Source organism: Cetorhinus maximus, unplaced genomic scaffold (assembly GCF_964194155.1).
Source record: "Cetorhinus maximus unplaced genomic scaffold, sCetMax3.hap1.1 HAP1_SCAFFOLD_2084, whole genome shotgun sequence".
NCBI lineage: Eukaryota > Metazoa > Chordata > Chondrichthyes > Lamniformes > Cetorhinidae > Cetorhinus > Cetorhinus maximus.
The window spans coordinates 1-56,844 of NW_027598024.1; the positions used below are offsets into that span (position 1 = coordinate 1).

General features: G+C 56.5%; 1 protein-coding gene across 1 annotated transcript; it reads left to right on the top strand.

Annotated features, from left to right (window-relative positions):
- Positions 1-1,387: 1,387 nt before the first annotated feature.
- Positions 1,388-41,866, top strand: LOC144676970 (rap guanine nucleotide exchange factor 3-like; the record flags this gene model as incomplete). Its single annotated transcript, XM_078537235.1, is given in 18 exon segments — positions 1,388-1,464; positions 2,345-2,491; positions 6,217-6,326; positions 9,339-9,427; positions 10,316-10,394; positions 10,838-10,988; positions 13,868-13,950; positions 18,565-18,629; positions 20,987-21,133; positions 23,130-23,227; positions 24,892-25,017; positions 26,566-26,747; positions 28,936-29,026; positions 30,487-30,537; positions 31,949-32,036; positions 32,798-32,862; positions 34,577-34,631; positions 41,678-41,866. Coding segments are annotated over 18 exon segments (1,893 nt in total), but the record flags the coding sequence as incomplete, so codon positions are not given.
- Positions 41,867-56,844: the final 14,978 nt, after the last annotated feature.

Here is a 56,844-nt window from a genome sequence, read left to right on the forward strand (position 1 = left end):
AGAGACTGTGCGTGTGAGTAGAGACTGTGCGTGTGAGTAGAGACTGTGTGTGCGTGTGAGCAGAGACTGTGTGTGCGTGTGAGTAGAGACTGTGTGTGCGTGTGAGTAGAGACTGTGTGTGCGTGTGAGTAGAGACTGTGTGTGTGTGTGTGTGTGTGTGTGTGTGTGTGTGTGTACAGACTGTGTGTGAGTAGAGGCTGTGTGACTGTATGTGTGAGTACAGACTGTGTGTGTCTGAGTGTGTGTTTGCATCTGAGTGTGAGTAGAGGCTGTGTGACTGTATGTGTGAGTACAGACTGTGTGTGTCTGAGTGTGTGTTTGCGTCTGAGTGTGAGTAGAGGCTGTGTGACTGTATGTGTGAGTACAGACTGTGTGTGTCTGAGTGTGTGTTTGCGTCTGAGTGTGAGTAGAGGCTGTGAGACTGTATGTGTGAGTACAGACTGTTTGTGTGTGGGTGTCAGTGTGTGTGTGTGTGTGTGTGTGTTTCTACACCAACCCTCCCCCCACACTCTACCTCTCTCTTTCTCAAATATCTTCCCTCTCCCTCCCTCTCCCTCTCTTCCTTCCGCCCCCTCCACCTTCCTCTGCCTCTCCTCCTCACCTTCCTTCCCTCACCTGACCTTCCTGTCCCTCCCTCTCTCTCCCTCCCCCTCCCTTTCTCTCCTTCCCTCTCACTATCTCTCCGACTGACTCTCTCTCTCGCTCTCTCTCCTTCCCTCTCTCTCTTCCTCCCTCCCTCTCAGTCTCCCTCCCTCTCCCTCCACCCCTCGCTCTCTCCCTCCCTTTCACTATCTCTCCGACTTCCTCTCTCTCTCTCTCTCCCTCCTCCCCTCTCCCTTCTTCGCTCTCTCTCTTCCTCCCTTTCCTTCCCTCCCCCTCTCCCTCTCACTCCCTCCCTCTCTCTCTCTCATTATCTCACCCCTTTCTCTCTCCCTCTCTATCTCTCTCCCTTTCACTATCTCTCTCCCTCTCTCTCTCTCTCCCTCTCTCTCTCTCTCCCTTTCTTTCTCTCTCTCCCTCTCACTATCGCACCCCCTCCGTCTCTCTCTCCCCCCTGCCTCTCTCTGTCCCTCTCTCTCTCTCTCTCTCTGCTCCCGCTCTCTCTCTCTCTGCTCCCGCTCTCTCTCGCTCTCTCTCCCTCTTGCTATCTCTCTCTCCCTCTCGCTATCTTTCTCTCCCTCTCGCTATCTCACCCCCTCCGTCTCTCTCTCCCCCCTGCCTCTCTCTGTCCCCCTCTCTCTCTCTCTTCTCCCGCTCTCTCTCTCTCTCTGCTCCCGCTCTCTCTCTCGCTCTCTCTCCCTCTGCTTCACGCGCTCTCGCCCTCCCTCGCTCTTCCTTCCATTAGAGAGACCTGCCGTTTGACAGCTGCCGTCTGCTCTGCCCACAGTGTTCAACCAGGGAGACATCGGCACGTCCTGGTACATCATCTGGAGGGGGTCAGTCAACGTTGTGACCCACAGGAAGGTACCAACTCTCCAGCTCTTCACCCGCTTCCCCCCCTCCACCCCGCCAACCCACCTTTCCCAGCCGGTTCGGAGTTCATCGAAACGCTCTTCCTCTTCCCGTGTCCCCCCCCCTTGGCACCCGTCTCCTGGGTCTCCCCGCCTCACCCCACCTCGGCCGGGATAGCACAGCGATACCGCGTGGGTCCCTCAAGGCCTCACCGACTCTGCCACCATCCCAAGCGGGCTCCTCGTTCCCACGCGACCCCCCAACCCCGGGCGAGGCCAACGCCTTTGAACCCCTCCAGCACGCTAACCCACCCCCCCTCTCCTTCCCCACATCCCGCGGCTTGAGGAGGGGGACAGGGGGCTGAATGGCCTCCTCCTGTTCCTGTGTAACGGACTCGAGGAGAAGGAGGGGCTGAATGGCCTCCTCCTGTTCCTGTGTAACAGGCTCGAGAAGGAGGGGCTGAATGGCCTCCTCCTGTTCCTGGGCGACAGTCTCGAGATATCCAACTCCCAGGGGCAATCGAGAGCCAATGGCATTGGGGCACGGGATCGTGCTGTGCCCCTGTTGCCCTGAAACCAACCCCCACCCACCACCTCGGCCTCCGAACGCAAGCCCTCCGGCCGCGAAAGGCGGAGGCCAACGCGGGAGCGAGTGTCCCTCGGAGGGGGAGCGAGTGTCCCTCGGAGGGGGAGCGAGTGTCCCTCGGAGGGGGAGCGAGTGTCCCTCGGAGGGGGAGCGAGTGTCCCTCGGAGGGGGAGCGAGTGTCCCTCGGAGGGGGAGCGACTGTCCCTCGGAGGGGGAGAGAGTGACCCTCGGAGGGGGAGGCATTGGCGGAGGGGAGGCGTTGGTGGAGGGTCCAGCCATTAACGATGAAGGTTTGGGCCTGTTGTAGGGGCTGGTGACCACCTTGCACGAGGGTGAGGATTTCGGGGAGCTGGCGGTAGTGAACGGGTCCCCTCGATCGGCCACCATCATCCTCCGGGAGGACAACTGCCTCTTCCTCCGCGTGGACGAGCAAGACTTCAACCGCATCCTGAGGGTAAGGACCACCGTCCCTCACTCGGCCCAACCTTCACTCCATTCAGTGTCCCTCACTCGGCCCAACCCTCACTACCCCTCAGTGTCCTCACTCCCCTTCACCATCCCTCACTCGCCTCAACCCTCACTCCACTCAATGTCCCTCAGTCGCCCCAACCCTCACTCCACTCAGTGTCCTCACTTCCCTTCACCATCCCTCACTCACCCCAGCCCTCACTACCCCTCAGTGTCCACACTCCCCTTCACCGTCCCTCACTCAGCGCAGCCCTCACTCCACTGAGTGTCACTCACTCCCTCTCACCATCCCTCACTCGGCCCAACCCTCACTCCTTCTCACCATCCCTCACTCACCTCAACCCTCACTCCACTCAGTGTCCACACTCCCCTTCACCATCCCTCACTCACCCCAACCCTCACTCCACTCAATGTCCCTCACTCCCCCTCACCGTCCCTCACTCGGCCCAACCCTCACTCCTTCTCACCGTCCCTCACTCGCCTCAACCCTCACTCCACTCAATGTCCACACTCCCCTTCACCATCCCTCACTCACCCCAACCCTCACTCCACTCAATGTCCCTCACTCCCCCTCACCGTCCCTCACTCGGCCCAACCCTCACTCCACTCAGTGTCCCTCACTCCCCCTCACCATCCCTCACTCACCCCAACCCTCACTCCCCCTCTGTCCCTCACTCATCCTCACTCACCCAAACCTCACTCCACTCAGTGTCCCTCACTCGCCCCAACCCTCACTCCACTCAGTGTCCCTCATTCCCCTGTGTCCCTCACTCGCCCCAACCCTCACTCCACTCAGTGTCCCTCACTCCCCCTCACTCGCCCAATCCCTGACTCCCCCTCAGTGTCCCTCACTCCCCCTCACTCGCCCCAACCCTCACTCCCCCTCCCTGTCCCTCACTCCCCCTTACTCGGCCCAAACCTCACTCCACTCAGTGTCCCTCACTCGCCCCAACCCTCACTCCCCTCAGTGTCCCTCACTCCCCCTCACTTGCCCCAACCCTCACTTCCCCTCAGTGTCCCTCACTCCCCCTCACTCACCGCAACCCTCACTCCCTTCAGTGTCCCTCACTCCCCCTCACTCGCCCAATCCCTCACTCCCCCTCACTGTCCCTCACTCACCCCAACCCACACTCCCTTCAGTGTCTCTCACTCCCCCTCACTCGCCCAATCGCTCGCTCCCCCTCACCGTCCCTCACTCGCCCCAACCCTCACTCATGTCCCTCACTCCCCTTCACTCGCCCAATCCTTCACTCCCCCTCACTGTCCCTCACTCACCCCAACCCTCATCCCCTCAGTGTCCCTCACTCCTCCTCACTCTCCCCAACCCTCACTCCCCTCAGTGTCCCTCACTCCCCTCAGTGTCCCTCACTCCCCCTCACTCGCCCCAACCCTCACTCCCCCTCCATGTCCCTCACTCCCCCTCACTGGCCCCAACCCTCACTCCCCTCAGTGTCACTCACTCCCCCTCACTCGCCCCAACCCTCACTCCCCTCACTGTCCCTCACTCCCCCTCACTCGCCCCAACCCTCACTCCCCCTCAGTGTCCCTCACTCGCCCCAACCCTTACTCCCCCTCCATGTCCCTCACTCCCCCTCACTCGCCCCAACACTCACTCCCCTCCGTGTCCCTCACTCCCCCTCATTCGCCCAATCCCTGACTCCCTCTCAGTGTCCCTCACTCCCCCTCACTCGCCCCAATCCTCACTCCACCGAGTGTCCCTCACTCCCCCCCACTCGCCCAATCTCTCACACCCCCTCACCGTCCCTCACTACCCTCGCCGTCCCTCATTACCCTCGCCGTCCCTCGCTACCCTCGCCGTCCCTCACTCTCTCCAAACCCTGACTCCCCCTCACCGTTCCTCACTTGCTCTCACCATTCCTCACTCCCTCCCTCTCTCCCTCACTCCCCCCAAATCCTCGATCCCCTCACCGTCCCTCACTCCCTCTCTCCCTCAGTCTCCCCAAACCCTCGATCCCCCTCACCATCCCTCACGCCCTCTCTCCCTCATTCTCCCCAAACCCTCGATCCCCCTCACCATCCCTCACGCCCTCTCTCCCTCATTCTCCCCAAACCCTCGATCCCCCTCACCATCCGTCACTCCCTCTCTCCCTCATCCTCCCCAAACCCTCACTCCCTCTCACCATCCCTCACTCCCTCTCTCCCTCATCCAACCCAAACCCTCACGCCCCCTCACCATCCCTCACTCTCTCTCTCCCTCATTCTCCCCAAACCCTCACTCCCCCTCACCGTCCCTCACTCCCTCTCTCCCTCTCTCCTTCACTCCCCCTCACCGTCCCTCACTCTTACCAAACCCTCACTCCCTCTCACCATCTCTCACTCCCTCTCTCCCTCATCCTCCCCAAACCCTCACTCCCTCTCACCATCCCTCACTCCCCTTCTCCCTCATTCTCCCCAAACTCTCACTCCCCCTCACTGTCCCTCACTCTCCCCAAACCCTCACTCTCCCCAAACCCTCACTCTCCCCAAACCCTCACTCTCCCCAAACTCTCACTCTCCCTCACCGTCCCTCACTCTCCCCAAGCCCTCACTCCCTCTCCCCAAGCCCTCACTCCCTCTCCCCAAGTCCTCACTCCCTCTCCCCAAACCCTCACTCCCTCTCCCCAAACCCTCACTCCCTCTCCCCAAACCCTCACTCCCTCTCCCCAAGCCCTCACTCCCTCTCCCCAAGCCCTCACTCCCTCTCCCCAAGCCCTCACTCCCGCTCCCCAAGCCCTCACTCCCTCTCCACAAACCCTCACTCCCTCTCCCCAAAACCCTCACTCCCTCTCCCCAAGCCCTCACTCCCTCTCCCCAAAACCCTCACTCCCTCACACCATCCCTCACTTTCCCCAAACTCTCATTTCCTCTCACTGTCCCTCACTCAACCAAAACCCTCACTCCCTCTCACCGTCCCTCACTCGCCCAAACCCTCACTCCCCCTAACCGTCCCTCACTCTCCCTAACGCCTCGATTGATCCTGTCTCCCCCACACTCTCAGGAAGCGCATTCCAGATCCTAACGCCTCGATTGAACCTGTCACCCCCACACTCTCAGGCAGCACATTCCAGATCCTAACGCCTCGATTGACCCTGTCTCCCCCACACTCTCAGGCAGCGCATTCCAGACCCTAACGCCTCGATTGAACCTGTCTCCACCACACTCTCAGGCAGCACATTCCAGATCCTAACGCCTCGATTGAACCTGTCTCCACCACATTCTCAGGCAGCGCATTCCACACCCTAACGCCTCGATTGAACCTGTCTCCACCACACTCTCAGGCAGCACATTCCAGATCCTAACCACTCGCCGTGTGAGAAAGTTTCTCCTCGAGTCTCCATTGCTTCTTTTTCCAATTGCCTTAAATCTGTCTCCCTCTGGTTCTCGATCCTTCCACCCCAATGGGAACAGTCTCTCCCTGTCCACTCTGTCCCAGACCCCTCCTGATTTTGAACACCTCGATCAAATCCCCTCTCGACCGTCTCTTCTCCAAGGAGAACAGTCCCAGCGTCTCCAATCTGTCCACGTCACTGAAGTTCCTCATCCCTGGGACCAACCTCGTCCACCTTTCCCACACTCTCTCTCTCTCTCTCTCTCTCTTTCTCTCTCCAACGCCTTCAGGTCCATCCTGAGGCCCTGTGCCCAGAGCTGGGCCGGGTGCAGATAACCTCCTGGCTCTCATACTCCAACGCCCCTCTTGGTCTTCCCTAACAGGATGTAGAGGCCAACACTGTTCACCTGAAGGAGCTCGGCAAAGATGTCCTCGTGCTGGAGAAGTCATCTCAAGTGGGTCTCACTCCCGGTCAAGGGGTCTCACCCGGCAAGTAAGCAGCTGGACTTTCACGTTTATCTGTCCCGAGGCCAGTCAGGACCAGAAGACACAGGAGCAGAAATTAGGCCATTCGGCCCATCGAGTCTGCTCCGCCATTCGATCATGGCTGATACGTTTCTCAACCCCATTCTCCCGCCTTCTCCCCGTAACCTTTGATCCCCTTACCAATCAAGAACCTATCTATCTCGGTCTTAAATACACTCAATGACCTGGCCTCCACAGCCTTCTGTGGCAATGAATTCCATAGATTCACCCACTCTCTGGCTAAAGAAGTTTCTCCTCATCTCTGTTCTCAAAGGTCTTCCCTTTACTCTGAGGCTGTGCCCCTCGGGTCCTAGTCTCTCCTACTCATGGAAACATCTTCCCCACGTCCCACTCTATCCAGGCCTTTCAGTATTCTGTAAATTTCAATCAGATCCCCCCCCTCATCCTTCTAAACTCCATCGAGTTGTCGAGCAGGTTGGGGCCCTGTCCCCCGTTGGGAGTTTAGAAGAACGAGAGGTGATCTTATTGAAACAGATCAGATTCTGAGAGGAGGAGGAGGGGGTTTGACAGGGTGGATGCTGAGAGGATGTTTCCCTCCCCCTCCCCTCGTGGGGGAATCTAGAACGAGGGTGGGAGTGGGGCACAGTTTCTAGAATAAGGGGTCTCCCATTGAAGACGGAGACGAGGAGGAATTTCTTCTCTCAGACGGTGGTCAGTCTGTGGAATTCTCTCCCCCCCACCCCCAAGAGAGCAGCGGAGGCCAGGTCAGTGAATATATTCGAGGCCGAGTTGGAGATTTTTGATTGATGAGGGAGTTGAGGGTTTTGAGGGAGGGGAACAGGCAGGGAAAGTGGAGTTGAGGCCACAATCAGATCAGCGGTCAAGTTATAGAATGGAGCTCGAGGGCTGAATGGCCTCCTCCTACTCCGAAGTCACCGCGTCCTGAACACGTTATATTTACGTAGCTCCTTCCACATCCCCTGACACTCCCAAGGTGCTTTCCAGGAACGTTATCGGACCAGGTCGGACACCAAGACACAGGGGGAGATATGGGGGGACATGCAACAGGGAGTTTGGGCAGAGAGGTCAGTTTTAAGGAGCGTCTTAAAGGAGAGAGACAGAGACGGAGGTGGAGAGGTTGAGGGAGGGGATTCCAGAGCTCGGGGCCCCCCCAGGCAGCTGAAGGCACGGACGCCGATGGTGGAGCGATGGGAATTGGGGAGGGGGAGATGTGAGAGAGGCCGGAATTGGAGGAGCGCAGAGATCTCGGAGGGTCGTAGGGGCTGGAGGAGGTTACAGAGATAGGGAGGGTTGTAGGGGCTGGAGGAGGTTACAGAGATAGGGAGGGGTTGTAGGGGCTGGAGGAGTTACAGAGATAAGGGAGGGTTGTAGGGGGCTGGAGGAGGTTACAGAGATAGGGAGGGGTGTAGGGGGCTGGAGGAGGTTACAGAGATAGGGAGGGTTGTAGGGGCTGGAGGAGGTTACAGAGATAGGGAGGGGTTGTAGGGGCTGGAGGAGTTACAGAGATAAGGGAGGGTTGTAGGGGGCTGGAGGAGGTTACAGAGATAGGGAGGGTTGTAGGGGCTGGAGGAGGTTACAGAGATAGGGAGGGTTGTAGGGACTGGAGAAGGTTACAGAGATAGGGAGGGGTGTAGGGGCTGGAGGAGGTTACAGAGATAAGGAGGGTTGTAGGGGCTGGAATGTCCTGTAAGACCAGATGTGAAGTACTGTGTCCAGTATTGGTCTCCTTATTTAAGGAAGGATGTAAATGCGTTGGAAGCAGTTCAGACGCTCAGGGTTAAGTTACCAGGAGAGATTAAACACAAACGTTTTAAACATTAATTCATGGGTGTCTCTGGGCTGGGTCCAGCATTTATTGCCCATCCCTAATTGCCCCCTTGAGAAGGTGGGGGGTGAGCCGCCTTCTTGAGCCGCTGCAGTCCCCGTGTGGTGTAGGTACACCCACAGCGCTGTTAGGGAGGGAGTTCCAGGATTTTGTCCGTGTGGTGTAGGTACACCCACAGCGCTGTTAGGGAGGGAGTTCCAGGATTTTGTCCGTGTGGTGTAGGTACACCCACGGCGCTGTTAGGGAGGGAGTTCCAGGATTTTGTCCCCATGTGGTGTAGGTACACCCACGGCGCTGTTAGGGAGGGAGTTCCAGGATTGTGTCCGTGTGGTGTAGGTACACCCACAGCGCTGTTAGGGAGGGAGTTCCAGGATTGTGACCCGGCGACAGTGAAGGAACGGCCGATATATTCCCAAGTCGGGATGGTGAGTGGCTCGGGAGGGGGAACTTGCAGGTGGTGGTGTTCCCCATGTGTCTGCTGCCCTCGTCCTTCTAGACGGTAGAGGTGGTGGGTTTGGGCGGCGCTGTCGAAGGAGCCCTTGGCGAGTTGCTGCAGTGCATCTTGTAGATGGTACACACACTGCTGCCCCTGTGCGTCGGTGGTGGTGGTGGAGGGAGTGAATGTTGGTGGATGGGGTGCCCCATCGAGCGGGGGCTGCTTTGTCCCGGACGGTGTCGAGCTTCTCGAGTGTTGTGGGAGCCGCACTCATCCAGGCAAGTGGGGAGTGTTCCATCACACTCCTGACTTGTGCCTTGTAGATGGTGGACAGGCTCTGGGTTGAGTAGGGGGGTCTGAACTGGGGCGGGTGGGTGTATCCTCTGGGATTTGGAAGGTTCGGAGGGGGTGGTTCGATCGGAGTTTACAAGATATTAAGGGGAACAGAAAGGGGTCGATGGAGAGGAACTATTCCCCTCCCTGGTTGGGGAGAGTCTGGTACTTGGGGAGTGACAATGTAAAAATTCGAACCTGGTCTTCCCGGAGTGAAACTAGGAAACGCTTTGATGCACCAAAGAGGTGGGAGAAGTTTGGAAACCTCTCCCTCTAACCCCTTCCTTTGCCACCGGTCTCGGCGGACAGTATGATCCCACGGATGGCGAGCGGAGCCCGGGGAGGTGGGGGGAGGAAACGAGAGCTGGCGAGAGTGTTCATTTGCCTCTTCCCCATCGCAACAGGTACTCGGTGATGTACGGGACACCGGAGAAGATTCTGGAATACCTACTGGAGACCATCAGCCTAGACATGGTCTACAGCGACCTGGCAGGTACCAGCCGGGTCGGAGAGGAAGGCTCTCTGGGGCGGGAGCGTGTGGCCTGGGGTGGTGGGAGAAGGTGCGGGAGTGAGATCAGAGGAACTCACGGCACTCGAGGAGGCCACTCGGCCCATCTAGCTGGTGCTGGCCCTTTGGAGGATCTATCCCCAACCAACCCTACTCTCCCCCACGACCTCCCCCCCACCACCACATCCACCCCACCATATCTCCTCATATCACCGGTGGGTAGATGGGGTTGAGGGATACGGGGAGAGGGCGGGAGTGAGGGATACGGGGGGGAGAGGGCGGGAGTGAGGGATACGGGGGAGAGGGCGGGAGTGAGGGATACGGGGGGAGAGGGTGGGAGTGAGGGATACGGGGAGAGGGGGCGGGAGTGAGGGATACGGGGAGAGGGCGGGAGTGAGGGATACAGGGAGAGGGCGGGAGTGAGGGATACGGGGAGAGGGTGGAAGTGAGGGATACGGGGAGAGGGCGGGAGTGAGGGATACAGGGAGAGGGCGGGAGTGAGGGACACGGGGAGAGGGTGGAAGTGAGGGATACGGGGAGAGGGCGGGAGTGAGGGATACAGGGAGAGGGCGGGAGTGAGGGATACCGGGAGAGGGCGGGAGTGAGGGATACGGGGAGTGAGGGATACAGGGGGAGAGGGCGGGAGTGAGGGATACGGGGGAGAGGGCGGGAGTGAGGGATACGGGGAGAGGGCGGGAGTGAGGGATACGGGGAGAGGGCGGGAGTGAGGGATACGGGGAGAAGGCGGGATTGAGGAGGATGGAGAGAGGCTGGGATCCAGCGATACAGGGATAAAGTAGGATTGCGCAGGATGAGGAGAAGATGGGGATATTGTGCCCCGAATGTTCAAAGCCCCTGTTATTCCTTCTACAGAAACCTTCCTGGGTGATTTCCTGTTGTTGTCCAGTATCTTCATGCCGATTCCCCAACTACACAACTCTCTCTTCAACCAATATCCTTTACATTTCAAAATGAGGAATAGAAACTTCAAATGATGGAGGGTCAGTGCTGAGGGAGCGCTGCACTGTCGGAGGGTCAGCGCTGAGGGAGCGCCACACTGCCGGAGGGTCAGCGCTGAGGGAGCGCCGCACTGTCGGAGTGTCAGCGCTGAGGGAGCGCCACACTGTCGGAGGGTCAGCGCTGAGGGAGGGTCAGTGCTGAGGGAGCACCGCGCTGCCGGAGGTGCTGTCTTTCTGATGAGACGTCTAGCCATCGACCTGCTCGGGCGTCTGGCAAAGATCCCAGGGCCGCTCTTCGGAAGAGGAGCAGTGAGTCGGGAAAGATCCTTCGGCCATTATGGCTGCTGCTGGGATCTTGCTGTGCGCCTCGGCCAGCGGCTCGGGGCAGGGAGGCGCACTGCTCCGGCCGGTCAGTCTTCCTTGACCGGCTCCTCAGGTACCGGGCCGAGGCCGCTGAGGGGACGGAGGCGGAGAGGGCAGCCTACACCCTGGTCAAGAAGCAGAAGATCGTCCACCTCGTCGCCCAGTGGGCGGCCATGCTCGGGCCGCAGCTGCAGGGTGACCCAGCCGCTCGGAGACTCCTGGAGGTGAGACCACCGCACACCCCACCCCACAACCCCCAATCCCCTCCCCCACACCCCCACCCGCCCCCCCACCACCATCGCCACCAATGACCAGTCAGGGAAAGCCCTGCTTGACCGGTCACCGTCCATCCCCTCCAGCCAAGGAGACATTGGACCCGAATCTCGCTGCCTACATACAGGCCATTCGGCCCCTCTACTCCGTGCTGGTGTTTCTGCTCCACACCAGCCTCCTCCCCCTCCACCCCCACTTCATCTCCCCCCCATCACCCTATCCTCCTACCCCTCTCCCCGTCGTGTGTTTATCCAGCTTCCCCCCGCCTTCAACACATCGACGCTATTCACCTCGACCACTCCCCATGGGAGCGAGTCCCACATTCTCCCCCGCTCCCCGTGGGAGCGAGTCCCACATTCTCCCCCACTCCCCGTGGGAGCGAGTCCCACATTCTCCCCCACTCCCCGTGGGAGCGAGTCCCACATTCTCCCCCACTCCCCGTGGGAGCGAGTCCCACATTCTCCCCGTGGGAGCGAGTCCCACCTTCTCCCCCACTCCCCGTGGGAGCGAGTCCCACATTCTCCCCACTCCCCGTGGGAGCGAGTCCCACATTCTCCCCACTCCCCGTGGGAGCGAGTCCCACATTCTCCCCAACTCCCCGTGGGAGCGAGTCCCACATTCTCCCCCACTCCCCGTGGGAGCGAGTCCCACATTCTCCCCCACTCCCCGTGGGAGCGAGTCCCACATTCTCCCCCGCTCCCCGTGGGAGCGAGTCCCACATTCTCCCCACTCCCCGTGGGAGCGAGTCCCACATTCTCCCCCACTCCCCGTGGGAGCGAGTCTCACATTCTCCCCCACTCCCCGTGGGAGCGAGTCCCACATTCTCCCCACTCCCCGTGGGAGCGAGTCCCACATTCTCCCCCACTCCCCGTGGGAGCGAGTCCCACATTCTCCCCCACTCCCCGTGGGAGCGAGTCCCACATTCTCCCCACTCCCCGCGGGAGCGAGTCCCACATTCTCCCCACTCCCTGTGGGAGCGAGACCCACATTCTCCCCGCGGGAGCGAGTCCCACATTCTCCCCGTGGGAGCAAGTCCCACATTCTCCCCGCGGGAGCGAGTCCCACATTCTCCCCCACTCCCCGTGGGAGCGAGTCCCACATTCTCCCCGCTCTCTGGGTAAAGAAGTTTCTCCTGAATTGCCCCGATCGGATTTATTAGTGACCATCTTACATCGATGGCCCCCGAGGTCTCGTCTCTCTCCCCCCACAAGTGGAAACTTGTCACTATAAAGACCTCGATCAGGTCACCCCCTCAGCCCTTCTCTTTTCTAGAGCAATGAGCCCCAACCTGAACATGGGATCGGAGGGAATGGGAACAGGAGGAGGCAATTCAGCCCCTCGAGCCTGTTCCACCACTCAACGAGATCATGGCTGATCCTCTCCCTCAACCCCGCCATATCCCCGCCCTATCCCCGTATCCCTCGATGCCATCAGTCTTGGACATACTCAATGACTGAGATCTTCCACACTCCCCTGGGGTAGAGAATTCCAAAGATTCACCACCCTCCTGAGTGAAGAAATTCCTCTTCATCTCAGTCCGAAATGAGTGAGCCCTTATCCCGAGACTGTGTCCCCTGGTTCCAGACCACCCCCCCACACCCACCTCGGCCATGGGGAACACCCTATCCACAACCACCCTGTCGCCCCCTGTGTGAATTCTGTAAGTTTCAATGAGACCTCCCTCTCTCATTCTTTGAAACGCTAGCCAATAACAGACCCAGTCTCCCCCACCTCTCCTCAGGACAGTCCCACCATCCCAGGGATCAGTCCGGTAAACCTCCGTTGCACTCCCTCTGTGGCCAGTACAGCATCGAATAATGGGAAATAGGAGCAGGAGTAGACCATTCGGCCCTTCGAGCTCTGCTCCGCCAGTCATCGTGATCATGGCTGACCCTCTCTCTCAACACCGTCCTCCCGCTCTCTCCCCCTGACCCCTTCACACCTTTCGAGTCCAGAAATCAATCTATTTCCTTCTTAAATATATTGAGTGACTGGGGCCTCCACAGCCTCCTGAGGTAGAGAATTCCACAGGTTCACCACCCTCTGAGTGAAGACGTTTCTCCTCATCTCAGCCCCAAATGGTCTACCCCGTATCCTGAGACTGTGAGCCCCTTGTTCTAGATTCCCCTGCCCCCAGCCAGAGGAGACATCATCCCTGCATCCGGTCCGTCCATCCCTGTCCTAAATGACCCACCCCGTATCCTGAGACTGTGACCCCCTTGTTCTAGATTCCCCCACCCCCAGCCAGAGGAGACATCATCCCTGCATCCAGTCTGTCCATCCCTGTCAGAATTTTATACGTTGCAATGAGATCCCCTCTCATTCCCCTAAACTCCAGTGAATACAGGGCCCAGTCGGCCCAATCTCTCCTCATACGACAATCCCGCCATCCCAGGAATCGGTCTGGTGAACCTTCACTGCTCTCCCTCTAGGGCAAGTATCTCCTTCCTTAGGTCAGGAGACCAAAACTGCCCACACAGTACTCCAGGTGTGGCCTCACCAAGGCTCCTGTACAGCTGCAGTGAGACATCCTCGCTCCTGTACTCAAGTCCTCTCGCCATGAAGGCCAGTGCACCATTGGCCTCCCTGACTGCTTGCTGCACCTTCCTGCTTGCTTTCAGTGACCGGTGTCCAAGGACACCCAGGTCCCTTTGTACACCAACGGGTCCCAACCTTCTCCCCGCCCGTTCACTCTGTCCCGATAGACGTGGCCTCCTGGTTCCGAGCGCCGCCCCTTGCGAATCGATCTCGCGGCCGCTCGTCTGGCCGCTTCCCAACCCAGGCCAGTCTCGCTGACCTCTCCACGTTTTATTCTGCCCCGGACTATAAGGAGCTGGAGGCTACGGCGTCGAAGGACATTCAGCTGAGCGACACCATGAGTGAAGACGTTGGGGACAGAAAGAAACACAGACAGTAAGTGAAGGCGCTGGTCACACTGGTCTGAAGGACCTGGGAGATTTTCTCTTACGTTCATTCAGGGGGTGTGGGCGTCGCTGGGCTGGGCCCAGCATTTATTGCCCATCCCTAATTGCCTCTTGAGAAGGTGGGGGTGGTGAGCCGCCTTCTTGAGCTGCTGCAGTCCCCATGTGGTGTAGGTACACCCACAGCGCTGTTAGGGAGGGAGTTCCAGGACTTTGTCCCGTGTGGTGTAGGTACACCCACAGTGCTGTTAGGGAGGGAGTTCCAGGATTTTGTCCGTGTGGTGTAGGTACACCCACGGCGCTGTTAGGGAGGGAGTTCCAGGATTTTGTCCGTGTGGTGTAGGTACACCCACGGCGCTGTTAGGGAGGGAGTTCCAGGATTTTGTCCGTGTGGTGTAGGTACACCCACGGCGCTGTTAGGGAGGGAGTTCCAGGATTTTGTCCCGTGTGGTGTAGGTACACCCACGGCGCTGTTAGGGAGGGAGTTCCAGGATTTTGACCCGGCGACAGTGAAGGAACGGCCGATATATTCCCAAGTCGGGATGGTGAGTGGCTCGGGAGGGGGAACTTCCAGGCGGTGGTGTTCCCCATGTGTCTGCTGCCCTCGTCCCTCTAGATGGTAGAGGTCGTGGGTTTGGGCGGCGCTGTCAAAGGAGCCCTTGGTGAGTTGCTGCAGTGCATCTTGTAGCTGGTACACACACTGCTGCCCCTGTGCGTCGGTGGTGGTGGTGGAGGGAGTGAATGTTGGTGGATGGGGTGCCCATCGAGCGGGGCTGCTTTGTCCTGGACGGTGTCGAGCTTCTCGAGTGTTGTGGGAGCCGAACTCATCCAGGCAAGTGGGGAGTGTCCCATCACACTCCTGACTTGTGCCTTGTAGATGGTGGACAGGCTTTGGGAGGGGGGGAGTCAGGAGGTGAGTGACTCTCCGCAGGATTCCCAGCCTCTGACCTGCCCTTGTAGCCACAGTATTTATATGGCTGGTCCAGTTCAGTTTCTGGTCAATGGGTAACCCCCAGGATGTTGAAAGTGGGGGATTCAGTGATGGGTAATGCCATTGAATGAGTAGAGAGAGAGAGAGAGAGGGAGATGGAGAGAGAGAGAGAGGGAGGTGGAGAGAGAGAGAGAGAGGGAGAGGGAGTGGGTGAGAGAGAGAGAGAGGGAGAGGGAGTGGGGGAGAGAGAGAGAGAGGGAGGGAGATAGAGAGAAGGAGTGGGGGAGAGAGAGAGAGAGGGAGGGAGATGGAGAGAAGGAGTGGGGGAGAGAGAGGGAGAGGGAGGGAGATGGAGAGAGGGAGAGGGAGTGGGGGAGAGAGAGAGGGAGAGGGAGTGGGGGAGAGAGAGAGGGTGAGTGAGTGGGGGAGAGAGAGGGAGAGGGAGTGGGGGAGAGAGAGGGAGAGGGAGTGGGGGAGAGAGAGGGAGAGGGAGTGGGGGAGAGAGAGAGGGAGAGGGAGTGGGAAAGAGTGGGAGGGAGAGGGAGTGGGGAAGAGAGAGGGGGAGAGGGAGTGGGGGAGAGAGAGAGGGAGAGGGAGTGGGGGGGAGAGAGGGAGAGGGAGTGGGGGAGAGAGAGAGGGGGAGAGAGAGAGGGGGAGAGAGAGAGGGGGAGAGGGAGTGGGGGAGAGGGGGTGGGGGAGAGAGAGGGAAAGGGAGTGGGGGAGAGAGAGAGGGAGAGGGAGTGGGGGAGAGAGGGAGAGGGAGTGGGGGAGAGAGAGGGAAAGGGAATGGGGGAGAGAGAGAGGGAGAGAGAGAGGGAGATGGAGAGAGGGAGAGGGAGTGGGGGAGAGAGAGAGGGAGAGGGAGTGGGGGAGAGAGGGAGAGGGAGTGGGGGAGAGAGAGGGAAAGGGAATGGGGGAGAGAGAGAGGGAGAGAGAGAGGGGGAGGGAGAGAGGGAGAGGGAGTGGGGGTGAGTGACTCTCCGCAGGATTCCCAGCCTCTGACCTGCTCTTGTAGCCACAGTATTTCCAGGGCTGGTCTGGCTCAGTTTCTGGTCAATGGTCACCCCCAGGATGTTGATAGTGGGGGGACGGGGGGTGGATTCAGCGATGGTGATGCCACCGATATATCCCCTGGACCAGATGAGCTGCATCCCAGGGTGTTGGAGGAGGGGGCTGGAGAGACAGTGGGCATATTGGTGATCGTCTTTCAGGATCCTCCAGGATCTGGTAAGGCTCCCAGAAAGTGAGAACGGTAACTCCCGCTATTTGAGAAGGGAGGAAGAGGGAGAATGGAGAGCTATGGACCTGCTCGGTGACATCAGCAGCGAGGGGAAATGTCAGAATCTATCCTAAAGGACAGGATAGCCGGACATTGAGGAAGGATTGGTTAAACAGGACAGAGTCAACGTGGATTTATGAGGGGGAAATCGTTTGAGACCAACTTGTTGGGAGTTTTTCCTGAGGAGGTTACTTGTGGCTTAGATCAAGGAGAACCAGTAGATGTGGTGGCATTTGGATTTTCAGGAGGCTTTTGAGGTCAGTAAATAGAAACTAGGAGCAGGATTAGGCCATTCGGCCCTTCGAGTCTGCTCCCCCATTCATCATGATCATGGCTGATCATCCAGCTCAATAGCCTGCTCCCCGCTTTCTCCCCATACCCTTTGATCCCTCTCGCCCCCTCCAAGAGCTATATCTAACTCCTTCTTGAAAACATACAATGTTTTGGCCTCAACTATTTTCTGTGGTAGCGAATTCCACAGGTTCACCGCTCTCTGGGTGAAGAAATTTCTCCTCATCTCAGTCCTAAATGGTCTACCCTGTATCCTCAGACTGTGACCCCTGGTTCTGGACTCCCCCACCATCGGGAACATCCTTCCTGCATCTACCCTGTCTAGTCCTGTTAGAATTTTATAGGTTTCTATGAGATCCCCCCTCATTCTTCTGAACTCCAGCGAATTATAATCCTCAATCTCTCCTCACGTGTCAGTCCCGCCATCCCAGGAATCAGTCGCTGAGCTCCCTCTATAGCAAGAACATCCTTCCTCAGATAAGGAGACCAAAACTGCACACGATATTCCAGGTGTGGTCTCACCAAGGCCCCTGTACAATTGCAGCAAGACATCTCTGCTCCTGTACTCGAATCCTCTGGCTATGAAGGCCAACATACCATTTGCCTTCTTTACCGCCTGCTGCACCTGCAATGCTTACCTTCAGCGACTGGTGTACAAGGACACCCAGGTCTCGTTGCACATTCCCCCCTCTCAATTTATAGCCACTCAGATAATAATCTGCCTTCCTGTTTTTGCTACCAAAGTGGATACCCTCACATTTATCCACATTATACTGCATCTGCCACGCATTTGCCCACTCGCTCAGCTTGTCCAAGTCACATCAAAAATAAAACTGGAGCGCGTGGGATTGGGGGGGTGGTGACAGACTGGTCTGGGCTGAGAATTGGGGTGACCAGACTGAAGCCAGAGAGTAGGAATGAACAGGTCATTCTCAAGGCTGTTGCTGGTGGGCTACTGCAAGGGTCAGCGCTGTTCCCAATCTATAATCAATGATTTGAGATGTGGGGACCCAAGTGTAATATCTCCCGGTTTGGCTGATGAGACAAAACGAGGTGGGAAGGGGAGTTGTGGAGGAGGATGCAAAGGAGGCTTTTCAAGGGGGTTTGGACTGGCGAAGCGAATGGGCAAGAACGTGGAAGACAGAAGAAAATGTGCCTGAGGGTGATCGACTTGGGTAGGAAAATGCAGAGCGTTTCTTCAATGGCGAGAGGGTGGGGAGTGTTGATGTCCAAAGGGACCTGGGTGTCCTTGTTCACCAGTCACTGGAAGGCAGCATTCGGGTGCAGCAAGCGGTTAGGGAGACCAATGGTACGTTGGCCTTCATGGCGAGAGGACTTGAGTACAGGAGCGAGGATGTCTCACTGCAGCTGTACAGGAGCCTTGGTGAGACCACACTTGGAGGATTGTGCACAGTTTTGGTCTCCTTACCTAAGGAAGGAGATACTTGTCATCGAGGGAGAGCAGCGAAGGTTCACCAGACCGATTCCTGGGATGGCGGGACCCTCCTGAGGAGAGATTGGGCCAACGAGGCCCGTGTTCACTGGAGTTTAGAAGGATGAGAGGGGATCGCATCGAAACTTACAGAATTCTTACAGGGGGTGACAGGGTAGATGCAGGGAGGATGTTTCCCTGGGTTGGGGTTGGAGGGGTGGGTGGGTTTTAGACCCAAGGTGGGGACTGAGTCTCAGGAGTAAGGGGCGGACCATTTAAGGACTTGAGATGAGGAGGAATTTGTTCACTGGGAGGAGCGGTGAATCTCTGGAATTCTCTACCCCAGGGAGGCTCAGTCACTGAGCATGTCCAAGACTGAGGAGTTCTGGAGATTAACGGCACCGAGGGACACGGGGATAGGGTGGGGGAAAAGTGGCGTTGAGGTGGACAATCAGCCACGATCGAGTTGAATGGCGGAGCAGGCTCGAGGGGCCGAAAGTAGGGACGGGAAATCCCACAGTGGATGAGCTGAGGGCAGGGGCGGAGTTGGGGACTCTGAGGGAGGTGGAAATGGGTGGTCTTCACAACGGAGGGGATAGGTGGATGGAAGCCTCACGCAGAGGAATCGCTACACGTGTTCGGAGATTAAACCAGCTTCTCTCTCTCCTCACAGAGCAATGGAAACCGTGACAAACACAACCCCACTAATGAAAGTGAGTACCACCTTTCGACAGGAGCGTGAGATACCCTCAACGGTCCATGTGTGACGGGGACGGTGTAGAGGGAGCTTTACTCTGTATCTAACCCCCGTGCTGTACCTGTCCTGGGAGTGTTTGATGGGGACGGTGCAGAGGGAGCTTTACTCTGTATCTAACCCCCGTGCTGTACCTGTCCTGGGAGTGTTTGATGGGGACGGTGTAGAGGGAGCTTTACTCTGTATCTAACCCCGTGCTATACCTGTCCTGGGAGTGTTTGATGGGGACAGTGTAGAGGGAGCTTTACTCTGTATCTAACCCCGTGCTGTACCTGTCCTGGGAGTGTTTGATGGGGACAGTGTAGAGGGAGCTTTACTCTGTATCTAACTCCGTGCTGTTCCTGTCCTGGGAATGTTTGATGGGGACGGTGTAGAGGGAGCTTTACTCTGTATCTAACCCCGTGCTGTACCTGTCCTGGGAGTGTTTGATGGGGGACGGTGTAGAGGGAGCTTTACTCTGTATCTAACCCCGTGCTGTACCTGTCCTGGGAGTGTTTGATGTGGACAATGTAGAGGGAGCTTTACTCTGTATCTAACCCCGAGCTGTACCTGTCCTGGGAGTGTTTGATGGGGATGGTGTAGAGGGAGCTTTACTCAGTATCTAACCCCGTGCTGTACCTGTCCTGGGAGTGTTTGATGGGGACGGTGTAGAGGGAGCTTTACTCTGTATCGAACCCCGTGCTGTACCTGTCCTGGGAGTGTTTGATGGGGGACGGTGTAGAGGGAGCTTTACTCTGTATCTAACCCCGTGCTGTACCTGTCCTGGGAGTGTTTGATGTGGACAATGTAGAGGGAGCTTTACTCTGTATCTAACTCCGTGCTGTACCTGTCCTGGGAGTGTTTGATGGGGACAGTGTAGAGGGAGCTTTACTCTGTATCTAACTCCGTGCTGTTCCTGTCCTGGGAATGTTTGATGGGGACGGTGTAGAGGGAGCTTTACTCTGTATCTAACCCCGTGCTGTACCTGTCCTGGGAGTGTTTGATGGCGATAGTGTAGAGGGAGCTTTACTCTGTATCTAACCCCGTGCTGTACCTGCCCTGGGAGTGTTTGATGGGGACGGTGTAGAGGGAGCTTTACTCTGTATCTAACCCCGTGCTGTACCTGTCCTGGGAGTGTTTGATGGGGGACGGTGTAGAGGGAGCTTTACTCTGTATCTAACCCCGTGCTGTACCTGTCCTGGGAGTGTTTGATGTGGACAATGTAGAGGGAGCTTTACTCTGTATCTAACTCCGTGCTGTACCTGTCCTGGGAGTGTTTGATGGGGACGGTGTAGAGGGAGCTTTACTCTGTATCTAACCCCGTGCTGTACCTGTCCTGGGAGTGTTTGATGGGGACGGTGTAGAGGGAGCTTTACTCTGTATCTAACCCCGTGCTGTACCTGTCCTGGGAGTGTTTGATGGGGACGGTGTAGAGGGAGCTTTACTCTGTATCTAACCCCGTGCTGTACCTGTCCTGGGAGTGTTTGATGGGGACGGTGTAGAGGGAGCTTTACTCTGTATCTAACCCCGTGCTGTACCTGTCCTGGGAGTGTTTGATGGGGACGGTGTAGAGGGAGCTTTACTCTGTATCTAACCCCGTGCTGTACCTGTCCTGGGAGTGTTTGATGGGGACGGTGTAGAGGGAGCTTTACTCTGTATCTAACCCCGTGCTGTACCTGTCCTGGGAGTGTTTGATGGGGACGGTGTAGAGGGAGCTTTACTCTGTATCTAACCCCGTGCTGTACCTGTCCTGGGTGTGTTTGATGGGGACGGTGTAGAGGGAGCTTTACTCTGTATCTAACCCCGTGCTGTACCTGTCCTGGGAGTGTTTATATTTTGGGCTTTGCACTGTAGGATGGATAATATTCCTGTCGGAAGCATTACCGATCTCAATCTTTCCACAGCTCAGGAACAGTTTGAACAGGTTTACAAGTCTGGAAGATGATGCTGTGAACACCCAGCAGTTAAGGGCAAGCAGTGAAAGTAGGTTAAATACCTCCTCCCACCACCACATAAAAAAACTGGTCAAACAACATTGACCCTCCGACAGTGCGGCGCTCCCTCAGCGCTGACCCTCCGACAGCGCGGCGCTCCCTCAGCGCTGACCCTCCGACAGTGCAGCGCTCCCTCAGCACTGACCCTCCGACAGCGCGGCGCTCCCTCAGCGCTGACCCCCCGACAGCGCGGTGCTCCCTCAGCGCTGACCCTCCGACAGTGCGGCGCTCCCTCAGCACTGACCCTCCGACAGTGTGGGACTATTTATTACGGGAAACGCACTCTTGTCTGATGCGTCGGGCCTGATACGCCTCGTTCCCCTGTCGTACTGACCCTTCCCTCGTCTCTCTCTCTCTCTCTCTCCCAGTTGTTTACCAGATACACCGCGCGGACCATTCCCAGGTTCGGCTGCTGATGCCGGTAAACGCGTCTGTGCAGGACCTGATCTCTGTCCTGGAGGACGACTGCGGGGACCAAGGGGAACACGTTATGGTTCAGCTGAGCTCAGCTGGGGGTAAGTCCGGACCCAGCACTCGAGGAGCCCGACACCATCCAGCGGACAAACCATCATCTGCTCCATCAATGACCCTCCCTCCATCGAATGGTCGGAACTGGGGTGATGTTCGCTGACGATTGTACAATGTTCAGCGCCCCGAGCAAAACTGGGGTCAATGGGAATCGGGGGGAAAACTCTCCGCTGGTTGGAGTCATACCGAGCACAAAGGAAGATGGTTGTGGTTGTTGGAGGTCAATCATCTCAGCTCCAGGACATCACTGCAGGAGTTCCTCAGGGTTAGTGTCCTCGGCCCAACCATCTTCAGCTGCTTCATCAGTGACCTTCCTTCCATCAGGGTCAGAAGTGGGGATGTTCGCTGATGATTGCACAATGTTCAGCACCATTCGCAACTCCTCAGATACTGAAGCAGCCCCGTGTCCAAATGCAGCAAGACCTGGACAATATCCAGGCTTGGGGCTGACCAGTGGCAAGTAACATTCGCGCCACACAAGTGCCAGGCAATGACCATCTCCAACAAGAGAGAATCCAACCATCTCCCCCTTGACGTTCAATGGCATCACCAGCACTGAATCCCCCGCTATCAACATCCTGGGGGTTACCATTGACCAGAAACTGAACTGGGACCAGCCATATAAATACTGTGGCTACAAGAGCAGGTCAGAGGCTGGGAATCCTGCAGAGAGTCACTCACCTCCTGACTCCCCCCCAAAGCCTGTCCACCATCTACAAGGCACAAGTCAGGAGTGTGATGGAACATTCCCCACTTGCCTGGATGAGTGCGGCTCCCACAACACTCGAGAAGCTCGACACCGTCCAGGACAAAGCAGCCCCGCTCGATGGGGCACCCCATCCACCAACATTCACTCCCTCCACCACCACCGACGCACATGGGCAGCAGTGTGTGTACCATCTACAAGATGCACTGCAGCAACTCACCAAGGGCTCCTTCGACAGCGCCGCCCAAACCCATGACCTCTACCGTCTAGAAGGACGAGGGCAGCAGACACACGGGGAACACCACCACCTGCAAGTTCCCCCTCCCGAGCCACTCGCCATCCCGACTTGGGAATATATCGGCCGTTCCTTCACTGTCGCCGGGTAAAAATCCTGGAACTCCCACCCTAACAGCGCCATGGGTGTACCTACACCACACGGACAAAATCCTGGAGCTCCCTCCCTAACAGCGCCATGGGTGTACCTACACCACACAGACAAAATCCTGGAACTCCCTCGCTAACAGCGATGTGGGTATGATGTTGGTTAACAAACATTGGCCCAGCCAGAGATGCCTGTGAAAGATTAATCAATCTTCACATTCTGGGGGTGGGGAAGAGGCAGACAATTACTCCTCACTCAATGAGTTGGGCTTCAAGTAAGCAACTCACGGGGAACTTTACAAAAGACCGCTTCGGCCACCACTGGAGGATTGCAGCCAGTCTACAACTGTGGGAGAAGGTGAGGGCCTTGGAGAGGGATTGGGAGAGATTCACGAGAACGGTGCCCAGGATGAGGGACTTGGTTCCCTTGGGATAGATTGGAAGAGCTGGGATTGTAGGGTGGATGCTGAGAGGATGTTTCCAACCTCCCCCCACAATTCATGGGGGAATCTAGAATGAGGGGGGGAGGGGGGCACAGTTTCTAGAATAAGGGGTCTCCCATTGAAGACGGAGATGAGGAGGAATTTCTTCTCTCAGAGGGTGGTCAGTCTGTGGAATTCTCTCCCCCCAGAGAGCAGCGGAGGCCGGGTCAGTGAATATATTCGAGGCTGAGTTAGACGGGTTTCTGATCGATGAGGGAGTCAAGGGTTATCGGGGGGGTGGGGGTGAAGGACAGGCGGGAAAGTGGAGTTGAGGCCACAATCAGATCAGCTGTGACCTTGTTGAATGGGGTGGGGCAGCAGGACCGAGGGGCAGAATGGCCTCCTCTTGCTCTTTCTCAATGTTCTTCCGATCACCTCGATGTGAAGGAATGACCCTGAATGTTTCTCTCCCAGACATAGTGGAACTGAGGCCAAATGATCGATGTGTCTATACGTCAATGGGGCTGAATGATCGTCTCTATTTCTGTACCAGGGAACAGAGAGAAACACTGGTAAATGTCTCAATTATCTGGAGTTCACCCAGCTCAGTGTCTAACCCGCCCAGCTCCATGTCTAACCCGCCCAGTTCCATGTCTAACACCCCCAGCTCAGTGTCTAACCCCCCCCCACCAGCTCAGTGTCTAACCCGCCCCCAGCTCAGTGTCTAACCCGCCCCCAGCTCAGTGTCTAACCCGCCCCCAGCTCAGTGTCTAACCCGCCCCCAGCTCAGTGTCTAACCCGCCCCCAGCTCAGTGTCTAACCCGCCCCCAGCTCAGTGTCTAACCCGCCCCCAGCTCAGTGTCTAACCCGCCCAGTTCCACGCCTAACCTGCCGAGTTCAACGTCTAACCCGCCCAGCTCAATGTCAAACTCTCCCCAACTCCACATCGCACTCTCCCCAACTCCACATCGAACTCTCCCCAACCCAACATCGAACTCTCCCCAACTCAACATCGAACTCTCCCCAACCCAACATCGCACTCTCCCCAACCCAACATCGAACTCTCCCCAGCCCAACATCGAACTCTCCCCAACTCCACATCGAACTCTCCCCAGCCCAACATCGAACTCTCCCCAACCCAACATCGAACTCTCCCCAACCCAACATCGAACTCTCCCCAGCCCAACATCGAACTCTCCCCAACCCAACATCGAACTCTCCCCAGCCCAACATCGAACTCTCCCCAACCCAACATCGAACTCTCCCCAACCCAACATCGAACTCTCCCCAACTCAACATCGAACTGTCCCCAACCCAACATCGAACTCTCCCCAACCCAACATCGAACTCTCCCCAACCCAACATCGAACTCTCCCCAACCCAACATCGAACTCTCCCCAACCCAACATCGAACTCTCCCCAACTCAACATCGAACTCTCCCCAACCCAACATCGAACTCTCCCCAACCCAACATCGAACTCTCCCCAACCCAACATCGAACTGTCCCCAACTCAACATCGAACTGTCCCCAACTCAACATCGACCTCTCCCCAACTCCACATCGACCTCTCCCCAACCCAACATCGAACTCTCCCCAACCCAACATCGAACTCTCCCCAACTCAACATCGAACTGTCCCCAACTCAACATCGAACTCTCCCCAACCCAACATCGAACTCTCCCCAACTCAACATCGAACTCTCCCCAACCCAACATCGAACTCTCCCCAACTCAACATCGAACTGTCCCCAACTCAACATCGACCTCTCCCCAACTCCACATCGACCTCTCCCCAACTCCACATCGAACTCTCCCCAACCCAACATCGAACTCTCCCCAACCCAACATCGAACTCTCCCCAACCCAACATCGAACTCTCCCCAACTCCACATCGAACTCTCCCCAACCCAACATTGAACTCTCCCCAACTCAACATCGAACTCTCCCCAACCCAACATCGAACTTTCCCACTCATCGCACTCATTGACCTCAACATGATCTACCAACCCCCACCATCATCCATCTCCCAACATCTCATTCACCCAACCCAATATCCCCCTCACCTTGTCTGATCTAAGGTTGTCCCTTCTCCAGTCCTTGCTGTACTACCTCTTCCACATTCCCATAGCGACCCATGGCTGCACTCTCCCTTTGTCTGCTGTCAATGTTAGAACTCGATCTGTTGATTCCAGCCTCGTTGGGTTACCGATGTAATGGGCAGTCAATGTTCCTCAGGCACCACACCCAGAGCAGCAGCAGCCAACCTCAGGCACCCAGACAACCCTAGAGGGCTTCAGCTCCAAGGAACTGGCCAATCACCTGACCGAATATGACTGGGAGCTCTTCAACTGTGTCCACGAGGTAAATATCAGGTCTTTAAAGGAATAACAGGGCTGCCCCTGTCCCTCGATGGTGCGCTCTTGATCTCTGAGACCCAACGGAGCCCCTGCTGACTGAGTGCCGCGCTGTCGGAGGGTCAGTGCTGAGGGAGCGCCGCGCTGTCGGAGGGTCAGCGCTGAGGGAGCGCCGCTCTGTCGGATGGTCAGCGCTGAGGGAGCGCCGCTCTGTTGGAGGGTCAGTGCTGAGGGAGCGCCGCACTGTCGGGAGGGTCAGTGCTGAGGGAGCACCGCACTGTCGGAGGGTTCCGCGTTTCCTAAGTAACAACAGTGACCACACAATAAAAAGGAAGGTCCCTCATTGGTTGTGAAGCGATTTGGGATGTTCATGGGTGGTAACTACCTCTGGAGAAATCGGAGAGCTCTTCTCTGTCTCTCTCTCTGTACCCCACTCCCTCTCTCCGTCTCCCTCTCTCTCTCTCCCCCACTCCCTCTCCCTCCCTCTCCCTCTCCCTCTCCCTCTCCCTCTCCCTCTCTCTCTCCCTCTCCCTCTCCGTCTCCCTCTCCCTCTCTCTCTCTCTCTCTCTCTCCCACACTCCCTCTCCCTCTCTTTCCATCTCCCTCTCTCTCTTGTTCTCTCCCTCTCTCTCTCTACTCATTCAATGGCATTACCATCGCTGAATCCCAAATTATCAACATCCTGGGGGTTACCATTGACCAGAAACTGAGCTGGACCAGCCATATAAATACTGTGGCTACAAGAGCAGGACAGAGGCTGGGAATCCTGCCGAGAGTCACTCACCTCCTGACTCCCCCAAAGCCTGTCAACCATCTACAAGGCACAAGTCAGGAGTGTGATGGGACACTCCCCACTTGCCTGGATGAGTGCTGCTCCCACAACACTCGAGAAGCTCAACACCGTCCAGGACAAAGCAGCCCCTGCTCGATGGGGCTCCCCATCCACCAACATTCACTCCCTCCACCACCACCACCGACGCACAGGGGCAGCAGTGTGTGTACCATCTACAAGATGCACTGCAGCAACTCGCCAAGGCTCCTTCGACAGCGCCGCCCAAACCCACCACCTCTACCGTCTAGAAGGACGAGGGCAGCAGACACATGGGGAACACCACCACCTGCAAGTTCCCCCTCCCGAGCCACTCACCGTCCCGACTTGGGAATATAATCGGCTGTTCCTTCACTGTCGCCGGGTCAAAATCCTGGAACTCCCTCCCTAACAGCGCTGTGGGCGTACCTACACCACACGGGACAAAATCCTGGAACTCCCTCCCTAACAGCGCCGTGGGTGTACCTACACCACACACGGGGACTGCAGCGGCTCAAGAAGAGGGCTCACCACCACCCCTACCTTCTCAAGGGGTCAATTAGGGATGGGTGACAAAGGCTGGGCCCAGCCCAGCGACGCCCACGTCCTACGAACAGAGGGAGAAGAAAAGCAGCCCTCATTGCTGACCAAAGGGATTGTGGTGGAATTGGGGTGGGGGGGAGAGGAACGCAGTAAGCGTGGAGGCCGCCATTGATTGTGATCCCCCCACCCACCCCACGCCTGCAGGTGGAGCTGATCCGCTACGTCATTGGGGAGCGAGCGCCTGTCAGTGGAACCACGGCCAACCTGGAGAGATACCTGCAAAGGTTCAACACCATCCAGTACTGGACGGCCACCGAGATCTGCCTGTGCGGCAACCTGGGCAAGCGTGCCCTGCTACTCAAGAAGTTCATCAAAATTGCAGCCTGGTGGGTACGCGGGAGGGTATGGGGGAGCGGGGAGTGGGGTGAGAGAGTGAGAGAGAGAGAGAGAGACCAGAACTCGGGCACCATCGATATAAGACGGTCACTAATTGATCCAATCGGGAGGGGCGGAATTCAGGACGAACTTCTTTACCCAGAGAGCGGGGAGAATGTGGGACTGGGAGTGTTTGATGGGGACAGTGTAGAGGGAGCTTTACTCTGTATCTAACCCCGTGCTGTACCTGTCCTGGGAGTGTTTGATGGGGACGGTGTAGAGGGAGCTTTACTCTGTATCTAACCCCGTGCTGTACCTGTCCTGGGAGTGTTTGATGGGGGACAGTGTAGAGGGAACTTTACTCTGTATCTAACCCCGTGCTGTACCTGTCCTGGGAGTGTTTGATGGGGGACGGTGGAGAGGGAGCTTTACTCTGTATCTAACCCCGTGCTGTCCCTGTCCTGGGAGTGTTTGATGGGGTTGGTGTAGAGGGAGCTTTACTCTGTATCTAACCCCGTGCTGTACCTGTCCTGGGAGTGTTTGATGGGGACGGTGTAGAGGGACCTTTACTCTGTATCTAACCCCGTGCTGTACCTGTCCTGGGAGTGTTTGATGGGGACGGTGTAGAGGGAGCTTTACTCTGTATCTAACCCCGTGCTGTACCTGTCCTGGGAGTGTTTGATGGGGACAGTGTAGAGGGAGCTTTACTCTGTATCTAACCCCGTGCTGTACCTGTCCTGGGAGTGTTTGATGGGGACGGTGTCGAAGGAGCTTTACTCTGTATCTAACCCCGTGCTGTACCTGTCCTGGGAGTGTTTGATGGGGACGGTGTAGAGGGAGCTTTACTCTGTATCTAACCCCGTGCTGTACCTGTCCTGGGAGTGTTTGATGGGGACGGTGTAGAGGGAGCTTTACTCTGTATCTAACCCCGTGCTGTACCTGTCCTGGGAGTGTTTGATGGGGACGGTGTCGAAGGAGCTTTACTCTGTATCTAACCCCGTGCTGTACCTGTCCTGGGAGTGTTTGATGGGGACGGTGTAGAGGGAGCTTTACTCTGTATCTAACCCCGTGCTGTACCTGTCCTGGGAGTGTTTGATGGGGGACGGTGTAGAGGGAGCTTTACTCTGTATCTAACCCCGTGCTGTACCTGTCCTGGGAGTGTTTAATGGGGACAGTGTAGAGGGAGCTTTACTCTGTATCTAACCCCGTGCTGTACCTGTCCTGGGAGTGTTTGATGGGGACGGTGTAGAGGGAGCTTTACTCTGTATCTAACCCCGTGCTGTACCTGTCCTGGGAGTGTTTGATGGGGACGGTGTAGAGGGAGCTTTACTCTGTATCTAACCCCGTGCTGTACCTGTCCTGGGAGTGTTTGATGGGGACGGTGTAGAGGGAGCTTTACTCTGTATCTAACCCCGTGCTGTACCTGTCCTGGGAGTGTTTGATGGGGACGGTGTAGAGGGAGCTTTACTCTGTATCTAACCCCGTGCTGTACCTGTCCTGGGAGTGTTTGATGGGGACGGTGTAGAGGGAGCTTTACTCTGTATCTAACCCCGTGCTGTACCTGTCCTGGGAGTGTTTGATGGGGACGGTGTAGAGGGAGCTTTACTCTGTATCTAACCCCGCGCCGTACCTGTCCTGGGAGTGTTTGATGGGGACGGTGTAGAAGGAGCTTTACTCTGTATCTAACCCCGTGCTGTACCTGTCCTGGGAGTGTTTGATGGGGACGGTGTAGAGGGAGCTTTACTCTGTATCTAACCCCGTGCTGTACCTGTCCTGGGAGTGTTTGATGGGGACGGTGTCGAAGGAGCTTTACTCTGTATCTAACCCCGTGCTGTCCCTGTCCTGGAAGTGTTTGATGGGGACGGTGTAGAGGGAGCTTTACTCTGTATCTAACCCCGTGCTGTACCTGTCCTGGGAGTGTTTGATGGGGGACGGTGGAGAGGGAGCTTTACTCTGTATCTAACCCCGTGCTGTCCCTGTCCTGGGAGTGTTTGATGGGGTTGGTGTAGAGGGACCTTTACTCTGTATCTAACCCCGTGCTGTACCTGTCCTGGGAGTGTTTGATGGGGACGGTGTCGAGGGAGCTTTACTCTGTATCTAACCCCGTGCTGTACCTGTCCTGGGAGTGTTTGATGGGGACGGTGTAGAGGGAGCTTTACTCTGTATCTAACCCCGTCTCCTTGTTCCGATGTGTTGCAGTTGTAAGGAGCAGAGGAATATGAACACGTTTTTTGCCATCATGTTCGGGCTCAGTAACAGTTCAGTAACTCGCCTGGCCGAGACCTGGGAGGTAAGAAATTTCAATGTCTCTGTCCCTTTACAGAGATCAAACCGGTATCAGAATATCATTTATTCCCGAGGATTCAACAAACCAGGAGGGTCTGTGCGAAGGGTGAAGTGTGAAGATAATCGGAGTGCGTACAGTTTGTAGTTTCTGTGCAATGACGTTTCCTCATTGTGACTGGAACCTCGCTCACACTCACACGTTCACTCTCTCTCTCACACACACAGTCTCACACACTCTCGCACTCATTCATGCACACTCAACCCCATCATTCATACACACAGCCACAGTCATACATACGTGCACACACTCACGCACTCATTGAGACACATACACACACTCACACACACACTCTCACTGACACACACTCTCGCTGACACACACTCTCGCTGACACACACTCTCACTGACACACACACTCACGCACTCATTGAGAGACACACACACACACACACAAACATACACTCACACAGACACTCTCACTGACACACACACACACACTCATTCATACACACACAGACACACTTACTTGTACACACACAGTCATACACACACATACACACTCACTCATACACACACACACACGCAGACACACTCACAATCACTCACACACACACAGACACTCACACACATACACAGACACACACACATACCCCCACACACACAGACACTCACACATAAACAAACACACACACACACTCACACACACAGACACACAGACACACTCACACGCATACACAGACACTCACACACACATACACAGACACACTCACACACACTCACTCACGCACATACACAGACACACTAACACGCATACACAGATAACTCACACACACACGCAGACACACACTCATTCACACACACACAGACACACACACACACTCACTCACATACACAGACACACTCACTCACACACACATACACAGACACACACACACACTCAACTCACACATACACAGACACACTCACTCACACACACACATACACAGACACACTCATACACACTCAACACACACACACACATACACAGACATACACAGACACACTCATACACACAACACACACACACATACACAGACAAACATAGGCACACTGACTCACGCACACACACACACGCATACACAGACACACACACACACTCACTCACAGACACATACACAGACACACTCACTCACACACTCAACTCACACACACACACACAGACACACACATACACAGACACACTCACTCACGCACACATACACAGACACACTCACTCACGCACACACACACATACACTCACTCACGCACACACTCACTCACGCACACACTCGCTCACTCACACACTCACTCACGCACACACTCACTCACTCACACACTCACTCACGCACACAGTCACTCACTCACACACACACTCACAAGGGTTTCCGTGAAGAATTAAGCATCACGTCGTGAAGTTGACTAAACTTTTCCCCATTTTGTTTCTAGAGGATCCCCAACAAAACCAGACGGATGTACCACGGGTTCGAGAGGTTGATGGTGAGTCTGTCGAGGGTGTGTGTGTGGGGGCTCACTTAAATAGGGTCAGTACGAACCAGGAGCAGGAAGAGGCCACTCGGCCCCTCGATCCTGCTCCCACCCACTCAGTAAGATCGTGGCTGATCTGATCGTAAAATCAACCCCACATTCCCGCCTACCCCCTCCCCCCGATAACCCATCGCTCCCCCCCTTGTTAATCAGGAATCCATTTATTGCCCATCCCTAATTGCCCCTTGAGAAGGTGGGTGGTGAGCCGCCTTCTTGAGCCGCTGCATTCCCCGTGTGGTGTAGGTACACCCACGGCGCTGTTAGGGAGGGAGTTCCAGGATTTTGTCCGTGTGGTGTAGGTACACCCACAGCGCTGTTAGGGAGGGAGTTCCAGGATTTTGTCCGTGTGGTGTAGGTACACCCACAGCGCTGTTAGGGAGGGAGTTCCAGGATTTTGACCGTGTGGTGTAGGTACACCCACAGCGCTGTTAGGGAGGGAGTTCCAGGATTTTGTCCGTGTGGTGTAGGTACACCCACAGCGCTGTTAGGGAGGGAGTTCCAGGATTTTGTCCCCGTGTGTGGTGTAGGTACACCCACAGCGCTGTTAGGGAGGGAGTTCCAGGATTTTGTCCCATGTGTGGTGTAGGTACACCCACAGCGCTGTTAGGGAGGGAGTTCCAGGATTTTGTCCCCGTGTGTGGTGTAGGTACACCCACAGCGCTGTTAGGGAGGGAGTTCCAGGATTTTGTCCCGTGTGGTGTAGGTACACCCACAGCGCTGTTAGGGAGGGAGTGCCAGGATTTTGTCCGTGTGGTGTAGGTACACCCACAGCGCTGTTAGGGAGGGAGTTCCAGGATTGTGACCCGGCGACAGTGAAGGAACGGCCGATATATTCCCAAGTCGGGATGGTGAGTGGCTCGGGAGGGGGAACTTGCAGGTGGTGGTGTTCCCCGTGTGTCTGCTGCCCTCGTCCTTCTAGACGGTAGAGGTCGTGGGTTTGGGCGGCGCTGTCGAAGGAGCCCTTGGCGAGTTGCTGCAGTGCATCTTGTAGATGGTACACACACTGCTGCCCCTGTGCGTCGGTGGTGGTGGTGGAGGGAGTGAATGTTGGTGGATGGGGTGCCCCATCGAGCGGGGCTGCTTTGTCCTGGACGGTGTCGAGCTTCTCGAGTGTTGTGGGAGCCGCACTCATCCAGGCAAGTGGGGAGTGTCCCATCACACTCCTGACTTGTACCTTGTCGATGGTGGACAGGCTTTGGGGGGGGTCAGGAGGTGAGTGACTTGTCTCGTGCTGGCTCCTGTCCATGAGGAATGATACTGGCGCCAAAGTAATGCAGCGCTACTCAAGAGTAAAGTTCGGGTGCAGATTGAAGTCTGTGAGTAAACAAGGATTGATCCTGACATATCTTCCGATTCCGTGCAGGACCCAACAAGGAATCACAAGGTTTACCGACAGGCTATCAGCAAACTGAACGCCCCATTTCTAACATTCCTACCCCTTCTTCTGAAAGGTGAGTACAGCACAGGGTTAGATACAGAGTAAAGCTCCCTCTACAGCGTCCCCATCAAACACTCCCAGGACAGGTACAGCACGGGGTTAGATACAGAGTAAAGCTCCCTCTACACCGTCCCCATCAAACACTCCCAGGACAGGTACAGCACGGGGTTAGATACAGAGTAAAGCTCCCTCTACACCGTCCCCATCAAACACTCCCAGGACAGGTACAGCACGGGGTTAGATACAGAGTAAAGCTCCCTCTACACCGTCCCCATCAAACACTCCCAGGACAGGTACAGCACGGGGTTAGATACAGAGTAAAGCTCCCTCTGCACCATCCCCATCAAACACCCCCAGGACAGGTACAGCATGGGGTTAGATACAGAGTAAAGCTCCCTCTACACCGTCCCCATCAAACACTCCCAGGACAGGTACAGCACGGGGTTAGATACAGAGTAAAGCTCCCTCTGCACCATCCCCATCAAACACCCCCAGGACAGGTACAGCACGGGGTTAGATACAGAGTAAAGCTCCCTCTACGCCGTCCCCATCAAACACTCCCTGGACAGGGACAGCAGGGCGTTAGATACAGAGCAAAGCCTCCTATCGCTGGTTGGTGGGATCTTGCTGTGCGCACCTTGGCTGTCCCCGACCCCGGGGCTCACGCGGGGTGACCGCCCTTGGAGATGGAGAACGAGGCTGGGGAAGGGGCAGGTGTAGCTTCCAGGCGTCAGTTCGAGATCCATTATTATCCCATCTTATCTCCATTCACAGATCTGACCTTCATCCATGAAGGAAACAAAACATTCGTGAATAACCTAGTCAACTTCGAAAAGATGGTGAGCGATCTTACCGGGAGGGTGTCGAGGGTCTCGGAGAGGGTGCGGAGGGAGATTGACCAGAACGGGAGCCCTGCGGTGGGGGGGGAGGATGAGGGGACTTCAGTTCACGTGGAGGGACTGGAGAAGCTGGGATTGTTCTCCTTAGAGCAGAGAAGGTTAAGGGAGGGAGGGAGGGGGGGAGATTGAATCGAGGGGTTCAAAATCACGAAGGTGGGGGGTTTCGGGTAGAGTAGGAGAGGGAGAGACTGTTTCCAGTGGGCGGGAGGGTCGGTAACCAGAGGGGACACAGATTGAAGAGAATCGGGAACAGAACCAGAGGGTGGGGGTGGGTGGGGAGGGGGAGATGAGGAGAATTATTTTTTATAAACACAGCGAGTTGTTGTGATCTGGAAGGCGCTGCCTGAAAGGGCGGTGGAAGCAGATTCAATAGGAGGGGCGGGGAATCGGATAAATACTGGAAGGGGAAAAATGTGCAGGGATATGGGGGCGGGGGGAGAGTGGGAACTAATCAGCGCCGAGGGAGCGCCGCACTGTCGGAGGGTCAGTGATGAGGGAGAGCCGCACTGTCGGAGGGTCAGTGCTGAGGGAGCGCCGCACTGTGGGAGGGTCAGCGCTGAGGGAGCGCCGCACTGTCGGAGGGTCAGTGCTGAGGGAGTGCCACACTGTCGGAGGGTCAGCGCTGAGGGAGCGCCGCACTGTCGGAGGGTCAGTGCCAAGGGAGCAGGGCACTGTCGGAGGGTCAGTGATGAGGGAGAGCTACATTGTCGGAGGGTCAGCGCTGAGGGAGTGCCGCGCTGTCGGAGGGTCAGCGCTGAGGGAGTGCCGCGCTGTCGGAGGGTCAGCGCTGAGGGAGCGCCGCGCTGTCGGAGGGTCAGCGCTGAGGGAGCGCCGCACTGTGGGAGGGTCAGTGCTGAGGGAGCGCCGCACTGTCGGAGGGTCAGTGCTGAGGGAGTGCCGCACTGTCGGAGGGTCAGCGCCGCACTGTGGGATGGTCAGTGCTGAGGGTGTGCCGCACTGTCGGAGGGTCAGTGCTGAGGGAGTGCCGCACTGTCGGAGGGTCAGCGCTGAGGGAGCGCCGCACTGTCGGAGGGTCAGTGCTGAGGGAGCGCCGCGCTGTCGGAGGGTCAGTGCTGAGGGAGCGCCGCACTGTCGGAGGGTCAGTGCTGAGGGAGTGCCGCACTGTCGGAGGGTCAGCGCTGAGGGAGCGCCGCACTGTCGGAGGGTCAGCGCTGAAGGAGCGCCGCACTGTTGGAGGGTCAGCGCTGAGGGAGCGCCGCACTGTCGGAGGGTCAGCGCTGAGGGAGCGCCGCACTGTCGGAGGGTCAGCGCTGAGGGAGTGCCGCACTGTCGGAGGGTCAGCGCTGAGGGAGCGCCGCACTGTCGGAGGGTCAGCGCTGAGGGAGAGCCGCACTGTTGGAGGGTCAGCGCTGAGGGAGTGCCGCACTGTGGGAGGATCAGTGCTGAGGGTGCTCCGCACTGTCGGAGGGTCAGCGCTGAGGGAGAGCCGCACTGTCGGAGGGTCAGCGCTGAGGGAGAGCCGCACTGTCGGAGGGTCAGCGCTGAGGGAGCGCCGCGCTGTCGGAGGGTCAGTCGAGTTTCGGGGAGGCGCTGGGGGCGGTGAAATTCGAATGGGGGGGTGGGGAGGGGGGGATTGAGGACCTCGTCTGTGTTGGTGTTGAAATGTTCTCCCTTTTGTCCCCCCCCACCTCAGAGAATGGCAGCCAAGGCGCTGAGCGTTGTCCGACAGAGTCGCTCTTGTCCCCACAGTGAGTGCCTCTTGATCCATCTCATCTCGCATTACCTCTCGTCTGTTCCCATTCGACCCCGCGCCGATTCCCCAGAACCATCCCAGATCGGCGGGGTGGGGGCTGAAAGGGTTAAATCCCAAGGGAGGAGGTGGGGGAGGGGGTCTTACGGACTGGGCTGGTGTCCCCCTCTCGAGTGTCGGAGACTAAAGGGGGTGACCTGATCGGGGAGAGGGGTTGGGGGAAGGGTGTTGGATTTGAGATGATTCGGTGGGGTCGATCGGGGGGAAACTCTTCCCTCTGGTGTTGGGGGAGGGGGGTGGGTTTGGGGTGGGGGGTTGGGGAGTGGGCAGGGGGGTGGAGTAGGGCCCCTGGACGAGGGGGACAAGAACCTCCAAATCTGAGCTCGGCCAGTTCAGGGGTGACCTCGCGCAGGTTGGGCGGGGGGAGTGGGATTCCGGAACTTTCTCTCTCCCCCCTCCCCCCTCCAGCCTAAAGAAGCTGTCGAGTTCAGCGGTGGGTGGGGGTTGGGATTTTTGCTGGGTAAGGGAGGGTGCCATTATGGGTTAATGATCCAAGGGGAAGTCAATGGAGTTTAGGGCAAGATCAGCCAATGATCTGATTTAATTGGGGGGAGAGGGGGAACAGGCTAAATGGGCTGAATGGCCACCTCCTGTGTAACTGGCTCGAGGAGGAGAGGGGCTGAATGGCCTCCTCCTGTTCCTGTGTAACAGGCTCGAGGAGGAGGAGGGGCTGAATGGCCTCCTCCTGTTCCTGTGTAACAGGCTCGAGGAGGAGGAGGGGCTGAATGGCCTCCTCCTGTTCCTGTGTAACAGGCTGGAGAGGGGCTGAATGGCCTCCTCCTGTTCCTGTGTAACAGGCTGGAGAGGGGCTGAATGGCCTCCTCCTGTTCCTGTGTAACAGGCTCGAGTAGAGGGGCTGAATGGCCTCCTCCTGTTCCTAAACACCCGACTGATTTACACAGGGTTGATGTGGGTCATGTTTGGATGGATATAAACGTCTCTCTTCTCCTCCCAGCACCTGCGGTAGCTCAGAAATCCAGGTCAGAGCAGCTCCACACGGACTCCGTGTTAACACGTCAATCGAGTGGTGAGTATTAGGATCGCAGGGTGTGTGGGTCCTTTGTTACTATCACAGACACACAACACAACCACCCCGCTCACCCCCAGCGCCCCACATTCCTCTGCACAGCTGTCAGCTGGGGTTCAGGTGGCGTGGGTCTCTCTCTCTCTGCGTCTCTCTCTCTGTCTTTCACTGTCTCTCTCCCTCTCTGTCTCTCTCTCTCTCTCTCTGCGTCTCTCTCTCCCTCTCTCTCTCTGTCTCCGTCTTTCACTGTCTCTCTCTCTGTCTCTGCCTCTGTCTTTCACTCTCTCTCCCTCTCTCTCTGTCTGCCTCTGTCTTTCACTGTCTCTCTCTCTCTGCGTCTCTCTCCCTCTCTCTCTCTGTCTCCGTCTTTCACTGTCTCTCTCTCTGCCTCTGTCTTTCACTGTCTCTCTCTCTGTGTCTCTCTGTGTCTCTCTCTGTCTCTCTCTCCCTCTCTGTCTCTGTCTTTCACTGTTTTTCACTGTCTCTCTCTCTCTCTGCGTCTCTCTCTCTGTCTGTCTCTGTCTTTCACTGTCTCTCTCTCTCTGCGTCTCTCTCTCTCTCTGCCTCTGTCTTTCACTCTCTCTCTCCCTCTCTCTGTCTCCGTCTTTCACTGTCTCTCTCTCTCTCTGCGTCTCTCTCTCTGTCTGTCTCTGTCTTTCACTGTCTCTCTCTCTCTGCGTCTCTCTCTCTCTGCCTCTGTCTTTCACTCTCTCTGTCTCCATCTTTCACTGTCTCTCTCTCTGCGTCTCTCTCTCGCTCTCTCTCTGTCTCCGTCTTTCACTGGTCTCTCTCTCTGCGTCTCTCTCTCGCTCTCTCTTTCTGTCTCCGTCTTTCACTGTCTCTCTCTCTCTCTCTCTCTCTGCGTCTCTCTCTCGATCTCTCTCTGTCTCTCTCTCTCTCTCTCTCTGTTTCTCTGCGTCTCTCTCTCTGTCTCTCTCCCTCTCTCTCTGTCTCTCTCTGTCTCTCTCTCTCTGCGTCTCTCTCTCTCTCTCTGCGTCTCTGTCTTTCACTCTCTCTCTCCCTCTCTCTGTCTCCGTCTTTCACCGTCTCTCTCTCTCTGCGTCTCTCTCTGTCTCTCTCTTTCACTGTCTCTCTCTCTCTGCGTCTCTCTCTCTCTGCGTCTCTCTCTCTCTGCGTCTCTCTCTCTCTCTCTCTGCCTCTGTCTTTCACTCTCTCTCTCCCTCTCTCTGTCTCCGTCTTTCACTGTCTCTCTCTCTCTGCGTCTCTCTCTCTCTCTCTCTGCCTCTGTCTTTCACACGCTCTCTCCCTCTCTCTGTCTCCGTCTTTCACTGTCTCTCTCTCTCTGCGTCTCTCTCTCTCTCTCTGTCTCTCTCTCTCTCTCTGCCTCTGTCTTTCACTCTCTCTCTCTCTCTCTCTCTGCCTCCGTCTTTCACTCTCTCCCTCTCTCCCTCTCTCTCTCTCTCTCCGTCTTTCACTGTCTCTCTCTCTCTGTCTCTCCCGCTTTATCTCCGTCTTTCACTGTCTCTCTCTCTGCGAATCTCTCTCCCTCTCTCTCTGTCTCTGTCTTTCACTGTCTCTCTCTCTCTGCGTCTCTCTCCCTCTCTCTGTCTCCGTCTTTCACTGTCTCTCTCTCTCTGCGACTCTCTCTCCCTCTCTCTCTGTCTCCGTCTTTCACTGTCTCTCTCTCTCTGCGACTCTCTCTCCCTCTCTCTCTGTCTCCGTCTTTCACTGTCTCTCTCTCTCTGCATCTCTCTCTCCCTCTCTCTCTCTGCCTCTGTCTTTCACTGTCTCTCTGTCTCCCTGTCTCTCACCCTGTATCCCTCTCACTCTGTCTCACTCTCTGTCTCCCTCTTTGCCTCTCTCTAACCCTGTCGCTCTCTGTCCCTCTCTCTTTCTCTCAATGTCTCTGTGTCTCTCTCTCTCTCTCTATATATATATATCTCCCTCTATCTCTCTCTGTCCCTCTCTCTTTCTCTCAATGTCTGTCTCTCTCTGTCTCTTTCTCTATATATAATCTTCCTCTCTCTCTCTGTCCCCCTCTTTCTATCAATGTCTCTCTCTCTCTCTCTGTGTCTCCCTCTTCCTCTGTCTATATCTCACTGCTTCTCTGTGTCCCTCTTTCTGTCTCTCTCCCTCACTTTACCTGTCTTTCTCACTCTGTCTCTCTCTCCCACTCTGTGTGTGTGTGTCTCTCTGTCTCTCTCTCTCTCGGCCTGTCTCTATCTGTTTCTCTCTCTTTCTGCCTTCTCTCTGTGTCCCTCTTTCTGTCTCTCTCTCCCTCACTGTACCTGTCTTTCTCACTCTGTCTCTTTGTCTCTCCCCTCCGCCACTCTTTCTCTCTCCCTGTGTTTCTCTCTCTCTCTCTCTGTCTCCCTGTCTCTCTTTCTCTGCCTCTGTCTCTTCTCTCTCTCGCTGTGTGTCTCTCCCTCTGTCTCTCTGTCTGTCTGTCTGTCTGTCTCTTCCTCTGTCTCTCTCTCTCTCTCTCTCTCTGTCTCTTTCTCTCTCTCTGCCTCAGAAACACAAACCCCACAATCTAGGATTGTTCTCCTTAGAGCAGAGAAGGTTAAGGGAGGGAGGGAGGGGGGGACATTGAATCGAGGGGTTCAAAATCACGAATCGGGGGTTTGGGGTAGAGTAGGAGAGGGAGAGACTGTTTCCAGTGGGCGGGAGGGTCGGTAACCAGAGGGGACACAGATTTAAGTTTGACTTTAAAATTTTTCATCCTCATTTTCCCTATCCGGACTCCTTGCTCCCTCTCTATCTCTGTAACCTCCTCCAGTCCCCTACAACCCTCCCTATATCTGTAACGCCCTCCAGCCCCTACAACCCTCCCTATCTCTGTCACCTCCTCCAGCCCCTACAACCCTCCCTATCTCTGTAACCTCCTCCAGCCCCTACAACCCTCCCTATATCTGTAACGCCCTCCAGCCCCTACAACCCTCCCTATCTCTGTCACCTCCTCCAGCCCCTACAACCCTCCCTATCTCTGTAACCTCCTCCAGCCCCTACAACCCTCCCTATCTCTGTAACCTCCTCCAGCCCCTAAACCTCTCCCTATCTCTGTAACCCCCTCCAGCCCCTACAACCCTCCCTATCTCTGTAACCTCCTACAGCCCCTACAACCCTCCCTATCTCTGTAACCTCCTCCAGTCCCCTAAAACCCTCCCTATCTCTGTAACCTCCTCCAGCCCCTACAACCCTCCCTATATCTGTAACCTCCACAGGCCCTACAAACCTCCCTATCTCTGTAACCTCCTCCAGCTCCTACAACCCTCCCTATCTCTGTCACCTCCTCCAGCCCCAACAACCCTCCCTATCTCTGTCACCTCCTCCAGCCCCTACAACCCTCTCTACCTCTGTAACGTCCTCCAGCTCCTACGACCCTCCCTATCTCTGTAACCTCCTCCACTCCCCTACAACCCTCCCAATCTCTGTCACCTCCTCCAGCCCCTACACCCCTCCCTAGCTCTGTAACCTCCTCTAGCCCCTACAACCCTCCCTATCTCTGTAACCTCCTCCAGCCCCCTACAACCCTCCCTATCTCTGTAACCTCCTCCAGCCCCAACAACCCTCCCTATCTCTGTAACCTCCTCCAGCCCCTAAACCTCTCCCTATCTCTGTAAGCTCCTCCAGCCCCTACAACCCTCCGTATCTCTGTAACCTCCTCCAGTCCCTACAACCCTCCCTATCTCTGTAACCTCCTCCAGCCCCTACAACCCTCCCTATCTCTGTAACCTCCCCAGGCCCTACAAACCTCCCTATCTCTGTAACCTCCTCCAGCACCAACAACCCTCCGTATCTCCATCACCTCCTCCAGCCCCAACAACCCTCCCTATCTCTGTAACCTCCTCCAGCCCCTACAACCCTCTCTACCTCTGTAACCTCCTCCAGCTCCTACGACCCTCCCTATCTCTGTAACCTCCTCCAGGCCCTACAACCCTCCGTATCTCTGTCACCTCCTCCAGCCCCTACACCCCTCCCTAGCTCTGTAACCTCCTCCAGCCCCTACAACCCTCCCTATCTCTGTAACCTCCTCCAGCCCCCTACAACCCTCCCTATCTCTGTAACCTCCTCCAGCCCCTACAACCCTCCCTATCTCTGTAACCTCCTCCAGCCCCAACAACCCTCCCTATCTCTGTAACCTCCTCCAGCCCCTACACCCCTCCCTATCCCTGTAAGCTCCTCCAGCCCCTAGACCCCTCCCTATCTCTGTAACCTCCTCCAGCCCCTACAACCCTCCCTATCTCTGTAAGCTCATCCAGCCCCTAGACCCCTCCCTATCTCTGTAACCTCCTGCAGTCCATACAACCCTCCCTATCTCTGTAACCTCCTCCAGCCCCTGCAACCCTCCTACCTCTGTAACCTCCTCCAGCCCCAACAACCCTCCCTATCCCTTTAAACTCCTCCAGCCCCTACAACCCTCCCTATCACTGTAACCTCTTCCAGCCCCTACAACCCTCCCTATCTGTGTAACCTCCTCCAGTCCCTACAACCCTTCCTATCTCTGTAACCTCCTCCAGCCTCTACAACCCTCCCTATCTGTAACCTCCTCCAATCCCTACATCCCTCCCTATCTCTGTAACCTCCTCCAGCCCCTACAACCCTCCCTATCTCTGTAACCTCCTCCAGTCCCTACAACCCTCCCTATCTCTGTAACCTCCTCCAGCCCCTACACCCCTCCCAATCTCTGTAACCTCCTCCAGCCCCTACAACCCTCCCTATCTCTGTAACCTCCTCCAGCCCCTACAACCCTCCCTATCTCTCTAACCTCCTCCACTCCCCTACAACCCTCCCTATCTCTGTAACCTCCTCCAGCCCCTACAATCCTCCCTATCTCTGTAACCTCCTCCAGCCCCTGCACCCCTCCCTATCTCTGTAACCTCCTCCAATTCCGGCCTCCCTCACATCCCCCCCTCCCCGATACCCATCGCTCCACCATCGGCGGCCGTGCCTTCAGCTGCCTGGGGCCCCGAGCTCTGGAATTCCCTCCCTCAACCTCTCCACCTCTCCCTCTCTCTCTCTCTCTCTTTCCTCCTTTAAGACCCTCCTTAAAAACCCACCTCTTGGATTGAGACTAGGAGATGGGCTAGGCTAGGAGAAGGGGAGGGGGAAGAGGAGGGGAGGAGAAGGGAGAGGGGATGGTATAGAGGGGAGGGAGAGAGGGAATGGAGTGGGGGACTAGGGGAGGGGGAGGATGAGGGGGGTGGCGTGGTGGAGTGAGGGGAAGGGAGGGAGAGAGGAAGGTAAAGAGGGGAGGGAGGGAATGGAGAAGGGGAGGGGGAGGGCGAGGGGGAGAAGTGGAGGGGGGTAGACAAGGGAGGAGGTAATGGAGGAGGGTGGGGAAGGGAGGGGGAGGGGAAGGGAGAGAGGGAATGGAGGGGGGAGGGAGGGAGAGAGGGAATGGAGGGGGGAGGGAGGGAGAGAGGGAATGGAGGGGGGAGGGAGGGAGAGAGGGAATGGAGGGGGGAGGGAGGGAGAGAGGGAATGGAGGGGGGAGGGAGGGAGAGAGGGAATGGAGGGGGGAGGGAGGGAATGGTGGGGGGAGGGCAGCAGATGAGGGGAAGAGGGAGAGGGGAAGGTAAAGAGGGGAGGGAGGGGGGAAGACGAGGGGAGGAGGTGGGATGGGTGGGGGAGTGAGGGGAAGGGAGGGAGAGGGGAAGGTAAAGAGGGGAGGGAGAGAGGGAATGGAGAGGGAGAGGGAGAAAGGGAGGAGGGGTGAGGGAAGGTAAAGAGGGGAGGGAGAGAGGGAATGGAGAAGGGGAGGGGGGTGGGCGAGGGGGAGAAGGGGAGGGGGGGAAAGACGAGGGGGGGAGGAGGAAGAGGAGGAGGAGGGTGGGGAAGTGAGGGGGAAGGTAAAGAGGGGAGGGAGGGAGGGAGGGAGAGAGAGAGGAGGAAGGCTTCACCCGCACGTCGTTCGTTGTGGGACTGGGTGGGAGGGGGTGGTGGGGCGCGGGATCTTCCTGTGCCGCCAGTAAAAAGCTGCCATTTTGTCCTTCCAGCTCCGGATGCGCCCTACGCGGCGAAGGACTCCCCCCTGGCGGTGAGGCACCCCCTGGCGGCGACGCACCCCCTGGCGGTGAGGCACTACGTCCGACACCTCAAGGCCATCGACAACCAACGCGTCCTGTCCCAGCTCTCTCGGGAGTTGGAGCCCTAGAGAGAGGAGGGAACCCACCCCCCACCCCCACGTGGGGTGGGGTCCGCTCGCTGCCTCGTCTGCGGAGAGGGTGGGGACTGGCGGGGAGGACATCCAGGAGAAGCCAATCGCCACCTTCCCCCCACTCCCAACTTCTAGCGCCTTCCGCCATTGGATGGGACCCAACTCAACCCCCACGTCAACACCCAGGAGCCGCGCTGTCAAAGGCCGTCTCCGAAGCCTGGCCCAACGCGCTTCTGGAATGTTCCAGCCAGCCAAGGAGAGATGAACGAGGGCCTCCACTCCCCCCCTACTCCCACCCTCAACCGCACCCCCCTCTTCTACCTCCACCCATTTCCCTCCCCAACTCTCTCGCTCTCTCTCTCTCTCTCCCCAGCCAGACTTCCACACTCTGCACCATCATCCTGAGCTGGCCTCCATTTTGAGGGGGTTTTTGGTGTCCGGAGTTTGGGGGGGGGGCGCGAGGGGGAGTTGGAGAGGAGGGTGGAATTCAGGGAGGTTGGGTGGGGGGGGAAGGAAGAGGAGAGGGAAGTGGGGGGAAGGAGGTAAAGGGGGCGGGGTGGAGGGTGAAGGGAGTGAGGAGAGGGGAGGGGAAAGGGGAAGGGGAAAGGGAGGGAGGGTGGGGGAAGGGGAAAGGGAGGGAGGGTGGGGGAAGGGGAAGGGGAAAGGGAGGGAGGGTGGGTGAGGGGGATGGACGAGGGGAATGGACGAGGGGAGGATTGAGGGGGAAGGGAGGGAGAGGGGAAGGTAAAGAGGGGAGGGAGAGAGGAAGGAGGGAAGGCGAGTTTGAGAGGGAAGGGGAGGGGGAAGAGATGAGCGGGGGTAGGGGGAGGGAGAGAGAGAAAGGGGGAAAGGGAGGGGGTAGGTGGAAGGGAGGAGAGGGGAGGATTGAGGGGGAAGGGAGGGGAGGGAGAGAGGAAGGAGGGAAGTTGAGGTTGGGAGGGAAGGGAAGGGGAGGGGAAGAGAGGGGAGGGGAGGGGAGGGGAAGAGAGGGGAGGGGAGCGGAAGAGGAGGGGGGGATCGGGGATGGGGATGGAGGGAGAGGAGGGTGTCGGAGTGAGAGGGATGGGGAGGTGGAAGCGAGTGGGAGAGGTGGGGCGGGGGTAGGGGGAGGGAGAGAGAGAAAGGGGGAAAGGGAGGGGGAGGTGGAAGGGGAGGGGAGAGGGAGGGAGGGGAGAGGGTGATGGGGTGGGTGGGGAGAGTGGGGATGGAGGAGGGGGAAAGGGAGGGGGTAGGCGGAAGGGAGGAGAGAGAGAGAGAGGGGAGGGAGGTGGGGAGAGAGGGTGAGCAGAGAGAGGGAAGGGAGGTGGGGAGAGAGAGAGAGAGAGGGGGGAGGGAGAAGGGGAGATGGGGGGGAGAAGGGGGAGAGGGGAGGGGAGATGGGGGAGGGAGAAGGGGAGATGGGGGGTGGAGAAGGGGGAGAGGGAAGGGGAGATGGGGGAGGGAGAAGGGGGAGAGGGGAGGGGAGATGGCCGAGGGAGGGGTTAGAGAGGGGAGGGGAGAGGGAGGGGAGTGAACCATGTTCTGCGATGCCAGCGCTGGAGAGAGGGTCAGACAGTCCCTGGATTCTGCCAAAGTCAACAGCTCGGTTCTGGGTGAAGGAGCGAATCCACTTGGACAACCTCCTCATGGAGGTGTACGAATTTAACGTGTGCCTGTGCGTGTGTTGTGTGTGTGTGTGTGTGTGTGTGTGTGTGCGTGTGTTGTGTGTGTGTGTGTGTGTGTTGTGTGTGTGTGTTGTGTGTGTGTGTGTGTGTGCGTGTGTTGTGTGTGTGTGTGCGTGTGTTGTGTGTGTGTGTTGTGTGTGTGTGTGCGTGTGCCTTTGCGTGTGTTGTGTGTGTGTGTGTGTGTGTGTGTGTGTGCGTGTGTTGTGTGTGTGTGTGTGTGTGTGTGCCTGTGCGTGTGTTGTGTGTGTGTGTGTGTGTGTGTGCCTGTGCGTGTGTTGTGTGTGTGTGTGTGTGTGTGTGCGTGTGTTGTGTGTGTGTGTGTGTGTGTGTGCCTGTGCGTGTGTTGTGTGTGTGTGTGTGTGTGTGTGTGCGTGTGTTGTGTGTGTGTGTGTGTGTGTGTGCCTGTGCGTGTGTTGTGTGTGTGTGTGTGTGTGTGTGCGTGTGTTGTGTGTGTGTGTGTGTGTGTGTGTGCGTGTGCATGTTTGCATCTGCAATACAGAGCCCTAAATATATTTATTATTAAATAAAACTATTTTTGAAAAACATGTTTCCTTCCTTGTGGTTTTTTACAGGAACAGGAGGAGGCCATTCAGCCCCTCCTCCTCCTCGAGCCTGTTACACAGGAACAGGAGGAGGCCATTCAGCCCCTCCTCCTCCTCGAGCCTGTTACACAGGAACAGGAGGAGGCCATTCAGCCCCTCCTCCTCCTCGAGCCTGTTACACAGGAACAGGAGGAGGCCATTCAGCCCCTCCTCCTCCTCGAGCCTGTTACACAGGAACAGGAGGAGGCCATTCAGCCCCTCCTCCTCCTCGAGCCTGTTGCACAGGGACAGGTCATTGCCTGGCACTCGTGTGGCGCGAATGTTACTTGCCACTGGTCAGCCCCAAGCCTGGATATTGTCCAGGTCTTGCTGCATTTGAAGTAGTCCATGTCCAAATGCAGCAAGACCTGGACAACATCCAGGCTTGGGGCTGACCAGTGGCAAGTAACATTCGCGCCACACAAGTGCCAGGCAATGACCATCTCTCCAACAAGAGAGAATCCAACCATCGCCCCCTTGACATTCAATGGCATCACCATCGCTGAATCCCCCCCACCATCAACATCCTGGTGGTTACCATTGACCAGAAACTGAACTGGGACCAGCCATATAAATACTGCGGCTACAAGAGCAGGTCAGAGGCTGGGAATCCTGCGGAGAGTCACTCACCTCCTGACTCCCCCCCAAAGCCTGTCCACCATCGACAAGGCATAAGTCAAGAGTGTGATGGGACACTCCCCACTTGCCTGGATGAGTGCGGCTCCCACAACACTCGAGAAGCTCGACACCGTCCAGGACAAAGCAGCCCCGCTCGATGGGGCACCCCATCCACCGACATTCACTCCCACCACCACCGACGCACAGGGGCAGCAGTGTGTGCACCATCTACAAGATGCACTGCAGCAATTCACCAAGGCTCCTTCAACAGCGCCGCCCAAACCCACGACCTCTACCATCTAGAAGGACGAGGGCAGCAGACACACGGGGAACACCACCACCTGCAAGTTCCCCCTCCCGAGCCACTCACCATCCTGGCTTGGAAATATAATCGGCCGTTCCTTCACTGTCGCTGGGTCAAAATCCTGGAACTCCCTCCCTAACAGCGCTGTGGGTGTACCCACACCACAAGACTATAAGACAAAGCAGCAGAAATTAGGCCATTCGGCCCATCGAGTCTGCTCCGCCATTCAATCATGGCTGATGAGTTTCTCAATCCCATTCTCCTGCCTTCTCCCCGTAACCTTTGATCCCCTTACCAATCAAGAACCTATCTATCTCGGTCTTAAATACACTCAATGACCTGGCCTCCACAGCCTTCTGTGGCAATGAATTCCATACATTCACCACTCTCTGGCTAAAGAAGTTTCTCCTCATCTCTGTTCTAAAATTTCTTCCCTTTACTCTGATGTTTTGCCCTCGGGTCCTAGTCTCTCCTACTAATGGAAACACCTTCCCAACGTCCACTCTATCCAGGCCTTTCAGTATTCTGTAAGTTTCAATCAGATCCCCCCTCATCCTTCTAAACTCCATCGAGTATAGACCCAGAGTCCTCAAACGTTTCTCATAAATTAAGCCTTTCATTCCTGGGATCGTTCTCGTGAACCTCCTCTGGACCCTCTCCAGGGCCAGCACATCCTTCCTGAGATACGGGGCCCAAAATTGCTCACAATATTCTAAATGTGGTCTGACCAGAGCCTTATAAAGCCTCAGCAGCACATCCCTGCTTTTATATTCTAGTCCTCTCAAAATAAATGCCAACATTGCATTTGCCTTCCTAACTACCGACTCAACCTGCAAGTTAACCTTAAGAGAATCCTGGACTAGGACTCCCAAGTCCCTTTGCACTCCAGATCTCTGAATTCTCTCCCCATTTAGAAAATAGTCTATGCCTCTATTCTTCCTACCAAAGTGCATGACCTCACACTTCCCCATGTTGTATTCCATCTGCCACTTCTTTGCCCATTCTCCTAACCTGTCCAAATCCTTCTGCAGCCTCCCCGCCTCCTCAATACTACCTGTCCCTCCACCTATCTTTGTATCATCTGCAAACTTAGCCAGGATGCCCTCAGTTCCTTCATCTAGATCATTAATGTATAAAATGAAAAGTTGCGGTCCCAACACTGACCCCTGCGGAACTCCACTAGTCACCGGCCGCCATCCTGAGAAGGACCCCATTATCCCCACTCTCTGCCTCCTGCCAGACAGCCAATCTTCTATCCATGCTAGTACCTTGCCTCTAACACCATGGGCTCTTATCTTACTGAGCAGCCTCCTGTGCGGCACCTTGTCAAAGGCCTTCTGGAAGTCCAAGTAGATAACATCCATTGACTCTCCTTTGTCTAACCTACTCGTTACCTCCTCAAAGAATTCTAACAGATTTGTCAGGCATGACCTCCCCTTGATGAAACCATGCTGACTTTGCCCGATTTTACCATGCACTTCCAACTGTTCTGAAATCTCATCCTTAATAATGGACTCTAAAATCTTACCAACGACCGAGGTCAGGCTAATCGGCCTGTAATTTCCCGTCTTTTGCCTCACTCCCTTCTTAAACAGGGGGTTACATTAGCGATTTTCCAGTCCTCTGGGACCCTCCCTGACTTGAGTGATTCCTGATAGACCACCACTAACACCTCCACTATCTCTTCAGCTATCTCCTTCAGCACTCTGGGGTGTAATCCATCTGGTCCAGGTGATTTATCCACCTTCAGCCTTTCAGTTTTCCTAGCACAGAGAGAAAAAACACCCCACGGGGACTGCAGCGGTTCAAGAAGGCAGCTCACCCCCACCTTCTCAAGGGGGCAATTAGGGATGGGCCATAAATGCTGGGCCCAGCCAACGACGCCCACATCCCCTGAATGAATAAAATAAAAAGGCCATTCTGCCCCCCTCCTCGAGCCTGTTACACAGGAACAGGAGGAGGCCATTCAGCCCCACTCCTCCTCGAGCCTGTTACACAGGAAGAGGAGGAGGCCATTCAGCCCTCCCTCCTCGAGCCTGTTACACAGGTATAGGAGGAGGCCATTCTGCCGCCCTCCCTCCTCGAGCCTGTTACACAGGAACAGGAGGAGGCCATTCAGCCCCCTCCTCCTCGAGCCTGTTGCACAGGGACAGGAGGAGGCCATTCAGCCCCACTCCTCGAGCCTGTTACACAGGAACAGGAGGAGGCCATTCAGCCCCACTCCTCGAGCCTGTTACACAGGAACAGGAGGAGGCCATTCTGTCCCTCGAGCCTGTTACCCAGAACAGAGAAGTTCATGGGGGTGGAGGGGGGGGAAGTGCGTTCAAAGTGGGGGCTAACCGAGTAGATATTTCAAAGAGTCAGCACAGGGTCGATGGGCCGAATGGACGACTCCTGTGCTGTAAGATTCCAAACCTCTCGGCCCACCCCCCCATCCGCAAATTGTGCTTTCCAGCGCCCCTTTCACACCTACTTGCCCGAGGAAAATCCTTTCCTATTTGCTAATTCAGGGCAGGGTTTTTGAGGGGGGGTGGGGGGAGGGGAGTCAAGAGGTGAGTGACTCTCCGCAGGATTCCCAGCCTCTGACCTGCTCTCGTAGCCACGGTATTTACATGGCTTGGTCCAGTTCGGTGTCTGGTCAATGGTAACCCACCCCCAACCCCACTCCCCTTTGCCCAGTTCTCGTCTCTCCCCAAGGGGAAACATTCCCTCAGCGTCCACCCTGCGGTGTTCCCTCAGGATCCTATGGATTTCAACGAGATCACCTCTCAGCCTTCTGAGCTCCAACTGTCTCCCTCACGAGAGAGCCCCTTCATCCCAGGAATCAGTCGAATGAACCTACTCTGCATTTCCCTCTAAAGCATTCATATCCTTAAGTAAGGAGACCAAGACTGTACGCAGTACTCCAGATGTGGTCTCACCCGCGCCCTGCAGTATAACTCCTCTGCTTTTTCATCCCATTCCCCCGTTCAATGAATGGACAACACTCCATTTGCCTTCCCAATCACTTGCTGCACCCGCACACCAACTTGGTTGTGATTCATGCACCGGGACACCCAGATCCCTCTGTCCCTCATGATCTCGCTCCATTTAAATATCGGCGGAGAAGAAAAGAGTTGACGTTTTGAGTCCTCGTGACCCTTCAACAGAACTGAGTAAAGTTAGGAGAGGGGTGAAATATAAGCTGGTTTAAGGTGGTGGGGGTGGGGGGAAAGAAGTTGGGGGTTGTAGGGACAAGCAAGCAGTGATAGGAGCAGATAATCAAAAGATGTCACAGACAAAGGAACAAAGGGGTGTTGAAGGTGGTGATAATATCTAGGAGAATGTGCTAATTAAGAATGGATGGCAGGACACTCAAGGTACAGCTCTAGTGAGGGTGGGGTGGAAAGACTGACAGGGCATTACAGGTATAGATTTAAAAATAATGGAAATAGGTGGGAAAAGAAAAATCTATATAAATTATTGGAAAAAACAGAAGGGAGGGGGAAGAAATGGAAAGGGGGTGGGGATGGAGGAGGGAGGTCAAGATCTGAAGTTGTTGAACTCAATATTCAGTCCGGAAGGCTGTAAAGTGCCTGGTCGGAAGATGAGGTGCTGTTCCTCCAGTTTGCGTTGGGCTTCACTGGAACAATGCAGCAAGCCAAGGACAGACATGCGGGCAAGAAAGCAGGGTGGAGTGTTAAAATGGCAAGCGACAGGGAGGTTTGGGTCTTTCTTGCGGACAGACCGCAGGTGTCCTGCAAAGTGGTCGCCCAGTCTGAGTTTTGGTCTCTCCAATGTAGAGGAGACCGCATTGGGAGCAACGAATGCAGCAGACTAAGTTAGGGGAAATGCAAGTGAAATGCTGCTTCACTTGAAAGGAGTGTTTGGGCCCTTGGACGGTGAGGAGAGAGGAAGTGAAGGGGCAGGTGTTGCATCTTCTGCATGGGCATGGGGAGGTGCCATAGGTGGGGGTTGAGGAGTAGGGGGTGATGGAGGAGTGGACCAGGGTGTCCCGGAGGGAACGATCCTTTACAGAATGCCTGATATCCTCTTCGCAACTTACTCTCCGACCCAGCTTTGCGTCATCGGCAAGTTTTAGCGACCATACATTCTGTCCCGTCATCCAAACACATTGATATAGATTGTGAATAGCTGAGGCCCCAGCACTGATCCCCTGCGGTGCTCCACTCGTCCCCTCCTGTCTGCCCAAAGAGGGGCCCGTTTATCCCTCCTCTCTGCTTCCCGTTAGCTACCCAGTCCTCTCTCCGCGATGTTACCCCACCCCCCTACGCCACGAGCTCTTATTTGGTGTCGCAACCTTCGATGCGGCACCCTGTCCAACGCCTTCTGTAAATCCAAGTACAGCACGTCTACAGGTTCCCCTTCATCCGCCTTGTTCCTTCCTCAAAGGACTCTTAGTGCGTCCGTCAAACATTGGTGTCCCTTTCACGGAACTGTACCGACTCTCGTTGAGGCTTTCTAGGTGCCCCGCTTATATAACCTCCTTCATAGAAGATTCTAGCATTTTCCCCTGTGCTGGATGTTATAGGCTCACTGGCCTGTGGTTTCCAGCTTTCTGTTTCCCTCCCGCTCTTGAATGGAGGAGCCACTTTCGTTATTTTCCGATTTGGACGGGACTTCTCCAGAATCCAGGGAATTTCGGAAAATTAAAACCAGTGCGTCGACTACCGCAGCACCCTCTTCTTTGAAGACCCTAGGATGAAGTCCATCGGGGAACCTGGCTTTTAGTCCTAATACACGTCTCCGTTCCCCTTTCCTTGGCGATTGTAATTGCTTTAAGTTCCTCCCTCCCTTTCACCCTCCTGATTCACAATTATGTCTAGGCTGGACAGGTAGATAAAGGTGGTCAAGAAGGCATATGGGATACTTGCCTTTATTAGCCAAGGCATAGAATATAAGGGCAGGGAAGTTATGCTGGAACTGTATAAAACACTGGTTAGGGCCACAGCTAGAGTATTGCATGCAATTCTGGAATCCGCATTATAGGAAGGATGTGATTGCACTGGAGAGAGTGCAGAGATTTATCGGGATGTTGCCTGGTCTGGAGAGTTTATGAGGAGTGATTGGACAGACTGGGGTTATTTTCCCCTGGAGCAGAGGAGATTGAGGGGGGACATGATTGAGGTGTATAAAATTATGAGGGGCATAGATAGGGTAGACAGGAAGGAACTTTTCCCCTTGGTGGAAGGATCAATAACCAGGGGGCATCGGTTTAAGGTAAGGGGGCAGGAGGTTTAGAGGGGATGTGAGGAAGAATTTTTTCACCCAGAGGGTGGTGGGGATCTGGAGCTCACTGTCTGAAAGAGTGGTAGAGGCAGAAACCCTCCTAACATTTAAGAAGTATTTGGATGTGCACTCGCGAAGCCCATGGCACACAAGACTATGGACCTAGTGCTGGACAATGGGGTTAGAATAGTTAGGTACTTGCTTGACTGGCCCAGACTCGTTGGGCCGAAGGGTCTTTTTTCTGTGCTGTAGACCTCTCTGACTCTACGTGTCTTCTACAGTGAAGACTGACAAAATATCGGGTCATCTGCCATTTCCTTATTCACCGCCCCTCCTCCTCTACTCCATTCTCACTCTCCGGAGGGCCAACGCTGGCTCTAATGACTCTCTTCCTTTTTCGAATACCTGTGGAAACCTCTGGAAGGGATCGAAGGGTACGGGGGGGAGCAGGCCATTGAGTTGGACGATCAGCCACGATCATAATGAATGGCGGAGCAGGGCTCAAAGGGCCGAATGGCCTACTCCTGCTCCGAGTTTCCACGTTTTAAGTGTTTCCCGCTGGTTTTCCCCCGGACTCTAGTCCCCTCCTCGTTCTTTCAAGTCGCCCGTCGCTGGGCTACGCTCTGTCCAATCTTCTTGACCCCGCCGCTCATCTTCGTGACGTTGTGTGGTTCTCGTTTCCCCCCCCCTTCGATCCGGTCAAATGGTTTCGCAAAGGGGTCTCTCGCTGTTATAAGCGCGGGGTCGCAGAGTTCAAACCGAGTGGACGAGGAATAGTGGGTGTCCTTTTTTTATTAAAAACTTTTAATTGCTGGTATATATTGAGATTCTACAACACTACAGTCAAACTAGGCTTTGTACAAAATAGGCAAACAGGTTTTTTTTTTTGACATTATTACAGAGTCATAAGAGATCTTTAAAAAAAAAATCAAAAATAACAATTATGAATTATACACTAAAATGAGATATACAGCCATAATCGAGGCTCACAGTTCTCAACCAGAGTTGTAACATAGGTCACACCCTGGGGAAGCGGCTGGGGGAGGGGGGGGAGGGGGGTGGGCAGAAAGGATAAGGAAGAGAAGAGAGGGGAGGGGGAAGAGAGAGAGAGAGAGGGAGGAGGGGGTTAGAGAGAGAGAGAGAGAGGGGTACAGAGAGATGGAGAGGGTAGGGAGAGAGGGAAGGGTGTAGAGAGAGAGAGAGAGAGGGGATGGGGTAGAGAGAGAGAGAGAGAGAGAGGGGATGGGGTAGAGAGAGAGAGAGGGGATGGGGTAGAAAGAGAGAGAGAGAGAGAGAGAGAGAGAGAGGATGGGGTAGAAAGAGAGAGAGAGAGAGAGAGAGAGAGAGAGAGGATGGGGTAGAGAGAGAGAGAGAGAGAGAGAGAGGGGATGGGGTAGAGAGAGAGCGAGAGAGAGGGGATGGGGGAGAGAGAGAGAGAGGGGATGGTGTAGAGAGAGAGGGGGGATGGGGTAGAGAGAGGGGATGGGGTAGAGAGAGAGAGAGAGAGGGGATGGGGTAGAGAGAAAGGGGATGGGGTAGAGAGAGAGAGAGGGGGGATGGGAGGAAGAGCAAGAGCGTGAGGAAAGGGGAAAGGGGGTTGGGATGGGATGAAAGCCAGTGGAGGAAGAGAGGTGTGGGGAACCAGCTTTACTAACTGCTGTTAACCAGCAAGGATCGGACTGGAGCCGGGGCGGGGAGTGGGGTGGGGAAGGGGACTTTCCCCCATCGCCTGGGACACAACTGTTTCCCGTTACCACAACCCCGCCCCACCACCCCCCCCGGTTCCCCCTTCTAAAGTAGGAATGGGATTGGGCGCCAGGGAAGATGCAGAGGGTTGGGGGGGTGGGTGGGTATTTTATTTTGGGGGTCGATCACGGATCCACCATCGGTTGGGGTTAAAACCTGTCTGGTTCGATCGTGCCCCCCTCCTTTAGGGGAGGAGGGAAATCTGCTGTCCATCTGGCCTGACTCATGACTCCAGACCTTCATCACGAGGGGGGGGGGGGGTGTTAAAAACTTCTACAGTCGTCAAGTCATTACTTTGGCCCTTTAAAAGTTAAACCCCTCTTAACACACGAGGGCGGGGCGAAGAGCAGACAGGGGATGGGCGAGACGAGGGAGAGAGCGGGAGAGGAGGGCGGGAGAGAGCGGGAGAGGAGGGCGGGAGAGAGCGGGAGAGGAGGGCAGGAGAGAGCGGGAGAGGAGGGAGAGAGCGGGAGAGGAGGGAGAGAGCGGGAGAGGAGGGAGAGAGCGGGAGAGGAGGGAGAGAGCGGGAGAGGAGGGAGAGAGCGGGAGAGGAGGGAGAGAGCGGGAGAGGAGGGAGAGAGCGGGAGAGGAGGGAGAGAGCGGGAGAGGAGGGAGAGAGCGGGAGAGGAGGGAGAGAGCGGGAGAGGAGGGAGAGAGCGGGAGAGGAGGGAGAGAGCGGGAGAGGAGGGAGAGAGCGGGAGAGGAGGGAGAGAGCGGGAGAGGAGGGAGAGAGCGGGAGAGGAGGGAGAGAGCGCGTGACGAGGGAGAGAGCGGGAGAGAGCGGGTGACGAGGGAGAGAGCGGGAGAGGAGGGAGCGAAGGAGAGAGGAGACGAGGGAGAGATGAGGGAGCGAAGGAGACGAGGGAGACACAGGGACGAGAGCAAGAGAGACAGGGATAAAGAGAGAAAGGGGGAGAGACAGAGAGACACACAGACAAGAGAGAGAGACAGGAGAGGGACAGAGAATCAGACAGAGAGAGAGAGAGAGAGACAGAGAGAGAGAGACAGAGAGAGACAGAGAGAGACACACACACAGACAAGAGAAAGAGACAGGAGAGGGAGACAGGAGAGGGAGACAGGAGAGGGAGAGAGAATCAGACAGAGGAGAGAGAGAGAGAGAGAGAGAGAGAGACAGACAGAGAGGGACGAGAGAGAGAGAGAGACAGAGAAAGAGAGAGAGAGAGACAGACACAGACCGCTTCTAAACAATCGCACCCCTTCCCCGCCAAACCCCCGGCATAGCACTGAGCTGGGGAGGGGGGAGGGAAAGAGTGTGAATGACGAATGAAGGAGGTTCCGGCAGGGGATCTGATAAGAGATGCTTAAAATCACAAAAGGGTTTAAGATGAGGGTCTCGGAGAGGGTGCGGAGGGAGATTTAACCAGAACAGGACCCCTGCGAGGGAGGATGAGGGGACGTCAGTTCACGTGGAGGGGACTGGAGAAGCTGGGATTGTTCTCCTTAGAGCAGAGAAGGTTAAGGGAGGGAGGGAGGGAGGGGAGATTGAATCGAGGTGTTCGAAATCACGAAGGGGGGGTGTGGTTTGGGGTAGAGTAGGAGAGGGAGAGACTGTTTCCCAGTGGGCGGGAGGGTCGGTAACCAGAGGGAACACAGATTGAAGAGAATCGGTAACAGAACCAGAGGGTGGGGGTGGGTGGGGAGGGAGATGAGGAGAATTATTTATTATAAACACAGCGAGTTGTTGTGATCTGGAAGGCGCTGCCTGAAAGGGCAGTGGAAGCAGATTCAATAGGAGGGGGGCAATCGGATAAATACTGGAAGGGGGAAACATTTGCAGGGATATTGGGGGTGTGAGGGTGGGGGGAGGAGAGTGGGGACTAATTGGACTGACCTGTCAAAAGGCCAGCACAGGCTCAACGGGCTGAATGGCCTCCTCTCAAGATTCTCCTCAGCACGTAATCCAAGTTGACGCATCAATGCAGCGCAGAGGGCCGAGGGAGTGCTGCACTGTTGGAGGGTCAGCGCTGAGGAAGCGCCGCACTGTCGGAGAGTCAGCGCTGAGGGAGCGCCGCACTGTCGGAGGGTGAGTGCTGAGGGAGTGCCGCACTGTGGGAGGGTCAGCGCCAAGGGAACGCCGCACTGTCGGAGGGTCAGCGCTGAGGGAGAGCCGCACTGTCGGAGGGTCAGTGCTGAGGGAGCGCCGCACTGTCGGAGGGTCAGTGCTGAGGGAGCGCCGCACTGTCGGAGGGTCGGCGCTGAGGGAGCGCCGCACTGTCGGAGGGTCAGCGCTGAGGGAGCGCCGCACTGTCGGAGGGTGAGTGCTGAGGGAGCGCCGCACTGTCGGAGGGTCAGCGCTGAGGGAGCGCCGCACTGTGGGAGGGTCAGCGCCAAGGGAACGCCGCACTGTCGGAGGGTCAGCGCTGAGGGAAGGCCGCGCTGTTGGAGGGTCAGTGCCGAGGGAGCGCCGCACTGTCGGAGGGTCAGTACTGAGGGAGCGCCGCACTGTCGGAGGGTCATTGCTGAGGGAGTGCCGCACTGTCGGAGGGTCAGCGCTGAGGGAGTGCAGCCCTGTCGGAGGGTCAGCGCCGAGGGAGCGCCGCGCTGTCAGAGGGTCAGCGCCGAGGGAGCGCCGCACTGTCGGAGGGTCAGCGCCGAGGGAGCGCCGCGCTGTCAGAGGGTCAGCGCCGAGGGAGCGCCGCACTGTCGGACGGTCAGTAGGGGAAAAATTTGAAGGGATATGGGGAGGGGAAGAGAGTGGGCGGTGGGGCGGGAGAGTGGAGGCTAAATGAGGAGGTCTTTCAAAGGGGCAGCACAGGCACGAGGGGCCAGATGGCCTCCTCCTCCTAGCTCTGTCTCTCAATGACAACGGTCCCCCCACCGCAGCGCTCGGTCCCGGGGAAAGGAAGGCTGTCGGGGGTGCCGGGAGAGCAGGGGAGGGTGGGTTTCCAGTTGTGAGGTGGGGGCTGGCGCTGGGATACGGGGGCCTCGCTAACACCCGACGATTTAGGGTTTGAGACGGGGCGGGGTGGGTAAACAGTTAAACAGCGGAGAGGGAGGGGCGCAAAGAAACAAACTTAATCATAATTTTAAAATATATATTTTTAAAGCGTGATTACCGGCTTCACACAGTTCCTTCCGAGCACCAGTTTGAGACGGGGAGGAGAGAGAGACGGGGAGGGAGAGAGAGAGAGAGACGGGGAGGGAGAGAGAGAGAGAGAGAGAGAGACGGGGAGGGAGAGAGAGACGGAGAGGGAGAGAGAGACGGAGAGGGAGAGAGAGAGAGAGAGAGAGAGAGAGAGACGGGGAGGGAGAGGGAGAGAGACGGGGAGAGGGAGAGAGAGACGGAGAGAGGGAGAGAGAGACGGAGGGGGAGAGGGAGAGGGAGAGGGAGAGGGAGACGGAGAGGGAGACGGAGAGGGAGACGGAGAGGGAGACGGAGAGGGAGACGGAGAGGGAGACGGAGAGGGAGACGGAGAGGGAGACGGAGAGAGAGACGGAGAGAGAGACGGAGAGAGAGACGGAGAGAGAGACGGAGAGGGAGAGAGACACGGAGAGGGAGATGGAGAGAGACACGGAGAGGGAGAGAGAGACGGAGAGGGAGAGAGAGAGAGACGGGGAGGGAGAGGGAGAGAGACGGGGAGGGAGAGGGAGAGAGACGGGGAGGGAGAGGGAGAGAGACGGGGAGGGAGAGGGAGAGAGATGGGGAGGGAGAGGGAGAGAGACGGGGAGGGAGAGGGAGAGAGACGGGGAGAGGGAGAGAGAGACGGAGAGAGAGACGGAGAGAGAGACGGAGAGAGAGACGGAGAGAGAGACGGAGAGAGGGAGAGGGAGATGGAGGGGGAGACGGAGGGGGAGACGGAGGGGGAGAGGGAGAGGGAGACGGAGAGGGAGACGGAGAGGGAGACGGAGAGGGAGACGGAGAGGGAGACGGAGAGGGAGACGGAGAGAGAGGGGGAGAGAGAGGGGAGAGAGAGGGGGAGAGAGAGGGGGAGAGAGAGGGGGAGGGAGAGGGGGAGAGAGAGGGGGAGAGAGAGGGGGAGAGAGAGGGGGGGAGGGAGAGAGAGAGAGAGAGAGAGGGAGAGGGAGAGAGAGACAGGGAGGGAGATGGAGAGAGAGACGGAGAGGGAGACGGAGAGAGAGACGGAGAGGGAGAAGGAGAGAGAGACGGAGAGGGAGAGAGACACGGAGAGGGAGATGGAGAGAGACACGGAGAGGGAGATGGAGAGAGAGACGGAGAGGGAGAGGGAGAGAGAGACGGAGAGGGAGAAGGAGAGAGAGACGGAGACGGAGAGGGAGAGAGACACGGAGAGGGAGAGGGAGAGAGACACGGAGAGGGAGAGGAGAGAGAGACGGAGAGGGAGAAGGAGAGAGAGACGGAGACGGAGAGGGAGAGAGAGACGGAGAGGGAGAAGGAGAGAGACGGAGAGGGAGAGGGAGAGAGACACGGAGAGGGAGTGGGAGAGAGAGAGGGAGATGGAGAGAGAGAGGGAGAGAGATATATATATATCTGTAAAAACAATCTCCTGTTCTAAAAGCCTGTACACGCACAGTACATAGCACAGCCGCCAAACAGCACAACATAGCTCGTTTGGTGGAGAGAGAGAAGCTTTAGAAATATTTTCTTTTTCATACATATATTGCTTTTTCGTCAAATCCTTTTCCTTAAAAAAAAGTGTAAAAAAATAAAAAGCTCCCGTCCCCTCACTGCCGCCAATAAAGCAACTAAACCCCAGCGCCACCCACACCCGACACCCCCAACCCCGAAGCGAATCTCTCTCTCTCTCCCTGTCCGACAGGGGGGGTGGGGAAAAGCTAAAATCCCCAAAGGTATCCCTGCTTTTTATTTATTCATTTGGTTTAAAAGATCGACCACGACAACAACAACAAGGTCCGAAATAGGCGC